The sequence below is a fragment of the Culex pipiens genome, chromosome 3 (genome assembly GCF_016801865.2).
Source record: "Culex pipiens pallens isolate TS chromosome 3, TS_CPP_V2, whole genome shotgun sequence".
Lineage (NCBI taxonomy): Eukaryota > Metazoa > Arthropoda > Insecta > Diptera > Culicidae > Culex > Culex pipiens.
In genome coordinates, this window is record NC_068939.1 from 171,220,997 (window position 1) to 171,293,085 (window position 72,089).

At 33.2% G+C, this 72,089-nt stretch overlaps 6 protein-coding genes across 6 annotated transcripts in view; 2 read left to right on the top strand and 4 right to left on the bottom strand.

The window, feature by feature from the left end:
• Positions 1 to 16,511: 16,511 nt before the first annotated feature.
• LOC120423815 (coiled-coil domain-containing protein 63) lies at positions 16,512 to 23,725 on the top strand. The gene is made up of 2 exons (XM_039587739.2): positions 16,512 to 17,616; positions 22,836 to 23,725. The coding sequence occupies exons 1-2, from the start codon at positions 16,551 to 16,553 to the stop codon at positions 23,228 to 23,230; spliced, it is 1,461 nt and encodes a 486-aa protein (XP_039443673.1). The 5' UTR covers positions 16,512 to 16,550; the 3' UTR covers positions 23,231 to 23,725.
• On the bottom strand, positions 23,500 to 37,639 carry LOC120423827 (protein-S-isoprenylcysteine O-methyltransferase). Its single transcript, XM_039587759.2, has 4 exons — positions 37,052 to 37,639; positions 36,374 to 36,635; positions 36,203 to 36,312; positions 23,500 to 24,206 (listed from the first exon to the last, which is right to left on the bottom strand). Exons 1-4 carry the CDS (start codon positions 37,253 to 37,255, stop codon positions 23,916 to 23,918), a joined length of 867 nt encoding a protein of 288 aa, XP_039443693.1. The 5' UTR covers positions 37,256 to 37,639; the 3' UTR covers positions 23,500 to 23,915.
• A 3,543-nt stretch (positions 37,640 to 41,182) lies between these two features.
• Positions 41,183 to 42,775, bottom strand: LOC120424134 (uncharacterized). The gene has a single exon (XM_039588179.2). The coding sequence runs from the start codon at positions 42,349 to 42,351 to the stop codon at positions 41,638 to 41,640; it is 714 nt and encodes a 237-aa protein (XP_039444113.1). The 5' UTR covers positions 42,352 to 42,775; the 3' UTR covers positions 41,183 to 41,637.
• A 918-nt stretch (positions 42,776 to 43,693) lies between these two features.
• On the top strand, positions 43,694 to 44,425 carry LOC120423485 (G-patch domain and KOW motifs-containing protein). The gene has a single exon (XM_039587324.1). The coding sequence runs from the start codon at positions 43,694 to 43,696 to the stop codon at positions 44,423 to 44,425; it is 732 nt and encodes a 243-aa protein (XP_039443258.1).
• Positions 44,426 to 44,499: 74 nt separating this feature from the next.
• On the bottom strand, positions 44,500 to 46,182 carry LOC120424062 (uncharacterized). The gene is made up of 2 exons (XM_039588084.2): positions 44,744 to 46,182; positions 44,500 to 44,596 (listed from the first exon to the last, which is right to left on the bottom strand). Exons 1-2 carry the CDS (start codon positions 45,934 to 45,936, stop codon positions 44,500 to 44,502), a joined length of 1,290 nt encoding a protein of 429 aa, XP_039444018.1. The 5' UTR covers positions 45,937 to 46,182.
• A 7,052-nt stretch (positions 46,183 to 53,234) lies between these two features.
• Positions 53,235 to 72,089, bottom strand: part of LOC120423494 (uncharacterized) — a 31,374-nt gene continuing 12,519 nt past the window's right edge. Inside the window, exons 3-5 of the mRNA XM_052710015.1 lie at positions 55,450 to 55,496; positions 54,457 to 55,349; positions 53,235 to 54,392 (exon numbers count right to left, since the gene is read on the bottom strand). Coding sequence (XP_052565975.1) covers positions 53,946 to 54,392; positions 54,457 to 55,349; positions 55,450 to 55,496 — 1,387 coding nt within the window. The 3' untranslated portion in view covers positions 53,235 to 53,945. The remainder of the gene's footprint in view (positions 54,393 to 54,456; positions 55,350 to 55,449; positions 55,497 to 72,089) is intronic.

Below are 72,089 nucleotides of genomic sequence, written 5' to 3' on the forward strand. Positions count from 1 at the left end.
TATGACAAATATGACAAAAATGACAAAAATGACTAAAAAGATAAAAAATGACCAAATTTCTATTGGAAATTAAGCTTTATTTTTTTTTTACTAGTCTTGGAAGCAAAACAATGTGCAATCCTCAAAGGATCAATTCAAAGTCCGATAACCATCTCTTGTTTTGCTAGAAGTGGAGTAGAAACATCAATTATGTTGAGGCACGTAATCACCTGGACCATTACATGACACGTGCTGTTTCATCAGAGTTCAGTAACATCGCAACCATGGCCGGATCCGAACTTAAAATGGCGATTATTTTCCTACTCATGTGGATTTTTGGGGCAACGGCTAATTTGAACAACATCCCGGACTACATAGTGAATACCATTAAACATCTTGCAAGCCTAGAAATCGGTGTCCCAAAAGTAGTTTTCTACACGTTGTCTCCTCATGATGACTTCGAGGACGAGCACATCGAAAAGGTGATCGAAAGTCCAAAGTTGGGCTTTGTATCGAAGCAGTTAGTTTCCTGCTCGATGCAAACGGGAGTTAAAAAGCATTTGCCCTCCAATCCGATTTTAGTTGTTATGCAAGGGGATGTCACACTATGCTTAAGCCGACTTTGGGGCAGTTTACGAGCGTTCAGCACCAGTACTAAGTTTTTGATCTTGGTGGACAACGACATACAACGAATTGATTACATCTTAGTTTTGGTCAAGTTGAAATTCTACAACGTTGTGTTCATTGATACATTATCTGATGCTGAGTATTTCATAAATCCGAACGAGTTGTTCCCAAGTGAACGATTCTACAATTTCAGAGGTATGATATTTACCCTAATTCAAAGGCCTAAGTATAAGTGTGACGATTTTCGAAAAACTTTGATACAGGAAACTGCATCTTTAATTAATGGTACATTAATGGAAGATGTTCCCGATTGTCGAAATTCTGACCCTTTTTGCTACGAAAAATTCATGGATCATAATCAAGTAGATTTCGATTGTACTGTGTACACCTTGAGAAGTTTGAAGGATTTAAGATTTCAACCTTTGATCACTCCGATAACCAGCTCTGAAGTGATTCTGGTTCCAAGAAATCCTTTGAGTATCGTTAATCTTTTTATCATACCGTTCAACTGGAGTGTTTGGACAACTCTTTTTATGCTTATTGGATGCTTGAAAATTATAAGCTTAGTTTTTCCGTCACTATTTCGGAATGACCCAGTGCTGTTTATTGTTTGTGGAATCGAGGACTACGATTTGCACAAATCGTCTAGACGTGAGAAATTGATACTGCATTCGATGGTCGTGCTGATGTTCTTCATAACCAACGCCTACAGTACCATACTGATATCGTTGATGATCTGTAGACCAGCTAGCCATCACCTTTCAACTCTTCAAGAGCTTGTGGATTCAGGAGTCAAAATCAAAAGCAATCCCCATATGCATCGTTACCTTTCCGGACATCACATTCTAAGCAATTCGACGGTGTTGAGCAACGAGTCCGTATTCAACATGGATATGGTCCATGCCCACGTGGTCGTCCGGGAAACTGCCGAACTTGTTCTACCACGTTACTACGATCAGGAGCATCGGATGTACCGCTACAGCATCATGGACCAAACCCTGACAATGGTGATCTACAAATTTCGACTGGGAAAGCGAAGTGGCCTTTTCGAGGCAATGCAATTTGTGTGCTCGGCATTAATTGAGAGTGGAATTAAAGAATGGTTTTTGGGAAAAAATAACTGCAGACCAAGCGCTGGGTTGGGTATTGAAGCTGATGAAGTATTGTACTTTAAGGACCTGATCCCGGCCTGGATGGCGTTGTTGTGCGGACTTCTTATAGCAACAGTTGTGTTAATTATAGAGCTTGTTGTGCGAAAATTGTTTCAAACACAATAATATGACTCAACTCTAAATAAACTCATTGCATCCCTGCTTGTTGTTCAACCGATTACCCACACAATTCAATCCGATAATTAGAAAACTGATAATATTCAGCACGAAGCGCCGGTTGAACTGATGCCATTAACACTTTCGGACATCTCCACCATATCGATCTGTTTCCCCATCGTTAGCCCATCGCAGTAGCCACGTGCCATGGCAACAACCCAAACAACGTAGGCCGGAGAACCCCGCATCGATCCCAACACTCCATTAAAACGTAATGCAAATTTAAAAGAAATTTTCTCCAAAAACAAACATGTCTCACCGATGCGCCCCAACGAAATTTATGCCCCCTAACGGCGAGCCCCCCCAACCAAAGACCTCGCCGTCCTCGAAAAGAAAACAAAAATCGGAGGAAACGTCGAAATTTGGCGTGATTCAAAGTTTGTTTTTTTTCTAGCCGATCACGACTTTGATTTCTACCAGCTAGCAGCTAGTATAGATCGTAGTAGGCAGCGTGTCTTAATTTATCGGTTGATTGTTTAATTACGAACACGAACTCGTGGCCTACTGCCGCCAGGTTGGCCAGCCTGACAGGACAGATTCGATTGCTGCGAATCTCTAAAGTGCATTGTTTGCAATCGACCTCTCACTTTGATGGTGATGGGCTTATGAAGATGGTTTTCCCTCGTTCATCATCGTGTGGTCTGGCTTTGCGATGCAACTCTTTCGACGTGATTGAACTGTTGCAGTTTTTCGCACCTAATTGAGGTGTCTTTTACTTTGTTTCACTATTGTTTTTTTTTGCGTATCAATCAATCATCGAGGTTTCAAGCTTTGACCAGCGTTGAAGTTTCTGCGCTGAACTCTCTCGTCTACAGTTTTAAGATCTGCTCAGAAGACGCAGCGCCCACTATGATGAGTACACAGAAGAGGCTTGCAAAAGGTTGTAAAACATCAATTTATGGTTTGCTATGGTACAAACACCTTATCATCAACGTTTTAGTGCGCTCCAAAATTTCACTTTCATGAAGCTTCCCGGGAGACGGGAATTTTTTTATGATTCTCAACTTTTGATAACAACAACTTTGTGCAAATTCGTGTTTTTGGGGCACATCTTGATGATCTAGTAGTCGTTGTGGTGTAGTTTTGAGACCATTCTAGAGCTTGAAATATGGCGTTATTCAGAGGGTGAAAATGGATGGCCTACTGTGCTCGCCAGCTAGGTTTTCCCACAACATCACATCATATCTATGTTTTGTTTTAGCAGACATGACTTGACGGATGAAATTGAAAAAAAAAGTGAAGGCATTTGTCATCACCACGGGATTATGAGGAGATTGCAAAGTTTTATTTTTAAGCTCTATCAAAATTTATAACTTCAGGTAAAGTTATGATAAGCTCGACACATATCTATTCATATTTGCTACTTTTTAAATGAAACAACACAAACAAAAATTAAAGAACAACAATATTTTTCGAAAAACTTCAAAATTTAAATGAAAATAGAAGCACAGACAATGTCAAAGTCTAATAAACTGAAAACTTAAAAAAAAAATCATTTTATGACCCAAAATCAGACAACTCAAATTCAGGAAACATTTGAAAAACAGTTTTTTTACGATTTTCCAATTGCTCAGGTTCCTCTCAATAAAACTTAATTCTATTTAAGGGGTTGTTTAGGGAAACTTTTAAGCAAACAATGCAGGAAAAATCTCGTTCCCAGAACAAACCCTGTCATTTTGGCTGCTAAAGTTTAGGTAAGTGTTTGGTCAATACACAGCAAAAAATCCGATGGTAAAATCGCTTGCAAAAGCATGCACATCACCTTCGGTCAAAATAAACAATCAATATTACACACTGCATGTACAGTTTTTGCAAACACAAAAAAAAGTTGCAACCGACGGGATTCCAACCCAGCACCAACAGTAAGAACTGGCGCCTTAGCCCACTCGGCCATCAGACCGATGTAAAGCTGAAAGGATAAACGCATATATGAGCTTGACATTTCGGTCAAGTAGGTTTCCCTTACTGATGGGCTTCATATTTCAGGGTGTAAAATCACATAAAATTGCATAAAATAATGCAATATTTATTCTACATCCAGGCCTTTTACACGCAGCTGGATTACTACTTTTTTAGCTGTGTACGATTCCCTCGAACACGTACCATTTGTTTTGATTTGTTTTTACCCTTTCTTTATATTTGAGCATCGTTTCAGTTTCACTTGACCCAATGTCAACACATCTGAGCGGTGAGATTGGGTCAATTTTTAAACGATTGGCATTTAAGGTAGGTTTCATCAAATTCAGTATCATCTGATTATGGCAGTTCACACGAAAAAAAAGTGTGTGAATTTCGATTCACTAATTCGTGAATAATTTGATTCATGATTTCGTGTAGCTTATCATGATTTCATGAATTTTATTCATTTATTTTTTGTCAAGAATTCATGAAATTTATGCATGATTTCATGAAAGTTATTCATGATTTTACGAATGTTATTAACGCCATCAAAATTTTCGTGCACAAATAAATGAATAAAAATTCATGATTTCATGAATTTTATGCATGAAATCATTTATTTTTATTCGCGAGGTATATGTTCTGATTGTAATCATGAATTTTTATTCATAAAATCATGAATATTTTTCATGAATGTATGCATCCTTTTCATGAAATCATGAACATTATTCACGTTTTTGGGTGAAATCTGTAATGGAAAGTCATGATTATTTACTCACGATTCCAGGATGATTCGTGCCCAATTTTCATAGTTCAAAAATTCGTCAAGTACAAATCGCGATATTTACGTTTTCATAACAACAAGCGTACTAACAAGTAACATTCAAGCGAGAAAAGAAACGTGTCACTGAAAAAAAGCAAAGGTTATTTTCCGGAATTGCAAAAAAAATGTTTTATTCACCTCGATACAAAACTTGATTTATTCAACACTCGTCTTATTTATCTAACGTACCAATTACAATGTAACGAAATCTTCTTTTGATAATTTGTTGCATAAACTATTACGAAAAACGTTGATGGAGTTATTTAATTTCTTCAAATTAATTACGTTTTACGGTTTTGAAAACGGACAAGACTTCAATTTTGCTGACAACTTTTAACCAAGAACAGATAAAATAAATGTCTTGATTATAGTACAAGTTTAAAGTGTTTTTGAACAATAGTTTAAAAAAAGAGCCATAAAAATATATTTTGTTCTGATTTTTTAATAAATCTGGATCAGATAACAGAATGCATAGTAAAACTACTCTTAAAAATCAAACTTTTTTTAATTTAACAGTGCAGTTTTGAAATCTTCATTTTCATTAAAATACAATTCAAGGCTGAGGAATTAGGAAAGTCAACTCCTTTTTTTTCGCTGAGGAATACCTTTCATCTTTGGTTTGTTTCAGAATTTATGGGTGGGGTTGGATGTGTCCGATTTTTTTTTAAACTCTAGTAGAAAATAATAACAAAAAAGCTGCAGAGAAAATTGTGACGATCTAAAAAAAAATCAATATTTTTGTTTTAAGTGAATTTATTCTAAAACAAAGAGGTCCACAAAAACAATACGAAATAGGTAATACAGTCCAAACTCGATTATCCGAAGGCCTTGGCAAGATTTTACTTCTGATAATCGAATCGCGAAAAAAAAAATGTGGTGCTACAGAACATGTTCGGTAATGGGTATCCTCGTGAGCACGTGTTGATGCTAGTTAATGATTGCCACCTGTTTGCTAATAAAATATTGATATTTAAATCATCATGCTCACGAATCCACGTGTACTGTAGATGTGAACCCCAATGACTTACTTTCTAGGTTCATACACTGCAGGTTTGATGGATTCGAAAATAATATTACTCAGGAAGAAAATCAATTCCCGTAATCGCGAGTTGTGTTCATGAATTTGCGAACCACGAATGAATTTATTCGTGAGTATGGTGAACATATTCCTTCGTGGTTCTCAAATTCATGAACACAATTCACGAATTTGGGAATTGTTTTTTTTTTTTGTGTACCGCTATTTTTAATCAGTGGCCACGTAACGTTAACCGTAGTGATAACTCATTGAAATATTTTGTGTTTGTGTTCATAAAAATCAAATAGCGGCATTATTAAATCATTAGGAGCCACAAAGCAAAAAAAATCTTGTGGTCTTGGAGCTAGTATGAGACATTGTATTTCTAAAGTCACAACTCGCTTCAATGTTTCCATCCACTCAGCACATCAAGTTATTAAACATTCATGAGATTTTGTACTACTAAATGTCAAACTTCCTAACGAGAGCCGCAGCGCATATCGAATTTCCATGCGGTAATGATCAGTGGTGTAGATTACAAGGTGTTTCTCTGTGCGGTCCCCGCTTACGATCTGCCCATACTTAATTACAGCCCTGCTCCTAACAAACTCTAACGATCAAATCCGACAGACGCCGGCACGAAGAAGACACTTCTCAACTCCTCCAAAAATCTCAGTTGATAATGATGGCGTGTGGCACGTCTCTGCGAAGAGCGGTTTTCTCTCAAGACCAGAAGCCAAGTACGGGCGCGAGACACTTGGTGAGATTCGTCAAGATCCAAGAGTGTTACGGCATAGTAAAGTACTTTCCTATAGATGCAACATGACTGATTGCCGGGTCGGCACGCGAAGATCTTAAAGGTTGAGTCACAGCAAAACAGACTCAATTCTTTGGACTTTTTTAATACAAATATATTGATCACATTCCACTAGAGCCGCAATTCTGCATGAAATGTGAAGTAGTGTGTGTACAAAAAGTTCCAGAGAGAGCTGTCGAACGCATGTAAATGAGACGTGGTGAGTTCAAATTGACCGTTTAATTAGTGGTTGATGGATTTTAATGAGATTCATGTATGTTTGACTAAGGTTGTTGTATGTTTTTGGAGTGAAATGTGTTCATATCTTATAAATCTTTCAAGTATGTTATCTTTTAAGTATATAAGCCAATTTCTTTCCATCGCATTGCTTAACTCATCAGGATCAACTCGGATCTTCTTGCACCCTTCGACAAAGTTGTAGGAAATTGAATGTTCTACAAGAATCTCACACTGAAGCAAAATTAGGCCAACCCTGCTGCCAAAATCCTGAAGCGATGTTTTTCCCCATATATTTTCGAGATTTTCCCCATATAAACTTCAACGATAAAAAGCGACCCATAAATTTTAACCAATTTGGCTCAAATTTGGCACAGTTAATTATTTTTGCCTAAAGAATCGAGCCAGGGAGTATCTCTTGCGATTTTTCAAAATTTAAATTTTTTCTTGTCACCCTAACATACAACCATCAACAACCTTGATTTTAGATTAAAAACCTACCTGTTGTGCCTTCGAGATAAGCAATTACAAATCTCATTATTTTTAAAATGAGTTTTGTTTAATCGCTCATATATCTGCAACCATAGATCCGATTTCAATGTTATTGTTGCATAAAATTTTCTGAACTTTTCGAAAAAAATATTGCCAGAAATGGTGGGGCATGATGACTGCCTAAAAAAGTTATGCTAGTATAAAATTTTATTTAAATTTTTCGTACCCGGCTCTGGTTGCGGTCGAAGGGAGGGCAAACTATAATAAATTTCAAATTTCAAGCCAAATTAAAAAAAGGCAAAGAGTAATAAAAAATGGCAAAAAATAATCATTGCTCAAAATTTACACCTTCATTGAAAAAAAAAAACTTTGTTAAAATATATTGCATAATATTTATTTTTGTTTTTTCAATTAATTAGAGCACTTTAAGGGGTTACATACATGTATATCGGCAAAAAAGTCAGAGGTTAGTATGAGCACACATATCTACTTTTTTTAAATTATTTTTTTCATGGCATTAAAAAATACATTTTCATCTACTAACAAAACAAATTTTAAGATATTTGGTTGCATTATTGCCGAGATATAGCTATTTCAAGTTAGCAGTTTCAAAAAACGGGTGCCACGATATCTCAACACTGTCTTGACCAAATCAGCTCAAATTTTGGTGAAGACTCGTTAAACCGAAAAAGTTTATTTAAAAAAAAAAAGATAAAAATATTTTTGTGTTTTTCATACAAAAAACCGTTAGTTTTTGTTTTTTGTATTTTTAAAAAAAGTAAATTTTAAAAATCAGGCTTCGTCATGCACACGGGATACATCTTGAGCAGAACTTGCGAAATTTCGACTTTGTTTGTGATAGCTGACAGAACACTCCAATCGTCTTCACCACGACAACCTGATTTTTACATTCTACTTTCGTTCGTTTCACACACAAAGGAATGAGTGCTACGCAAAGTCACTCACACAATCATTGACTTCCCTCCAGGAGAAAAATCGCTTAGAGAGCGGTCGTTTGACATTGTACCGAGATTCCGATCGTCTCTCCAATGATAACAATCATATGATTTCTGTCACCACGCAGCATACACTAGGAAGAGAGAGACAAAAACGAGAGAAAGAGAAAGAGCACGTTGTCTCGTTCGGGCGGCTGCTTGAGTGGTGCTCATTTTTCGTTCGTTTCGTCTTCGTGTTTACGTTCACCGACCGTCACCAAGCAATGACGATCATGATAGGCGTTGTGTGTCAGCGATCAAATATCGTTTTGGGAAATGATCGCTGATAGAAAGTTCTATAGAATTTCGAGCAGTCCCATTCAGTGATAGATCCCTTTTCAAGCATTGATCTTGAGAGTCTTCACCTCGAATTTCAGCCAATTTGGTCCATTCCATCTCGAGATATCGTGGCACCCGTAAATCAACTCGTTTAGAGAAAAATGCCAACAAAGTTTGACAGCCCGCTCTGCGCATGGCAAAATTTTGAGCTTAAATCGATTCTTACTCAGTTTAACCATGAAATATCTTCATGAAACTCTCAGGAGTGATTAATAATCATCTTTTGAGTAGATTTAACAAATATTCTGTAATATAAAATTTTGTGATTTTCTACATGAATGTAACCCCTTAAGACTTTTTGTCAAATTTTGACATTTTGAACCACAATATAAACACAAAACTTTTGGAAAAAAAAGTATTTCCAAAATATTTATGATACTTTGCCATTTGTTGATAGGGACCATCCATAAACCACGTGGCCAACTTAGGGGGGGGAGGTATGGCGATTGTCCACGCTCCATACAAAAAAGAAGTTATTTGTATGGAAATTGTCCACGATGGGGGGTGGAGGGTTGAGATTTCCAAAAAAGTGTCCACGTGGTTTGTGGATGGTCCCATAGTAATGTACCGTCATCTGGGGTGAATCGGGACACATGGGGCGAATTGGAACAGCTATTTTTGCAATGTTGCAGTCTAATATTTTGATATTTCGAGTGGTTTCTGATAGACCAGATTCAGAGCAACAAAATGTGTACATTCATTTACAAATTTGAAACTTCCAACTGCTAAAAAACGTGCTGTCCCTATTCAGACTGTTGTCCCTATTCGCCCCAGATGACGGTATCAAGCCTTTGCGATACTTTTTATTTTAAAATTTTGTAAGTTAGGATTGAAGTTTGACATTTATTTCTGTTTTTGTTTAATTTTTTTACCAGAGCCGAGGGTCAAAAACTTTAAAATATATTTACACCAGTCTAATCGACCGTTCAGCGACCCCAAATAAGTTGAATTCGACTTAATAGTTGCCTGATACATTATAGACTACACACCATCATACCACTTTTGAGCATTTTTGGAGCAACAGGCTAGAAACCAAAGTTTTGATATAAATTTCGTGATTTGATTATCCGAAGGGAAATTTTGGCGGGTACTTCAATTGATCGAGTACAAAGTGTATTTTGTATTTTGTTTATCAAATGGGTTAAAAAGAATTATTGCAGACATTTTCGAGTGCAGAGTATTTTTCAATATTTAAAACTCGACAATAAAAAATTAGGCAACAAAAAAAAAATTTTTTCGTGGTTCGATTATCCGAAGTGAAATTTTTCCAAGGCCTTCGGATAATAGAGTCTGGACTGTATTGCTTAAAAATATTGCAAAAAAAACTTCTTGAAATTGATAGGAAAAACCTCCAACAACGAACTTGCTAAACCAATGCAATGCAACGTAACACTGGCCGATATCGATCCAACAAAGAACCGTTGCCCAGCTCCCCAAAAACAAAACAGCAATACCGGAATCCAACCCGCAACCCGAGTTATTAGTTCAGTCTTGAAGCAAAAGTCACCATCAAACGAATTCGCTTCGGATCGCAATCGACGCAAAAGTTTTGAATTTTGTTACATTTCTTCTCCCATCAAACCCCGCCAATTACAATTACCATTGTTACCAAATCGGATTTTTCATGGTTAAACCTACCTGAGCGCTTTGCGAAGGTGAAAAGAAGCTCCGAGAGAAAAAAAAAGTGCAAGTGAAATCCCCGCCGTCGAAAGCCCACACCGCGCTAGAGTTACCCTGAACAAAGTTGTGTGCGCGGGGTCTGACGGAGGACCCGGCCGCGGAGAAGACAGAAAAAAACAGTCGCACTGCTCGAGATACTCTCATTAGAAAGGTAATTAAATTCCGATTGTCTTTGGCCCCCCACCGGAGGGGGCCACGAGCCGTGAAAAAGATGAATGAAACTCCTCTTTTGAATTGCTGAATTGCACAGTGTAAAAAATGTTATTAAAAGTAATCCAATTTGAAAATTTAAAATTTACTCCTGGAATCCTCCTAGAATTTGAACATTTTATTTTTTTCAAAATTTGACCACAATCTACTTCTATCGAGCCCACCGTGCCACCCCCTCCGGAGATGAGCAAAAAGTGCACCTCCCTCCCTGGTAACGGCGACGGCGGCGGGTGTTGTTTTTCCGCGACGTCCCCCGGCGCACACACGCACACACACACAGTAGGCCGGATTTCCCATTGTTGATTTTCCACGCCGCTAAATGGCGATCGCAGCAATCCGGTGCGATTTTGCGGCGATTACGTGCGTCGCGACGTCTCCACTGGCACAGTGGTAATCGGTGGACCGTCTTTAAATTACGTAATTTTCTGAAAAACAACAAAATATGAAGAACTTTTTGTTGAAAAAAGATTGAGCTATTTAAACTTTAAATAGAATTGATCAAATTTTAAAAATATTGTTTCAAATGCTTACTGATCAAAAAAGGCAAAAATTAAAGTTTTTTTTTAACAATATTTCGAACAACCCCCTCATCTTCTAATATTGCTCAATTTCGCTTGACTGCGTTGCCGGCGCCCCCTTCTATTGTTTCCGGTGAAAGAGACAAATCTCACGCCGCCTTGGCGGGAAATTGTCACCTCAAGTTGGAGCGTGGGTGTCACCGCGGTGAGAAAATGAGACACGCGTGTGAAGAAGACATTTCTTGTTGCGAGGGTTGTTTTTATAGCTTTAATTTTGCGCGCGGAAACGCAGCTGATGGCCAACATGGTGACATGGGAAATTAGAGAAAAGATTTGTGTATTTTTTTTTTTTGCGGCAATGATTGCGAAGGGAAAGCATATGGCTCCAGCGTGGTTTGATTCAATGTACAATGATGAGAAGTGAACTTTTTTGTTCAAGAGAGAGAAATTTTATCTTGCTTCACTTATCAGGGAAATCTGCTAGTATTGTATTAAATTTATACATTGTTGTTTTCCTGTTGAAATCACAAGTTCAATTAGTAACGCGGTTAAAAATCTGAAGAACAATAAAAATTCAAAAAAACATCTGTTCAAACACTTGCTGATTCAATTTTATTACAATTTTTGAGAAATGAAAATTCTGTGATGATGGCGAGTTTTCTTTGAAAATTACAGAATAAAATCTGCAATCTTCGTATTTGAATAAAATCATTTCAACAAGCAATTTATAGAACCTGTGACATTTTTACTTCTCCGTAAAACTTAAAATTACCCGTCGAATTGCGGGGAAATCAATATTTCCTAAATAATGCACTGTAGTAGTCACCTTACAAGATATTTTTCTAATGTAAATTACAAAATGTTAAAAATGCCACCTTACCTTATTGTTTGCAATTGAGAAACATATTTTTTTAGTTTTAGAAAAAAAAATGAGCCTTAAAACACAGTTTTTATTTGAATTCTTTTCTCAAGATCCTGTTTAAAAAAAACTCCACCAGTTTCTGTTGCTGAGGCTAGGTAATTAAAATTACAAAGTAATTTTCTTTCGTTTTCAACCCGGAGAGCTAAAATCGGTTTAAATGTTTTTTTTTAAACTGCGTTGTTTTTGCGAAAAACGTCAAAAATGCAAAACTTTATAACAACCCTAACATAACTAGGCCCAAATAAATTTTGCAATTTCTACGAAATGATCCTTCAATCAAGACAAACTTTTGGAAAGGGCTTAAACTCTTATTATTGTAATTTTAAATGCATTTTTTTACGGATTTTAAAATTTTGAAATGATTTCGATTGATAATAGCAGTAAATTTCTCAAAATTGTCATATTTAGCATTGTATATCGAACTTTAAGTTCCTGAGATATCAGTGATTAAAAAGCCCTCGTTTTGGGCAACACTGGGAAATATTAAATTATTTTTTTCTAAAATGGGTAAACATGGGCACTATTTTTAAAAAATAGAAAAAAAGTCTTTTTTGAAAAAAAAAACCTTAAAATTGTTATATTTATACATTTTTTAACCTTTATCAGGATAAAAATCAAACTTTTTTTAACCCTGTACAGCCCCATTTTTTTCGAAAATTTAATTTTTCCAGTGTTCAGGAGGTCATTTTGAGCAACTTTTGGTGTACGAAAAACTTCTCTTGTGTATATGTTTTTATTGTTTTATTTTTAGTATTTTAATTTGCATTTATCTTGTTTAGGTAATATTCGGTTTTGGTAGTATTTGGCCTATTCTACCACTTCCTATTATTACATTTTTCAGTTTGTTCACATTTTCTGCTCTAAAATAGAACCATTATCATTTAAATTGTAAAAAAAAATGCGTAGAGGCATACTCTGGGACACTACAAAAATTACTACGTACTTCTTTTTACTTAAAATATAGGAAATGTCAGCAAAAACACAGCCAAAGTTGCCCCCAAAAAAAAATACATTTTTGAAAACATAAAACAAGTCTAACTTCAAACCATAAAATTTTCTTAAATTTTAAAAGTGAGCTTACAAAGAGCTAACTCATTCTTAATGCGAAAATTCGTTGACGTGAAGAGATGCACTGATAAGCACAAAAAATTTAATTAATTGACAAATTATGTTTGTTTGAAGTTTTAACAATCCGAAGTTTTGACTCTAGGTGGTTTTAAAACCACCAAAAAAGCAAAAAAAAATAAAATATGTTTTATTGGACCTTTAAAAAAACCCAGCAGTAAGCTTTATAAAAGTTATAATAATCCCTCATATTCGAGACATTTAAGAGATTGTCCATATTCAAAAAATCATTTATTGAATCTGTAATTGAATATTTTCCGAGGCTTGGTAGCAGAAGTGTTAAATATAATTTACTTGGGGGAAGAGAAGGCACCCTTTATGTGGTAAAACAATTAATGACAATTTATATTATTTCATTCAAATGAATTATTTTGAACACTATAGCAATTTGAAGGCTTTTTTGTAAAAATGATCAGCCGTTTCCAAACACTGAATGATTTATTAAACGGAATGACTTTTTTTAATGGTTGCTCATTCTGACCCACACGCTGGAAAGGTAGTCAACATACTATTTAGGTACATAAAACAGTTTAATGTTATATTTTAAGCAACCAAGCACATAACATTGAATCGAACTTTCCACAGCATAAATCTTCTTGAATTAATTCAGTGTTTTGTAAGTTTTTCTAAGATTTTCAGTCCTTTTTGTTTATGCGCTCATACCCTTCCCCCAGCAATTGTCTCTGCTTACTTTAACTATTATTAAGGTAAGGCCGATTAATTCGAAAATATTTATATTTACAATTCTGACTGTAGGTTTCCAATATGATTTGACCCTTGCGAATCCATTTTATTATTCAAAAACGTAGTTAATGAAAATAAGCTTTTTCAATAAATATACATAAAAAAATGTTCCTAAGTGATGTTTCCACTGACATGCTGCGCCTTAAGCACAAAATCTAACTAGGATTGAAAAACAAAAAACTTTCTCAAAAACGTTAAACGATTCGCGATACTTCCAAAATGAGCGCTCCGTGAGCGAAAAATGAGCGCGAGCGCGAGCGTGGGGCAAACGCAAGCTGAAAAAATCGGAGCAAACGTGAGCTAGCTCACGCAGCGCTCCTCCTCACGAATGAGCGAAAAAAGAACGCTCACGAGCGCGTGCGGATCGCAACACTGCCTAAAACATATGAAGAAAAAAACTAAAATTCTATTTCCTGGGAATCAAATTTTAGAAACTGGTTAAGTGAATAAAAAAAACAACAGCAACATAATTTCCGTTTATCATTTTTTTCGGTTTTGTCCTTATCCATAATTTCTTTAAAAAATAAAGAATTTTGAATTTTCAACAGATTATTTTTGTATGAACAGCTGCCAAATTTGTATAAAAAATGATATGAACAAACTGATGATGTAAAATGGCTTCATATATGCAAAAAAAAATCAGATAAAACTCAGAGAATTGCCCAATAGGGTCCTTAAGCCATATTTTTTGTATGTACAACGGTAGAAAACACGCTTAAAGACCATTTCTGACAACATTTTTTCGACGGATCAACCATGGTCCCTTTGGAATGAGCTGTCAAGTAGAACCTTGTCTGTCAAGAAGGGCCGCGAAGTTAATTTTTCAAAATTGAATTAAAAATCCTTTGCGATCGTACAAAGGGTCATTATACTAAGAAGAATGAGCTTTATTGTTGTGAATAATAATATCTCAAATTTAAGCTCAGTTTTAAGACCCAATTGCCTAACAAAGAAAAAACAGGCCAAATATTGATCTCGATCGGGGAACTTTTTTTAGATCATGATATTTATATTTAGGATTGCTATATAATCAATTGATAACAGCTTTTTTATAGCGAAATCCGTACAAAATTTGATGATTTCTTAAAATTGAGGTTTTTTTCCAAATATGTGTCAACGTTTTTGTCGCCTTTTTCGATATTGGTACAAAATATCGAGGAGCAAACTAAATTTTCAAAAATGCAACCATCCAATAGATCAAATGAATTTATTCGTTGATATTCAGTTTTAGCTAGGTGAACTCGCTTAAAAATATTAAGAATATTATTGAAATCTCAGTTTACAGTTCCGCATTTTGGGAATTTAGGGGAAATAAACCCATTTTAAGCCTAATAAGCGGTCTTGTTTGAATGATGTTGGATAATCAGGAGTGTTCCTTGAAATTCAGTAAAACCAAGTACACCAACGAGTAGAGCAACTTTTTGTGAACATTTCTGTTTATTTTCACTTTTATTAAAAGTTATACTATTTCTTTTACAAGCCTTTTAAAAAAATATTTCAAAAACGCATTCTGATCAGTCGTGTGCATTGGGCCACGCCCATTTTTCTATTTTCAGCTTAGTTCTTTTTTTCTTCCAACGTTCGTTTGGGTCTGCTTCGTGCTGCCAAAATTGATGAAATTTTGAGCGAACACTCACGAAAAGTAGCATTTATAGAGAAAGTTTCCTGGCAACACCACAAGCGCTGCTGGTGGTGTTGGTGGCCACCCTTTGTTCTTTATTTGCCTTTGCCTCTCGCTCGGTTTTCTTCAGGCTTCGCTTGGAATGGGTCATCAAGATTGAAACGTCAAAAGACTTGGCGCGTTTGTTTTTTTGATGGCGCTTGCTAATTATTTACATGTTTCGGGATTATTTTTCAAGTGAGTGACTAAGTAACGGTCAAAAGAACATGTAGCCGGTAGTTTGAAGCAATTTTATATCTTAAGCGCTTTGAAATCGTTAGCGCAAGTGAAAGGATATTGATGGCGACTTTCGTTAAGCAGTTAACCTCTGATCTTGCGTGTGGATGTGTGTGCCACCAAAATGATGAGAAATGGTCTCGCAAAATAGAAATTATGATCAAAAGTGCATTAAATTTGATCTTTTTGGCCAGTAAGTGGCATACATTTGCGTGCTTACTCGAGGCGGTGCTGTTGCTGGTAAGTTTACAGCCTAAATAGTATTTTTGGAGCTTTAATCGAGCATCAAACTCTCCATATGACGAAGATAGGTGTTTGATTAGAAAGGGTATATTTCCCCTAAATCAAAAATAGAATTGCAAAAAAACTTGATAATTCCACCAAAAAAAGATCCTCACTTTTTAAACGGACTGGAGCGGACATTATGGGCTGAGTTGTTTTCTAAAACTAACAAAAACAACTAACTTATATTAGGAATTCAGTGTTTTCCACGTCAAACCAGCAGGGTCCAAATCAAAAGTGCTCCGAATTGGATCGAATATGGCCTGAAAGTACCTTGCCCAAAATAATCAGACCTAACCTTACTCGACCAGGACAACCGTAATCGTCAAACAGAAAAAAATTATGGGGCTTATTATATTGGCCAAGAAACTCCCGCCAAATAGGAAGATTCTGATTTAAATACTGATTTGTGTTTCTGTCATGGAAAAATGTAAAAGCGGCAAAGTTATTGTTATAAATCAGTAGATGTTAACCAGCTCAAAACAATGATGATAATTTGGCAAATTTTTGAACATTTTTTAGTACTAAAAACCATGCGTCTCCATCGAATCAATTTGCATGATAGGCTAGCAATGGGGAAGCATGGTGTATCACCTTTTAATCCCACTGATCTTTTCTCTTCCAATACCAGTTCACTCCAAAATGTCCAGCCAGCAGAAGATGTCCTCGGAGATGGGCGCCGCCGAGCAGTACGAGATGGAGCAGCTGGCCGAGGCGGAAAGCAGTCGGCTGCACAAACTCCTCCGCACGCTCCAGATCGATCGCGCCAACTTCCAGGACATCAAGAACAAGTCGCAGCGCAAGTTCCGCGCTAGTTTGCGACTGTTGGAGCGCGAGAAGCAACAACTTCGACTTCAGCTGGACTGCGAGGAAAACGGAGTTCACTCGAAGCGCGAGTCCGAGTTGGAGTCGGTGCTGGAGGAGGGCTACGAACGGCAGGAAAAGGCGGCCCATGATTTGAAGGTGAAGAAGGACGCGCTGTGGGAGTTGGAGGGACACATTAAGAAGATTCACCGCGAGATTGCCGAAGTTCGGAAGAATGAGGTCACGGACATACGGTACAATGAGACGATCGCGAGGGCACAGCGTTCCGTCCGGAAGTTGGAGAACCGGCTGGACGTGATGAACAAAAAGTCCGGCATTGCGATGGCCGACAATGCCCAGCTAAGGCAAACGATCGATCACATGCTGCAGGAAAGGGCCACGTTTAACATCATGTGGGAGAAGTTGGTGAACAAGCTGAACGAGGGCAAACGGTACATGATGGATCTGATCGATCAGTCCACGTCGGCGTACGACACCCGCGAGGAACTGTGCACCAAGTTGCAGATCCTGAAGGACAAGGGCCTCGCGGAGAAGGCATCGCACGTGCAGGAAATGCGCGAACTGCAGCGGAAGCTCGATCACGACGCCAAACTGCAAGAGTTCCTCGGAATCAAGGGCCAGCGGCGGTCGAACACGGAACTCGAGGAACGGGAAGCACAAAAGCGACAGAAGATGCTGGAGAACCTGGAGCGGCAGTACGCCGAGTACGAGCAGATCATGACGAGGATTATGAGCTTCTCCGGGGAGGACGATATCGATCGGTTGGTGGCCAAGTTCATCAAGAAGGAGGAGGAGAACTTTGCACTGTTTAACTATGTGAATGAGTTGAGTCACGAGGTGGAAACGTTGACGGAGAGTGTGCAGCTGCTGCAGGATAAGATCAGTGAGTATTGGGTTCAAATCAATCTTCTTAGTTGGGTCATTCTCCGCCAACTCACACAGCAGTTGCCCCGACCAGGGTTGCCAGGTTGCCAGATAAACCTGGGAATGCCAGATTTTTCAAGTGACAGCCAGAATAAAGATTAATCCTTTTCTGTGCCAGACAATGACAGATTTTGCCAGATTTTTTTAGATTATGCCCATTTTGAACAACTTTTGATTAAAATGAACGAATATAATTGAAAATCTAAAAATAAAGAATCTGTTTTTCTTGAAGGAAATGTAAGTTCAACATTTTTGAAGCCATAAAATCAGTAAAATCATCTGAATCCTACAAACTTTTGAATAAAATCATATCCTACCTCCATTTCACTATTCAGAAATGTTAGATTTTCGACTGCCAGATTTTTCCAGATTTTTATTCGATATTTTGCCAGATTTTTCAAATTTTGACCTGGTAACCCTGGCCCCGACCCCTCTTCGGTTTTCGTGAAACTTTGCTCTAAGGGGTAATTTTGGTTCCTGATCACGAATCCGAGGTCCATTTTTCGATATCTCGTGACGGTGGGGCGGTACGACCCCTTTCATTTTTCTAGTTTTTTACTAAGACACGTTTTTCAGTGATTTGTAGCTCGCAACCGTGAAGAGATAGAAATTTGGTGTCAAAGGGACTTTTGTGTAAAATTAGACGCCCGATTTGATGGCGTACTCAAAATTCCGAAAAAACGTATTTTTCATCAAAAAAAAGTTAAAAAATAGTTTTAAAATCGCTGCCATTTCTTGTTACTCCACTGTCAAAAATCGTGAGACATGTCATTTTATGGGAAATTAAATGTACTTTTCGAATCTGAATAACCCAGAAGGGTCATTTTTCATTTAGAACAACATTTTTCATTTTAAAATTACGTGTTTTTTCTAACTTTGCAGGGTTACATTTTAGAGTGTAACAATGTTCTACAATGTTGTAGAACAGACAAAAACCAAAACGATGGTTGTGACCTGGGTGCTGAAAAGACAGAATTCGTAACGTGATTTTCGAATGCTCCCTACTGCTCCTCACTACTACAACTGCACCACAGCTGTAAACATAAACAAAGTAGAAGGCTATGTTCAAGCTCAAGCGTGACATTTTTTTTTTGCTGCTGAAGTGACTTGTTTTGAAACATTTTGGATCTGTTGAGTTTTTGCTGAAAAAATTATTGCTTCGCGCTTTTTTTGTTTGTAGACTTAACGATGGGCGGCCAAAAGAGGCCTCTTTTTTTTTCAACGTGACGAAAAATTGCGTCAGAAGTGGGTAATATTTTGTGAATCAGAAGAGGAACCGAATGGAAGTTCCGAGATTATGTAACTTTGATGCGCAGCGAAAATAACGGAGTAAGATTATTCAATATTATTTCTCAGGTGCCATTCATAATTTTTGAAAATCCGTCGCTAAAATTTTAAAATTATTATTGAAATGTAAGCGACGAATTATGCCAATCTTGATTTCAACCCTCTTCTTAAGATTTGTTGACTTTGAATATCTCAAATATAAATTAATTATAAAATCAAAATAAATTATAGATCGATCACAATACTTCCCACTTCATGGTATCATTTTGCGAACAGTAAATTGGTTCCGCTTTGACAGTTCTAAATTGAGGCCGCTTTGCGAACCACTATTCTGCACCCAGGTTGTGACTCGTGCATTGCGAGAATCTGATTTTTTTTTTCAAAATAAATATTTTTGTGATGAGTAAGTGTATCCGGTTTTTTTTTTTTTAATCCCCGCATACAAGCAGTACACAAGCCACAACAATCGTCCAAGGGGTCATTTTTATGCAAAATTAGCTGAACTTTCCGAAAAAAATACTTTCAAACGCACACGATTGAGTTTTATGGGTTAAAAATTCTAAAAACTGGTAAAAAATGGTCAAAATCATAACTTTTTCAAAAAACTTTTTTGTAAAATTCTGATAACTCGTGAGGAATACATGCAAACCCCTTATGTCTTTATATCAAAATTTGTGTTTTTGTCTGTTCTACAACTTTGTAGAACATTGTTACACTCTAAAATGTAACCCTGCAAAGTTAGAAAAAACACGTAATTTTAAAATGAAAAATTTTGTTCTAAATGAAAAAATGACCCATCTGGGTCAATGTAGATTCGAAAAGTACATTAAATTTCACATAAAATGACATGCTCCAAAAAAATTTACAGTCGAGTAACGGAAAATGGGAGAATTTTTAAAACTTTTTTAGTGTTTTTTTCGATGAAAAATACGTTTTTTTTCGGAATTCTGAGTACGCCATCAAATTGGGCGTCTAATTTTACATAGAAGTCCCTTTGATACCAAATTCCTATCAAATCACCGTTTCAGGCTGCAAATTATTGAAAACACCTCTTTTTTCGAATGTTCAAAAATGGAAGGGGTCGTACCGCCCCTCCGTCACGAGATATCAAAAAACGGACCTCGGACTCGTGATCAGGGACAAAAGTTACCCCTTAGGACAAAGTTTCACGCAAATCGAAGAGGGGTCGGGGCAACTTTTCCCGATTTCGTGTGATTTGATAGAGAATTACCCTATTACAAATATGTTTAAAGAAATTGTGATTTGTAAAGTATTTTTTGAGAAATTTGAACTCATCTATTTTAACTAAAATTGAAAATTGTTGGATATCTTTAAAGTTGTTTATAAAAATAAAAAATAAATTTAAATTACATGCCTAGGTTTCAACATTTGGATGAAAAAAGTGTTTTGAAATTCATTTTCCACGCATCCAGTTACTTTCCAATCATTAGTTTTCAAAATATCGATGTATTGACGAAAAATTTTTTTTCGCGAAAAAAAAACTTTTTGTGGGGCTGTACATTGGTATTTCATAAAAATTTAAAATGTTTTCAAAAGAATTCAAACATGATTGTATGTGAATACAAAGAGACGAGTTGTTCCTTTTAATTCCGCTATATATTTTTAATATCTTGACAGATACGTATTTCGTCTACTACTTGCAGACTTTATCAGTGTTCTGTTCTCGAGAAAAAAACGTTTGTATATGAGAAAAAAACGTTTTGTATATGAGGCATTCATTCAAACACGGCCCGTTAACCAGTATCCATTTATTTAATATGTTTTGTTAAAGAAATTAGCCAAGCTAAAATTAAAAAAAAAAATTATGATTTTCAAAATGAAAAAAAAACAACACATATCAAAAAAAATTAATAATTGAAATTAAAATCCAATCAAGCCAGTTTGTCAACATTTCAAAAGAAAATGCATTATACACCCGTAAAATTGATAAGCAATCATTATTTTCCATTTTTTTTTTAACGTTTTTGAAAAAAACCTGTGTTTTGCCCCCTTGATTTTCTGGGTTTAAAAAAATTATAACTCCAATAAGGCTGGTACAAATATTTTTAAAAGTTTTTGTCACCCCCCCCCCTCAAATTTGGCCCGAAAAATCAGGGGGCAAAAAAAATATTTTTACAACAAACTTCAAAATTTCAATGAAAATTCAAGTGCAACCAACTGAAATCAAATTAAAATACATTCTCCTGCGTTTAAAATCATTTTTAGCATGTTTGGGTTTATTAAAAAATCTTAAGATTTTTTGAAAATTTTCGATGCAAAATCTTTTTTTTCGATACAATTTTTGTTTTTGTCATATCTTAGATTTTTTGAAAACTAATGATTGCAAAACAACTGAACTAGTGTAAAATGCATTTTAAAACACTTTTTTCATTTAAATGTGAAGACTATGGCTTGTTATTTAAATTTTTAAATTTTTTTAAGTGAAATTAAACGTATAATAGCACTAGACTCTCATCCGGTTACAATATTCCAACACGGGAGATACCATGTTTTCATCGTTAGATGAGCGTTAAATACTACCCAGGCTCCTAGCCGGTACCTTGCTAACCTCGGGGATTGGAAGCTATGTTAGTAAACATCTATCTAGAATGCGCAGAGATCTCTACGTCACATAGTGGTATAGATGTTTGTAGGGAGGTTTTGGACTCAATGTTAGTAAATTGAATGTTCTTATTATTTAACACCATCACCACCACAACCAAAAACAAAAACAAAAATTCCTTCACCACAAAGAACCATGCTAGATTTTAACACAAATACATTAAAAAACGAACACGACAATAAAACCATCATCCCGGCACTGCCTACTGACGCGCAATAATATTCATTCGCGCAATGACCCCCCACTGCATGCATGGTTTGAACACGAACACAGCACAAAGAGAACACTACAAAAATCCATCTCCCCATCACTACTGCTTGCACGATACTCTGGCCGAGGTCGATTGGGGGGATAATAAAATATAAACATTGAAATAACAACCCTGAATTTCTACATTTCAATGGAAAATGCATTATACAGTCACAGTACAGTCGGTTTGCGATCATTACTTTTCAAAAATTCTATGTTTTGAACAAAATATTTTGTTTTCAAAAAAATACTTTTTATCACACTGTACAATTTTTTTTCGCATATGCTCAAAATATTTTTGAATAAACCCACAAGCTAAAAATAATTCTTAACGCAAGGGAATGCATTTTAAATTAATTTCAGTTGAATGATCTTGAATTTCCATTGAAATTTCAAAGTTTTTTTGAAAAATTATATGTTTTGCCCCTTGAATTTTCGGGACGATTATTTAATAATAAAATAGTTTCAATTAACCTAAATGGAATTTCTACGCTTATTTCGTATAATCATGTCTAAACTGTAAAAAAAAATAAAAAACCTTTTTTTTTTGATAATTTAAATTGTAGTTTGAAAAGTTTAAGCAAGCCACTGGCAGCCAGCGTGTCGTGTTCGCTCGCGAATGGTTGGACGCTCCAGTTGGCAAAGATTCGTTCGGTGATGAGTGAGTGATTTCTGAATTGGATTAGGATTTCAGGACTGGATAGGATTTAGTGTTTAAAAAAAACAAGAACATGATTCGATTATCCGAAGTCCCATACAAACCTTCGGATAATCGAAACTGCGGATAATCGAGTCTTGACTGTAGTTTAGTTAAAAATTATAATTTCAAAACCATGAAAAAAAACTTTTAAAAATTAAGTTTAAAATTTATTTATTTATGTTATAAAAAAGATAGAACTGCCAACTGATTTCTGATTTTTTTTAATAAATGATCCATAAACCAAATTTGTTTTTTTTTGTTTTTTTTTTTGTGTTTTTGAATACCCCTGACTCAACTTCAATTTCCTTTTCTATTCCAGCCGAACAGATGGCCATCAACGAGTCCAAGGTGTCCTCGGTGGACGACAACATCGACACGCTGCGGCGGAACGAGCGCGAGGGCCGCGAATCGGCCGACACCGCCTTCAACCTCAAGCAGGAGTGGGACGTCAAGCTGGACGAGCTGCTGCGGATGTCCGAGCGGATCTACAAGATGCTGCACTGCGACGAGGCGCCCATTCTGAACCTGCTGACGGCGCGCACCGTTACGCTGAACAACGCCAAGCTGTTTTTGGGGATTATCGAACGGCGGGTGGGGAATATTATTAGCAACGTGAATTATGTGGAACCGACGACGAAGATCTTGGGGAAGAAGGACCGGGTGCCGAACTTTAACGTGAAGGAGTCGGCCAAGATTCGGATTGAGAGGAATTAGAGCAGGGGGGGTTGTCTTTTGGTTTTATTGAACTGCATTGTTTTAAACAAAAGTGTTTTGTGATTATTGCGCGTTTTTCACGTTCTTCTACTATTTTTTTTTAGCAATATTTCGTTTGAAAAATTAGGGCGATGCGTGGCACAGAAGAATTTATTATTTCTATAAGTAAGCAAGAGTCTCTTCTGTTAGTTGGTTTAAGCTTGAATTGTCTGAATAAAGTTTCACCTTCTGTCTTAAAAAATAAGTAACGTTTAATTGGTTGGAAAACGTTTGATAGTTTCAGCAGTTTATGGTTTATTGATTGGAATAATCATTTAATTATTACGACTGTAACATTTGTAATAAGTTCTCTAAAGCTAAACGTCAACTGTGCAAACTGTTCCTTTTACGACCTAACAAACTTTTTGGTGGAACGAAAACGTTTGAGTATAAAAGAAAAAAAAAAGAAGAATCATTCCTATTTACACATTTCTCACTCACTCGCTCAAACAATCGTCGACTCGTCGTACAAATTATCGTAGCTACCGGAATAGCGCCGATTGCGACCGTGGTAGAACCCACCCGTCATATTTCTGCGATCTTCATCCTCGTCTTCCCCCTCTTCCCTGCTATTTGTCCACCCATCTTCAAGCCGACCACCGCCCTCCTCCTCGTCCGGCAGCTCGTCGCCGGCTCGCTCGATATATCACAGCTCCACCTTGTACCCCCTAATGAATGGCAGTCCCGTCGGCACTCGCTGCTTGTACTTGTAGTACTCCTCACCGAAAAAGTTCAGCAGCGTAATTTCCTCCATGAAGATGCGATCGTGGAAGAACTTCCAGCTGGCGACGGTGTAGATCACGAAGCACACCGGATTCGCGAGCACCACCTGCGTCCCGATCGACCACCAGAACCAGCCCACGTACGAGGGGTGCCGCATCAGGCCGTACACGCCGTCCGTGACCAGCTCGTGGCCCTGGGTGCGCTCGAACTGGACCTGGAAGGGGAAAGACGAAACTCTCATTAATAATTCGAAGAAATTGAAATATAAAATAAAATTTAGCAATAAGACCATCTCTTGGCATGGCAGATCTGAAGGCGCACCGATAGATAAGCTTTTTTTTTATTTACAGTCCAGACGCGATTATCCGAAGACCTCGGGAAAATTTCACTTTGGATAATCGAATAAAGAAAAAAAATGGATGTCTTATTGTTGATGGTTAAGCTTAACCCATAAACTACTCTAAAATGATTTAGAATTTTTAAATCCAAGATGGCATAACATATTTAAAAAATTGCTTTTTTTCATTTTATAAAGCAATTTGAAAATTTCAAACATTAAGAAATAATTTGGGAAAAGTATTTTGAAAATCCAAATTTGCTCAAGCTCGTGAAAGTTAGTTTTAAGATTGAAAACTGGTTTCAAGAACTCTGTACAAATTGAGTTTTTTTTTTCATTGTCTTATTTTGGGTCAATCATCCGGAAAGGAGCAAGGACCCACTCTAACTTTAGGGGGGCTGCGGGCGAAAATCGGGCATCCCCAGTGCCAGTTCAGACCCTCTATCTAAGACTCAATCCGCGAAAATGTTGATTTTATATTTGCACACGCACACCAATAAACTTCCCACTCTAACTTTTGGGGGGGGAGCGGGCGACTATCGGGCATCGCCAGTGCCAGTTAAGATTCTTAAGCTAAGACACACACCTTAAAAATTTCGATTTTTGTTTTGCACACTCACACCAACATAATTTGCGCTAGCCAGCACGCACATTGCCTCAGCTTTCGTAACGCGCAAACTGTCAAAAAAAAGTGATTGCTTTTGTCAAACGTGTTCAACTCTGTTGGCTGGTTGCTGCTTTTTCGTTTTCGATTATTTCGAAAAATACATGAAATTCAAGGTAAACTATAGTTTTAATTAATCAAATAACACATTCTCATTAAAGTTTCATTTCCCGGCAACAGGTTTGTTGATTTCTACAGCCTCTGGAACAGTCACCGGGGACGACTAAGCAGCTTCCTCTTCCGCCACCTCTTCCAAGCGGCGCACCGCGGGATACCCGACGGCCAAAATAGTCACCGTGGCCCTGACCAAACTACCGGCAACAATGACGTCCAACCCGGATCGTGCTTCAGCAAGTGGTTCCGCCGTGGTGGCGATAAAAGTAGACCGGGGCGAACAAGCGTTCCTATCGAACAACGATGCCTTCGGCTTCCCCCCGTAGCAGAACCAGCGTCCAGAAGAATGTTCAAGAACCTGTTCGACATGGTGGCCCATGGTCCCCGGGCATTCCGTCCCAGCAAGGGCTGCAGTTCCACACCCAGAACATTATACAGAACGTGCTGTTGCGCAATAAGCTGAAATCCCGGCCACTGCGCTCCGGCCCAATCCGCCCGTCCAGCAGTTCGTCCAGGACGCCGAAGCAAACAAATTCTTGGGGCCGTTGACTGTCAACTCAATGTTCCCCGACGGATCAACCGCGGCCAAGCTGCCCAATTCACTGCAGCAGATGCTGCGTCTTAAGCAAACCCCAGGAACGTCACAAGCCGGGGTCTGTTCGGCAAGGGTTCTGTCACCTGGAACTTCAACTGACCAGCATTGATTTGCTTAAGTGCTACACATTTTTGTTTCTTTTATTTGTTTCTTTTTTTTTAAGTGAATTCAATTCTCCCACACTTTATAGAGCAGCCTAAATTTGCATAAATATCCAAAAACAATAAAGAATACAAAAATGCTCAATACGAAGCACAAAAATACTAAAACACAAAGATACAGAAACAGCAAACTACAAACATAATAAAATTCAGAAGTAGTACAAAACTACTAAAATAATACAAAAATACACAAAAAAATACAAAAATACAGAAACACCAGCAAATACAAAAATACAATAATAAAAAATACAAAAATAGAAAAATACAGAAATACAAAAATACAAAAATACAAAAATACATAAATACAGAAATACAAACATACAAAAATACAAAAATACAAAAATACAAAAATACAAAAATACAAAAATACAAAAATACAAAAATACAAAAATACAAAAATACAAAAATACAAAAATACAAAAATACAAAAATACAAAAATACAAAAATACAAAAATTCAAAAATACAAAAATACAAAAATACATAAATACAAACATACAAACATACAAAAATAAAAAAATAAAAAAATACAAAAATACAAAAATACAAAAATACAAAAATACAAAAATACAAAAATACAAAAATACAAAAATACAAAAATACAAAAATACAAAAATACACAAAAATACAAAAATACAAAAATACAAAAATACAAAAATACAAAAATACAAAAATACAAAAATACAAAAATACAAAAATACAAAAATACAAAAATACAAAAATACAAAAATACAAAAATACAAAAATACAAAAATACAAAAATACAAAAATACAAAAACACAAAAATACAAAAATACAAAAATACAAAAACACAAAAATACAAAAATACAAAAATACAAAAATACAAAAATACAAAAATACAAAAATACAAAAATACAAAAATACAAAAATACAAAAATACAAAAATACAAAAATACAAAAATACAAAAATACAAAAATACAAAAATACAAAAATACAAAAATACAAAAATACAAAAATACAAAAATACAAAAATACAAAAATACAAAAATACAAAAATACAAAAATACAAAAATACAAAAATACAAAAATACAAAAATACAAAAATACAAAAATACAAAAATACAAAAATACAAAAATGCAAAAATACAAAAATACAAAAATTGTCTCAATTTTGTGAAGTTTAATAAAATGTATTAAACTGATCTGAACTCAACAGAATTAACCAAAAATTAACCAAGCTTAACTAATTTTAGTCAAATTTAACTAGTCAAAATAATAAACTTAACCAACACAATTAACACAATTTAACTAAATTTAGCCAAATTTAGCTAAAAATAGCAAAATTCAACAAAATTTTACCAAAATTTAGCTAAATAAAAAAAATAACTTAATTTCAGTTAATTAAACTTAATTTAACTAAAAGTAATTAAGCTTTATTTTGCTAATTTTATCTGAATTTAGCCAAATTTTAGTAAAATTAACTAAATTTAAATATTTTTTAGTGAATTCAGCTAATTATGCTTAACACTACTTTATTTAGTCAAACTTTACTAAATTATGCGTAACTCAATAATTTTTAATTCAACTGAATGTAGCCAAATTAAACTAAATTTTGTGAAATTTAGCTAAACTTAACATTTTGAACTAAATTTAACTTTATTTAACTAAATTTACCTTAATTTAATTTAGTTGACTTGAATTCTACCAAATTTAACTTAATCTTGGTAAATATAACATAATTTAACTAAATTTGACTTTATTTTACTTGATTCTACCAATTTTATCTTAATTTAATCCAATTTAACTTAGTTGTCACCAATGCTATGCTATGCTATTTAATACAATTTAACTTGATTTTACTCCATTTTACTTAATTTTACTAAATTTAACAAAGCTTATTAAAAATAATTAAACTTAACTGAATTCAACAAAATTGAACAAAGATTTACTAATTTTCACTCAATACAAGTTTCTAAGTTTACCTAATTTAATGTAATTCAACTTAATTTAGCCAAATTCAAGTAATTTATAAAAATTCAGCCATATTTAATCAAATTTTACTTCATGTTTAACAAAATTTAAATAAATTCAACAAAATTTAACTAAATTTAGCAAAATTTTACTGAATTTATCCAAACTTAAGTTAACTTAGTTAAATACAATTTAACCAAATTAAGGTAAATTAAACATAATTCAGCATAATTTAGGTAGATTTAACTTAATTCAATAAAAAATTACAGAAAATTTCTAAATTTAACATTATTTTACCTAATTTAATTTTATTCGACTTAATTTAAATTTATTTAGATTTTTTCTAGCTGATTTTATTCAAATATAGCCAAATTTAAGTGAATTACACTAAATTCAAGCAAATTCAACGAAACCAAGCTTAATCTAATTAAATTTATCCAATAAAAAAAATAACCGAAATTTTAATAAACCTTAATAATTTTTACTTATTTTAACTGAATTTAACTAAATATAACTGAATTTAACTAATTATAACCTAATATAACTAAATTAAGCCAAATTTTGCTAAATTGAAATTAATTAATTAAAATTTTACTAACGTTAATTAAATTTTATTTAATATAAATAAATTTTATTATTTAAACTAAGTTTAAATAAAAATTACTAAATTTAAATAAATTTGACGAAATTTAAATAAATCTAACAAAATTTAAATAAATTTAACGAAATTTAAATAAATTTAACGAAATTTAAATAAATTTAACGAAATTTAAATAAATTTAACTAAATTAAAATAAATTTAACTAAATTTAAGTAAATTTAGCTAAATTTAAATAAATTTAACCAGATTTAAATTAGTTTACATGAATTTAACAAAATTCAATAGAATTTAAATTAATTTTATAAATATCAACTGTACATGACTAAATGTTACAAAATTCAAATAAATTTCACCAAATGTTACTAAATTCAATTAAATTTAACTCAATTTAACTAAGTTTAACTAGATATAACTAAATTTAACTAAGTTTTACTGAATGTGTTTGAATATAACTCAATTGAACTAAAAATAACTTAATATAAATAAATTTAACTAAATTTTACTGAATGTGTTTGAATATAACACAATTGAACTAAAAATAACTTAACATAAATAAATTTAACTTAATTTAACTAAATTTAACCAAATTTAAATACATTTATCTAAATTTATGTAAATTATACTTAATTTAACTAAATTTAACTTAATTTAACTAAATTTAACTCAATTAAACTAAATTTAACTCAATTTAACTAAATTTAAACAAATTAAATAAAATTTAACTAAATTTTACAAAATTTAACTAAATTTTACAAAAATTAACTAAATTTAACTAAATTTAAATAAATTTAGCTAGATTTAAATTAATTTACATTAATTTTACCAAATTTAAATAAATTTAAATTAATTTAATTAAATTTCACTAAATGTTACTAAATTCAACTAAATTTAACTTAATTTAACTAAGTTTAACTAAAAATAACTAAATTTTACTGAATGTATCTGAATATAACTCAATTTAACTAAATTTAACTTGATTTAACTTGATTTAACTTAATTTAACTAAATTTAACTTAACTTGACAAAATTAAACTATATTAAACTTAATTCAACTAAATATAACTAAATTTAACTTAATTAAACTAAATTCAACTAAATTAAACAAAATTTAACTAAATTAAACCAAATTTTACTAAATTTTATCAAATTCAACTAAATTTAACTACATTTAACAAACTTTTACTAAATTTAACCAAATTTTAAATTTAAATAAATTGGACTTAATTTAACTCAATTTTACTTAACGTAATTAAATCAAACAAAATAAAACTATTTAACTTGGTTAAATTTAGTAAAATTTGTTAAATTTTTAACAAAACTTAACCAAATTTTACTAAATTTAACCAAGTTTTACTAAATTTAATTAAATTTTACTAAATTTAACTAAATCTAACTAAAATCAACTAAATTTTAACAAATTTAACCAAATTTACCAAAATTGTAATAAATTTAACTAAATTTAGCTAAATTTTACTAAAAATAACACAATTTCAATCAATTTATCTTAGTTTAACTAACTTATCGAAATATAACTTAATTAAGCCAAAGTTAACTAAATTGAAAGCGAAATGTAACTAAATTCAACTAAATTTAATTAAATCTTACTAAACTTAACTTAATTTGACTAATTTTAAATAAAATTTACTGAATCGAACTAAAATAAACTAAGATTAACTAAATTTAACTATATATAACCCAATTTAAGTCAATTTAACTTAATGAAACTAATTTTAACTTGATTTTATTCAATTTAGCCAAAGTTAACTAAATTTAAATAAATGAAGCGAAATTTTACGAAAATTAATTAAATTTTATTTAATTTAACTAAATTATACTTATTTTAACTAAATATAACTAGATTCAACTAAATTTAATGAAATTTTAATAAATTTTACTAAATTTTACATCATTTAACTATTTTTAACTAAATTTAATTAAAGTTTTCTGATTTTTACGGAATTTATCTGATTTTGACTTAATTTATCTTAACTTAACTAAATCTAACTAAATTTGACCAAATTACCAATAAAATCAATTTAAAGTCCTGTTAACATACTAACCCAACATATAATTTTTGTGCTAGTTAGGTTAAGTTAGTTTAAGTTTTGTTGTTAATTCAATATTTTTTTGAATAAAAAAATCTGTTGTTTTTATTTGTCACCCTAATTTAATTAAACACCCTAACTTGAAATCCGAAGTAAACAGGAAGGAGAAACCCCCCGGTTTCCGGCACGTCGGTACCCCGTTTCTAGGCCCGTTATCGTGGTCAAAACGGGCCCAAAAGCGTGCCACAGACGGGCGTAACACAGCGGCCAAAATGCATAACGCCCGCCTAAATGTTGCATTCTGGCACGCAATGGGCCACAACGAGGGGAAAAAGCGTGCTGAAAATCGGGCCCGCTTTCAGGCAAAACGTCCCCGCTTTTTGGACGTTTTCCGCCCATTTTTCTATGTGGGGATCTGACACGCATGCAGTTTTCTGATGTCACCGCCAGAGGCGCTGTCAGTATTGTTTACGTGTGGTTTTTGAAAAGGTCGTATGAAATACATACATTATTTTTCCAAAATAATTTTTTTACTATCTTTTGCATATATATTTGAGATAATTACTTTTATCACTTAAATTCTTCTTGTTGAAGTCATTTTCATTTGTTTTTAGGTTAAGTTATTTCTCTTTATTTATACAATGATCATTTGATGTACTCTAACCTAATTTGTAGTTAGTTTTAAGTTTTTTTTGTTTGTAGTTTTATCATATTCGAACTTAATGATGTCTCTGTATACGATAAAAGGCTTGCCCTTATGTATATTTTTGAAATAAAGATACAAATACAAATACAAATAAAATAGTACAAAGTTTTTTTTTTTACCATCCAAGCAATATATCACAAAACACTAAACTAAAAATAAAAAAGATTCAATTCTTTGAAACAATATAAGGCCGATGCAAATATTTAAAAAAGTTTTTGTCCCTCGGCCCTGGCCGAGGTCAAGAGGGGGGGGGGGGGCAAAAAAATATAAAAATTTAAATAACAAGCCATTGTCTTCACATTTAAATGAAAAAAGTGTTTTAAAATGCATTTTACACTAGTTCAGTTGTTTTACAATCATTAGTTTTCAAAAAATCTAAGATCTGACAAAAACAAAAATTGTATCGAAAAAAAAGATTTGGCATCGAAAATTTTCAAAAAATCTCAATAAACCCAAACATGCTAAAAATGATTTTAAACGCAGAAGAATGTATTTTAATTTGATTTCAGCTGGTTGCACTTGAATTTTCATTGAAATTTTGAAGTTTATTGTAAAAATATTTTTTTTGCCCCCTGATTTTTCGGGCCAATTTTGAAGGAAGGGGTGACAAAAAATTTTAAAAATATTTGTACCAGCCTAAAAACAATTTTGAAAATACTCAAAATTTTCACAAAACTACGAATTTACGAAAAAATACTGAAAATTCCTTTTTTTACAATATGGGTATAAAACGATCGGAATTTTTTCATACATTTCGAATGTAATAAAAACATATTTTGAAAACACGCAAAATTTTCACAAAACTACGTATTTTCGAAAAAAAATACTCAAAATTTCAGTTTTTACAATATGGGTATCAAACGATTAGGATTTTTTCATACATTTCGAGTGTAATAACTACATTTTACGAAAATACACAAAATTTTCACAAAACTACGAATTTTCGAAAAAATACTCAAAATTTCTGTTTTTACAATATGTGTATCAAACGATCGGGAATTTTTCATGCATTTCGAATAAAATAACAATTATTTTTGAAAATACTCAAAATTTTAACAAAACTACTTACAAATGTATGAAAAAATCCAGATCGTTTGATACCCATATTGTTAAAACTGAAATTCTGCGTATTTTTTTCAAAAATACGTAGTTTTGTGAAATTTTTGAGTATTTAAAAAAAATGTTGTTATTCAATTCGAAATGTATTAAAAAATCCTGATCGTTTGATACCCATATTAGAAAAACTGAAATTTTGACAATTTTTTTTTTCGAAAATTCGTATTTTTGTGAAATTTTTGAGTGTTTTCAAGAAATGTTTTTATTACATTCGAAATGTATGAAAAAATCCCGATCGTTTGATACCCATTGTAAAAACGAAAATTTTGATATTTTTTTCAAAAATTCGTAGTTTTGTGAAAATTTTGAGTATTTAAAAAAAAAATTATTACATTCAAAATGTATGAAAAAATCCTGACCGTTTGATACCAATATTGTAAAAACTGAAATTTTGGGTATTTTTTTTCGAAAATACGTAGTTTTGTGAAAATTTTGAGTTTTTTTTTTAATTATGTTATTACAATAAAATGTATGAAAAAATCCTGATCATTTGACACCCATATAGCAATAACAATATATTTTTGGTTTCTTTAGAGAAAAAAATTGCATTTTCAAAATACAGGAAAAATACGTATTTTTGTGAAAATTTTCATGAAATTAAAATTTTAATGGATAGCTGACATCATTCCGATTTCAAAACACTATAATTTTTTGATGTTTGCATGATTTTTCGTACGATTGAAGCCACTGTCTCCCATTTAGCCAAAATCCCATAAACTCTGTGCCTCGGTTATGCACGCCTCGGTTTTGCATCCCCCATATGCGGTGCTAAACCGAGGCATGTCTTAGATTACATTTTACAAGCTAATTGTTTTTGAGGGAAAATACATTTTGAGCTATTTTCTAAGTTAATGATGGAAACATGATTCTTATGACCATACGAAAATTATAGGTATGTTTTGGAAATTTAGGTTTTTGGGTCATATAGAGTAAATTTTCAAAACAATCTATGAGTAATGGGTTTCCTATGCACATATGACCTTTTGAAAATCAGACCTGAAAGGGTTAAACCCATCTCATCTATAAAAATAACCTATAAAGATATACAAAAATGACTCGAAGGGAATCATGAACTTAAAAGTTTCCAGAAAAGCGTGCACCTTGATTTTTTCAAAAATATTCAGACACTGCCGACACTTGCATACAGTTTAAAAATAGCATGCAATATGTGGAAAGAGCGAACCACACTAAAGGAGCCATTACACTACCGCAAACAAACAAACAAACTCGCACTTTTTCGTGTTTGACAGTTTGCCAAACTCGCAAACAAGGCAACGCTTGTACACACAAATCCAGGCAAACAAACAATATAGGCAAACTGTCAAAAAGTGCGAGTTTGTTTGTTTGTTTGCGGTAGTGTAATGGCTCCTTAACTCTCCATACAAACTATGGAGAGATATCATTCGGCCCTGCAGAAATTTTGTTGATCGGTGCCATCAAAGGAAAATTCGTAAAAAAAAACAGAGGCCAATATCAATTTACATACTGCAAAACTCAGTTTTGTAGACTGTCCGCAGTAAAATGATTTCATTTTTGATGAGCTTACAGCCATCGATTTTCGAATAGGTACGATCGGATTACTATGATTTTCCAATCCAGATTTTTAAGCGAAAATAGCGTTCGAATGATGAACGCCCGAAATGTCAAAGTCATGCATTGGTACCACATTACGAAAAAAGTGTGCCATGGCATGACAGCCACATTTTTTTCTAATGTTGGTGCTACTGCGCGATTTTGACATTTCGGACGGTCACCATTCGAACGTCATCTTCGCTTAAAAATCTGGATATAAATTACACGCAAATGACTTATGGCCTATCTACAAATGATTTAAAGTAAAGTAATAATATCGATAAGTTACTTGAAAAGTACGCAACTTACGGTTGTCATATACAATAAACTTAGAAAAATGGGCTTAGAACAATTTTTTTGCTGTTGTCAAAGGTTGGCTTGAGTTTTCAGCTGACTTTTCGGGAAATTTTCAAAACAAACCAAGTTGACAGCCAATAAACGTAGAATTTCAGCTCAACCTGCTGATTTTCACACCGCGGTAGTTCGCCGGCTATAATCTCAAGTCAGTCGAAGCGAAGAAAAATAGTGATTTTATCTCGCAATAAGCAATATGTAAGGGAAATATGCCCATTTTAAGCCTAATAAGCGGTCGTGTTTGAATGATACTGGATAATCTGGATTGTTCCTTGAAATTCACTAAAACCAAGTACACCAACGAGTAGAGCAACTTTCTGTGAACATTTCTGTTTATTTTCACTTTTATTAAAAGTTATGCTATTCCTTTGACAGGCATTTAAAAAAATATTTCAAAAATGCATTCTAATCAGTCGAGTGCATTGGGCCACGCCAATTTTTCTATTTTCAGCTTAGTTCGTTTTTTTCTTCCAGTGCTCTTTTGGGTCTGCTAAGTGCTGCCAAAATTGATGAAATTTTAAGCGAACACCTACGCATTTAAAGGGAAACTTTCCTGGCATCACTGGCTCACTCCAACAAGCGCTGCACCAGCATGTTGGTGGTGTTGGTGGCCACCCTTTGTTCTTTATTTGCCTTCGCTCCTCGCTCGGTTTTCTTCAGCCTTCGATTGGAATGGGTCGTCAAAAGTCAAACGACAAAAGACTTGGCGCGTTTGTTGTTTTGATGGTGCTTGCTAATTATTTACATTTTTCAGAGTTATTTTTCAAGTGAGTGACTAACTAATGTGCAAAAGAACATGTTGCCGGTAGTTGGAAGCAATTTTATATCTTAAGCGCTTTGAAATCGTTAGCGCAGGTGAAAAGATGTTGATGGCGACTTTCGTTAGGCAGTTAACCTCTCATCTTGCGTGTGGATGTGTGTGCCACCAAAATGATGAGAAATGGTCTCGCAAAATAGAAATTATGATCAAAAGTGCATTAAATTTGATCTTTTTGGCCAGTAAACGGCATGAATTTGCGTGCTTACTCGAGGCGGTGCTGTTGCTGGTAAGTTTATAGCCCAAATAGAATTTTCTGAGCTTTAATCGAGCATCAAACTCTCCATATGACGAAGATAGGTGTTTGATTAGAAAGGGTTTATTTCCCCTATGCAAAGCAAAGCTAGTAATTTTCTCTTGTTAAATATTTTCAGTACATTTTCCTGTATTTTGCTCTGTTATTAGAAGTTGTTTTTAACAACTAACCATAACATCTTAATAACATAAATTGGTATTGATGATATAATTGCCGTCAACTCGGGTCTTGACGAAAACATCACCCTTTTAAAAAATGCCTCTGCAATTCTTTTTTGTAGGTTTTCAATTTTGTATTGTTTTTTTTTTTTTTTTTTTTTTTTTTTATAATACTTTATCAGTTTTTTTGTTGTGATATCTAATGATCCGTTTTTTTGCCTAAATGTTTTTGAAACACAAAAAAAACTTAAAATAGGAAAAGCGTTTTCAGAAAAAATAGGTCCATGGAAAAATACAATAACTCGAAATTAAATTCTTAAAACATGTGTAGGGAAACCCTGGGAAACCCAAACAATGCATCTTGTGAACAAGAGTTTTGGATGGTGAAAAATCAGGTTAAACAATTTTTTTTGTGCGATTTTCTGCACTTTTTAATATATATAAATTTGCAAATGATATCAATCCTTAGATTTTAAAAGGAGTAAAATTATAAGGTAATTTTATAGATAGAATTCATTCCGAGATATCGTCAGTTGAATGAGGATTAGTTTTCTCCGTTTTTCAAACGGTTATAAAAATTTAAATTACTGGCCATGGTTTCGACATTTGAATGAAAAAGTGTGTCGACGGGCTGTCACAAACTGCACAAACCTTAAATGTGGATGTAGAGAATTCATGGACAAAGTTTGACCGAAATAAAAACAAAAATCAATCGGTCATCCATTTTTCCGAAACTCGTTCTGCCATACAATTATTTCTTGGTGTCTATTGCTTCTACTTACAATGTGACTAAAGTTCTTGCTCGCAGTAATCATCGCGAGCTTTCGCAGAATTTCGCCTCCCAGACACAGCACCAGTCCAAGAATCCACAAAATATAGTGAATTTTCATTTCTGAAAAATACTTAAAAAGTTAGACAATAATGAATCTCAAATACCCCCTCCCTGAACTCACCCGGAAAGAAGTACACCTCGACAAAAAACTCCAACCAACTCGCTCCGGCCGCCAGCGCATAATGAATCGAATGGTTCAAGATGAACGAATCCGGCGACAGGGTTTTCGGATTGCAGAACGCAATTCCCAGATACTCCGAGTAGTGGAAGACGGCCATCAGCGTGCCGTACACCCCGAACGACCGGTACTCGTCCGCGCCAGCCTGGAAGATGACCACTCCGAGCGCGAACACCGCCCCCAGGAAGGTGGCCCGGACGGCGACCTGACCGGAAGGGGAGAATTAGTTGCGTTAAAGTTACTTAAAATTAAAAACCCGACTCATTATGTTGCGTAAATAGCCAGAGACCCATTCTAAAAATATCTTCTTTGGAAATAGTCTGTAATCGATTTTTATTTTTTCCCCTTCGAGTTTAACACTCTTTTCAGAGACATACACAAGAAAAGTTTGAAAAAAGAAAGAAACTGCTACATATCAACCCGAGACCGTTCATGTTTGCGTGAATAAATTTTAAATGAGATGTAAACAAAGAGGCTGTGTACGGCCAGATTTCGATGAAGTCATCAGGAAAACCCTTTCGCCTCCCGTGTGCCCCTCCGACCTACCCGTGAAGCTGGTGTTTATTTTGAGTCATTTTCCTAAGAGATAAATAAAATTCTTTCCTCTATCTTTAAACTCACCTGATAATCCTTGGTGGCAAACTTAAGCCAGATGACGACGTTCAGTCCCAGGTAGTACACGGCCAGCAGGACGACCCGGGCCCAAAAACCGGCCCACTCCGGATCGGCAAAGATGCCCAAATCGAAGAAGACCCACAGCAGCGCCAGGCTGAAGATTGCACTGACGAAGCAGTACAAACTCAGCCGGCCCTCGTAGCAAAGCATTTTATTCGTTGCTTACGCTAGTAAATATCGGTTTTCAAAATAAAAATAAACCTTTGAACCTTTGCACCTTTATTTTATTATTATTTTCGTCTTTGCAAAAACCCTAATCCAACGTCACCATATTGAGCGAATTGTTTACTATTTTTCAGCTTCAGGAAATTTAAATAAAAAATAACTTTGTGCTCCACCCACGTCGAACTTTTGCTCACACCAACTGAACGCGACCGTTCCACTAATCTACGGAAGGTTAACTCTATCGATTAAGCCCGTTCTAGCGAAAAATCCAAACAGATGCGACGATTTCACTGAACTGCAGGGCGAAAATTTAAAGCCAAAGGAGTGATCCGCAGCTCTTGGCGGTGACGTTTTTGTTGGCGTTTCGTTTTGATTCGGCGTTCGTAACTTTTTGGCGTGCACTTTTGTTTTGACAGTTTTGCTGCAGCGTGCACGGATAATTAGAAAATTATAGAGACGAGTTAATTTGAGTAAAACTTTGTTGATATTTTGAATAAAAACTACTTACTTTCGGATGCAATTATAAGTGCTCGTTTAATAAAAAAAAAGGCAAAAACTTTTATCATATCTTTCAAACAATTTTTTTTAATATATTTTGTTTGATTTTGAGCAAATAAAAAAAACTAACTAAAGTTGGGATTATTAAGGCCGATGACCTCATTTGAAGTTGTACTTTTATCACATGGAAAGTAATTGTTATAACATAAACTGAATTATGATTAAAAAAATATTTTTGTTTTCACTGTGCACAGTTTGTGCGCGTTATCAATCTCAATCACCCGAGATGGCGGCCTTTAGTACGGTATGCTGATCAGAAGGAACGCGGTCAAGAAATGTTGCACAATTCTTAAATTCATAAATTCTTAAATTCTTAAATTCTTAAATTCTTAAATTCTTAAATTCTTAAATTCATAAATTCTTAAATTCTTAAATTCTTAAATTCCTAAATTCTTAAATTCTTAAATTCTTAAATTCTTAAATTCTTAAATTCTTAAATTCTTAAATTCTTAAATTCTTAAATTCTTAAATTCTTAAATTCTTAAATTCTTAAATTCTTAAATTCTTAAATTCTTAAATTCTTAAATTCTTAAATTCTTAAATTCTTAAATTCTTAAATTCTTAAATTCTTAAATTCTTAAATTCTTAAATTCTTAAATTCTTAAATTCTTAAATTCTTAAATTCTTAAATTCTTAAATTCTTAAATTCTTAAATTCTTAAATTCTTAAATTCTTAAATTCTTAAATTCTTAAATTCTTAAATTCTTAAATTCTTAAATTCTTAAATTCTTAAATTCTTAAATTCTTAAATTCTTAAATTCTTAAATTCTTAAATTCTTAAATTCTAAAATTCTTAAATTCTTAAATTCTTAAATTCTTAAATTCTTAAATTCTTAAATTCTTAAATTCTTAAATTCTTAAATTCTTAAATTCTTAAATTCTTAAATTCTTAAATTCTTAAATTCTTAAATTCTTAAATTCTAAAATTCTTAAATTCTTAAATTCTTAAATTCCTAAATTCTTAAATTCTTAAATTCTTAAATTCTTAAATTCTTAAATTCCTAAATTCTTAAATTCTTAAATTCTTAAATTCTTAAATTCTTAAATTCTTAAATTCTTAAATTCTTAAATTCTTAAATTCTTAAATTCTTAAATTCTTAAATTCTTAAATTCTTAAATTCTTAAATTCTTAAATTCTTAAATTCTTAAATTCTTAAATTCTTAAATTCTTAAATTCTTAAATTCTTAAATTCTTAAATTCTTAAATTCTTAAATTCTTAAATTCTTAAATTCTTAAATTCTTAAATTCTTAAATTCTTTAATTCTTTAATTCTTTAATTCTTTAATTCTTAAATTCTTAAATTCTTAAATTCTTAAATTCTTAAATTCTTAAATTCTTAAATTCTTAAATTCTTAAATTCTTAAATTCTTAAATTCTTAAATTCTTAAATTCTTAAATTCTTAAATTCTTAAATTCTTAAATTCTTAAATTCTTAAATTCTTAAATTCATAAATTCATAAATTCTTAAATTCTTAAATTCTTAAATTCTTAAATTCTTAAATTCTTAAATTCTTAAATTCTTAAATTCTTAAATTCTTAAATTCTTAAATTCTTAAATTCTTAAATTCTTAAATTCTTAAATTCTTAAATTCTTAAATTCTTAAATTCTTAAATTCTTAAATTCTTAAATTCTTAAATTCTTAAATTCTTAAATTCTTAAATTCTTAAATTCTTAAATTCTTAAATTCTTAAATTCTTAAATTCTTAAATTCTTAAATTCTTAAATTCTTAAATTCTTAAATTCTTAAATTCTTAAATTCTTAAATTCTTAAATTCTTAAATTCTTAAATTCTTAAATTCTTAAATTCTTAAATTCTTAAATTCTTAAATTCTTAAATTCTTAAATTCTTAAATTCTTAAATTCTTAAATTCTTAAATTCTTAAATTCTTAAATTCTTAAATTCTTAAATTCTTAAATTCTTAAATTCTTAAATTCTTAAATTCTTAAATTCTTAAATTCTTAAATTCTTAAATTCTTAAATTCTTAAATTCTTAAATTCTTAAATTCTTAAATTCTTAAATTCTTAAATTCTTAAATTCTTAAATTCTTAAATTCTTAAATTCTTAAATTCTTAAATTCTTAAATTCTTAAATTCTTAAATTCTTTAATTCTTAAATTCTTAAATTCTTAAATTCTTAAATTCTTAAATTCTAAAATTCTTAAATTCTTAAATTCTTAAATTCCTAAATTCTTAAATTCTTAAATTCTTAAATTCTTAAATTCTTAAATTCTTAAATTCTTAAATTCTTAAATTCTTAAATTCTAAAACAGTGTTCTTAAATTCTTAAATTCTTAAATTCTTAAATTCTTAAATTCTTAAATTCTTAAATTCTTAAATTCTTAAATTCTTAAATTCTTTAATTCTTATATTCTTAATTTTTCATTCTAGATTTTTTTAATTTTGGAAGAAATAGAGTTTTTGATTGTTATAATTTCGAAGTTTTCTAAAATTTGTAATTACGAATTTCTATGTTTCCGATTTTTAAAACTTTTGAAATTTAGACATTCGTTCCGAGTTTTAACTTTTTTGAGCTATTGAATTTATTAAAACATATATATTAAAATTGTTATTCAATTCTGCATATTTTTTATTTTGAATTTCCAAATTTAATATTTTTGTTGAATTTTTCTTTATTATTTAAAAAAAAAGTTATTTGAAATTTCTGAAATGTTTGATTTTTCATATTTTTGAACTTGTTTTTAGGTTGGATTTCAAAATTTCAGATTATTATAAGGCTTTCTAGGCCCAGAGAAAACAAATATAATTTAACTCAAAAATGACGAACTCCTCGTCACAGTGTCCTGATGCAAACAATGATCGAGCTGTAGCTGTCACAGCCCTGACGGGCAGTCAGTCAAAAAAACCAGCTAGAAGTCACCTGACAAAAATTTTTTGCTAGAAAGAGATAGGAAACCTGATGCAAACAAACGTCCAGCTGTCATGTAAACATACTTTGAATGTGTTGGTAAATTTCTGACTAGAAAGCCTTATTGTATATTTTCTGACTAGAAAGCCTTATGTATTAAGAACATAGAAATTTTTATGATTATTGTCAAGTTTAATTTCACTCTGATTTACTGCATTTTAGTTCCGCGAGTGTGGATCAATCGGACAGCGCAGGGGACTCGTAATATAGAGTATTACTAGTGGGTACTAGCAATAAATAGTTGGTGACACGATGGCCGACATCTATAAAGACAACTTCTTTTTTTTTACTCCATTTCGACCAAAAAACTAAATCTTTCCTTTAAATTTCAATGTTCTGCATTTTGAGATTCAGCGGGAATTTTAAATATTGTCGCTCTGGCACTAAATCGAACCGAGCGATTTCCACTCTCGCCGCACCTTTTCTCTCCGCCTTTTTTCTGTCAAACTCAATTTGATATTTCTCGATCAGTGTGTAAGCCAAATTTGTTGTGATTCCTTCATCTTGTTCTGATTGTCAAACTTTTTTTTGTTTATTTAATGAAAAATCGAACAAATTACTATTTTTACTTGCAGAAATGGTTAAAAAAGATTTGCAGCGCCACCATCGGCAGAACGAACCGATTTTTCATGAAATTATCGATACAATCAATCGATTTCGAACTTATTTGTGCCTCAAACTGTTCGAGAACTGCGGGTACTTTGCTGGAGGTTCATTTTTGCCAGAAAAAGGATTGGGACAAGACTCGAAGAAATTTGAGCTAGATTTATATCGTAAGCAGTGGAGGAATAAAAGTACTGATTAAATATTGACTTTCTACGAAATTGTTTGTTTCATGAATGTAAGAAAACATAAATGTGATAAAATCACTTCAAAATGATTAAATGTGATCGATATCGATACTATCTGTAACCTCGGCAGCCAACTGTTGGCTTAACTCGCTCTCCTCGGGTTGCACAGCCGATTCCATCGCAGAAAGTATATCAATGCTTGCGTTCGATTCCGCTTCCATGATCTCCACCTTTCTGATTGCTCCTTGAATGATGTTAAATGCTGTGTGAAGCTCCTCCTTGACCTCCCGGATTTGCTTCGACCATCGAGAATTGTCCGTATTCCCCACGACCATTCCTCGATGGACTGGATGTTGCGCCTCCTTCAAAGCTTCTTGCTCGTGGGCAGAGGCAGTGTAAATAGTGGTCGCCCACAGCAGCCGGGAGCTGGAATGACCTTCGAGGTGCGGATTTTGCTCTCTCAACTCTTTTGCCAAAGCAGCTTCCTCCCTCATAGAGTTGGCTCCAGCCCGATCAGGATTCTTGGGATTGATTAAGTATTTGAGAACATCCCCATACTGACCCTTGGTCTCAACTTCCTTGGAGTAAGCGTACACAAACACCTTAACAATCTGATTACACCACTTTTGCAGCTTTTTCGGGGTTAGATTCGTCGTGGCATACGATTTATGGGCGGTTACGTCATACACGATGAGGAACTTTTCTGCGGATTCTTCTCCGGGGATTTCATCAGGAGCCCATTTCGGGATTCCGTTTTCAAACATAACTTCCCGTTTGATGAGGATTTTTCCTGACTCCCACATATTTGCTACCACCTCCTGCACAGAATCACCACTGATCTGCGCCGAGAAGTTTTCTTTTGGCCTTAACTGACTTCGGTACAATCTCTGACAAAAACTGCATTCCAGTGAAAACAACTTTTCGCACTTTCCGCCGCTTTCCCGGGGGGATGGAGAAGGTCCAGCCTCGTCGTCCGTAAACGGATCGTAATCAATCCCGCCAGCTTCCGGATCAGATTCTTCAAGTCCTTCGGGATTGACTTCTTCCGGCTGATCCTCTTTCAGATACTCTTCTTCGGTGTAGCTTTCCTCGGACCTTTCATCTTCCTCCACCTGTCTGCCGCGGTCATTTTCACTGAAAAGTTTGATGAAAGTCAAAAATATGAATTACTCATCTATTTTTTATGAAATAAGTGAAAACTTACAATTTTTCTTGAGAAAACATGACGCTAACCACTTTGTTTTTTTTTTACGTTTCTCCTGGCGGCTCGCGTTCAACACAACATGCACTCAGAATTAGGGTTAGATAAGTTTGCGAAGTCATGACTTCGGAAGTGTCAGATAAGTCGCCGCGATAATTCGGTTTATTTCCGAAATCACAATATTATTATATCCAATATAAAATTATTTAAACGTTTGTAGTTATCAGTCGCATTCAAACAAGAAAATGGCAATTCTTTGATTTTTTCATCTAAACATATTGCAAATAAGCACCGCGCGAAGAAACGTCAAACGCAATCTTTCCGTTTCTGTTACTTTTCAGCTGCGTATAGGGTATGACTATGATCCACGAAAAAAATCCCTTGTAAAAATGTATTGTAACATTACCTAACGACCTATTTAATAAATTGTAGGATTGTTTGGGGAATGGAAAATGTACGGTTGCACCCTATTTGGTGTATTATTAAGATCATTTAGGAAAAATCATTCGACAAATGGTGACTGTATGGTTGTTGACTATGCGGGTACCGCTTAAGAAAAATCTTTTCGTGACCCTTTCCTTGACCGTTTCTTGGGCGTTTTTTTATATGGAGTTTTGCGTTCCTTCCGATCAGCATACCAGACTTTTAGCATACCCCTGGTTTTATTTTACTATTTATTTTTTTTTACATTTCCATTTAACGTGTTCGCTTCAAACGTCACTTCTCTTCCAGTTTTGTTTTGCTTCTGTCTTTCCGCGGCTTGCGGTGCGCCGTCGTTTGTCATCAGAGGAACGTCGCTTCCTCTTAGGTCGCTTCTTGTTTGGATCGCGGCGGCTTTTTATTCGGACGAACGCACCGTAAACGTTCCGGTGTTCCGTCGGATCCGCGCTACATTTCGCGGTTAGTGTTAGTGTTTTGAACGTGTATTCTGTTCCGCAGCGAAGATGGAGATGAAAAAGATCAGCTTCGGCTTCAGCAAGAGCGTCCGGAAGGTGCCGCTGAAGGCCGGTCCGTCGGCCATCGGGGTCCGGGAGAAGGACGAGCGGGACAAGATCGAGTTGATTTCGTGCGTCGAGGAGCAGTCGATTAGGGTTGTGGGGAGGGAGAACGGTGATGGGGAAGTGAAGGATTTGGTAATTCCGCTGCGGGAGCAGGATAAAACTACGGTTCCGGGGAGGTTGGCGAAGCTGCAGGAAATTAAGGAAGATCGTGGGCTGGGTGTTGGGGCTGTTGCTGGCGAGAAGAGGGTGGAGACGTTGGAGCAGAAGGCGGCTCGTGAGATTATGGAAGAGCTGAGGGAGCGGCAGGATAATTTTGGGAAGGAGGACAATTTTGTGGTTCCTTTGAAGCCGGAAGATTTGCCGTTGGAGGGTGCGCGCGAGTCGACGTTGGATGACTATGAGGCGATTCCGATCGAGTCGTTTGGGATGGCCATGCTGCGGGGAATGGGATTTAAGGAGGATCCGGCGAAGAAGAAGGACAAGGACGATAAGCTGCTGCCGGAGGGACCGATGATGCGTCCGAAAGGGTTGGGGTTGGGGGCGGAACGGGCACCGAAGGACGCGAGCAAGCAGCTTATCCCGCCGGCGAAGGACGAAGTGCTGGCGATGCGGAACGGAGCGTTCGTGAAGGTGCTGACCGGACGGCAGAAGGATGCTTACGGGACGGTGAGTTGATCAAAGTTTATATTTTTTTAGGACTTTATTCAAATTCAAACATTTTAACGTATTGTTCGTACGATACCTGCTCTTTAGACCTTTTTCTTGAAGTTGAGTGAGAGGAAGTACGTATTTTGCGTTGAGATTAATTGGCCTGTAGTAATTATAGTTGCTCCGAGTCGGGGATTTCTTGTAAGATTACAAACACTTAGATTGAAAAGGTAAAAAACCAGTTTTTGGTGATTTTTAAATTCAAACCCTATTGTTAATGCTTGTCTTTATTAAAATTCTACGTCTACCATATCAACCGCAAACTCTTTCACCATCTCAACGTACCGCCCGTACGACTCCCTGTACTGCTCCTTCCCCCGACCCTCCTCGTCCTCCTGGAAAAATTCCTCCGGCAACTGGCACAAAATTGGCATCCCAAAAACCCCCATCGCAAACACGGGTCCCCCAAAGCGATTCATCAACCGCGGCACCACATTCCGGGGAAGCACCTGCTCCGGATCCCCTCCGCCCAACCGACGGAACGTCCCGGCAAAGGCGTCGTAAAACGCGTCCAGCAGCGTGGACAGCTTCTCCCTCCGGAGTTCAACCCGTCCGCAGAGGTGGACGAACGAGTGAAGATCCACCGTCGGTGGACCACAGTTGGCCATCTGCCAGTCGAGCAGAACCAGGTCGTTGACGGCGCCGGAGCTGGCATCGTAGCCGTACATGACGTTGTTGATCCAGCAGTCGCCGTGGTTGAAGGCCGCGTACGGTTCGAGGTTTTCCGGGGCCACCTGCTGGCGCGCCTTCTCCCAGAGGTTGTGTTGCAGGGCGAGGAACCGGTCTCGCTGGGCACCGGTGAAGAGCGATGCGGCGAGTTTGCAATTTCTCGCCGCCAGCGGAGCCGTCTGCTCCGTTGACATTACCAGGTGCATCAGGTAGTCCAGCTTGCGGATCTTGTCGAATACCTCCGGCCGTTGCTGCTTAATTGCAAATGAGCACGCGTTCAGCTTCCCCAGGGCCACCATCAGCGGCTGGGTGTGCTCAAAATCCGTCGGAACGTACTTGTCCTTCATCACCATCCGACGTTCGGCCAAATCTTCCAGAATCAACACCGATTCACCGCGCTCCTCGTCGTGCCCAGCCCAGTAACACCGCAAGTAGTTCCAAAAACCAACGCCATCCCCACGCACCAACCCCCGCTCCAGCTGGAACCGCTCAAACTCCGGCAGCACCTCCCGGTACACGAACATCTCCCGCTCAAACAACACCATCGAGTTGAACTTCTCCCGCAGCACCGGATCGTCCAGCAAGTACTTGCAGATCAGCGACCACTTCTTGCCCTTCTCCACGCTGCCATCCTCCGCCTTCCGACGATCCCCCCGGATCCGAGCCCGCAAAATTTGACCGATAAATCCGTCGCCCTGCTTGGAACCGGGCTCGTACTCAATCCGGAACTCGACAAACCCCGCATCGCGAACGATCTGCTCCAGCTTGGAGCGAACGTAGAGCGGGGGAGCAGGTGTAGTCGTCGTCATGTCGCCGGTCGTGACAATACTGAGAGTCTCCGGCGCTTGTTGGAGATTGTTGAGCAAAGTTTCGCGAGTGAGTGGTCGGATACAGTGGTTTTGATGATGAATGCTTTTTCTTTATGGCAGATGTTGCCATGTGTGCGTTCGCACACGCAAGTGGGCTTTTTCGGGCAATTATCGCGCGCTTGTCGCGCTCGGTAACTTTTACTGCCACGAGAGGGATGGCTGTGTTTGTTTTGGTGATTCTCCGGGATTGTCTTATCTTTAAGGGGTTTCTTTCTTTTCATTTTCATGCAATTTGTTTTGTTTATTGTTTACTGTTGGCGGCTATTTGGGTCAAATTTCACAACTTCAACAGTTTCTTTCTTCCCTGTTAAAACACTCTTGCTCAAACTCAACCCAATTCAACGAATCTTCTTTGCGGTTAACGTTACGCAGTAGGCCTGGCCGTTTAGAAAAGAACGGCGTTGGCAGTACTCGCCTCAACATTCTCCAGGATGCTTCCGAAGGAATGGCTGGACTAGGGTTAGATTAGATCAGATCAACCGTGTTTTGTTGCCTTTTCCGATTTGACAATCTAACCGTCTTCGTTTTTGCCTCGATAGAGTATGACGGACATTTTGTTTTTTGCCAAGTTATGATTTATTTTTTGAAGAACAGTGTTATGAAAGTATCGAAAATTCACACAAAAAAAAACGATAAAAATCATTTTAGGTTGCTCTTTTTAAATCTAGCAGAACTTTTAAAGTCGGGAAATCGGGAAAGTCGGGAATTCGCAAAAATCCTCCAAAAATTGGGAAAAAGTCGAGAATTTATGATTTTTTGTCAAAAGTCGGGAAAAGTCGGTAATTCCAAGCATTCTCGTCTGAAATTTTTTTTCAACTCTTTAATAATTTTGTAATAATACAAAACAGTTTTCAAATTAAATTCACTCAATTCTGTTTTAATCAAGGCTGTGGAATCGGAGTCGGAGTCGGAGCCGGAGTCGGTGGAGTCGGGTCTTTTTGGGAAGCTTGGAGTCGGAGTCGGAGTCGGAGTCGTCAAAACTCGAACAGCTGGAGTCGGAGTCGGAGCCGGAGTCGGCTAAATTTTAAGAGCTGGAGTCGGAGTCGGAGTCGGAGCTGAAGATTTCTGATAACCCGGAGTCGGAGCCGGAGTTATCTTAAATTCAAAAAAATATGTTTTTTTTATTGTTCAGTACATATTTCCTATGTAACAGCTTAATTTACAAATCAACCTATATTTTTAATTGATTTATCAGATGCCATTATGTTTTTGAAGCTTTTTGTTGTGATTGTAAAGCTCTAATTTTATTATTACACTATAATCACTAAATTATAACCTCTTACCCAAGTATGTAGTATCATAATTCAAAAAATAAAACATTGGTTATGTACTCAGACTATATTTATGTGCCCTTTCAATTCAAATTTGACGAAATTTCATCCAGTTATTTCTGAAAAAAGTACACACAAAGTCATCTTTTACCCCTATAGCGAATGTACCCCTATAGCGAATGAGGTTTTCAGTTAAATCATTTTTAAGAAAAAATTACGAGGTACATAAAAAGATTACACTGTTTTTGCAGATCGAAAAAGAGTCACTGACAGTTTAACTTTTTAACAAATAATCAACGATAATAACAATCTCTTACTTGGAACTCAACATGCGCATTTTGTTTATAACTGAGTACAAGAAAGTCAAAGTGTTGCATTTAAAATAATTGAAAATAACAAAAAATGTCAAAAGAAGTTGCAACAAATTTGGAATAATCATTGATTGTTGATGTTGATGTTGATTTTAGGTAAACTTTTTTGATATCGTTGCAAATTATCGTTGAACAAATCTCAAGAATTCAGTACAAAAATGAACTAATAAAAAAATATATAGAACAAAATATAGGATTTAAATTTATTTTTCAAATATTATATATAAAAAAAACAGAATCAAAATATTATCAACTGGTACGAATTGATGTGAAATATTTGTGACCTAGAAAATATTTTACTTGTGGATATTAGTTTTTTATTATATTTTAATTTTTTTCTTATATTTTGATGGAGGCGCAAGATCACCCATAAAGCTTTGTTTTAGGTGAAGATTCACGAAGTATCGTGCGCCTCCTTTTGAAAGTATATAAAATTTTAAAATTAAAATAAATTAAAAATTTCCAGGTTAAAATATTTTCCATGTCACAGATATTTGAAAAGGACATCTTAAGCGTCCTTTCCACGAAGAAATTGTTTAGATACATTGATTTGAAATAATAATCTCCTTCAGCCATGGTGTGATGTCCATGTACGTCTTAAAAAAAAACAAAAAAAAAAATGTTTCGTTTAAAATTGTCATTTAAAAAACAAAGTGCCTGTCACTGTGCTTCTTACAAATGTCAGCCTGAAAGTGAGCAAATTGAATTTTAATGTTCAATAGACCTATAAGGCCAGGTTTCTTTTAGTTATTCATTCAAAAATAACAGATTAATATTTAAAGTTATTTGCTTTGAAAAACAAATTTTCAAATTTGAGGTTAAGCAAATAAATCCAAATTTACTTACAATACTGTTCTTCTCAAAATGCCTCTAAAACTGAAGATATTTTTTGATTTCTGTCTCCATAACGTATAAAACTTGTAACCTAGAAACTTTTTTTCCGTTTATTTACATTACTTTACTTTTACTTAACTTATTTTTCTTGAGAAAAACATGACGCTTAGAGAGTTTTTAAATAATCCTATTTATCAATGTTTAAAAAACACTTAACTAAAAATAGTTATCTAACTTTTGAAACATTTAAAAATATGTGGAGTCGGAGTCAGAGTCGGAGCCAACCATTTGTTGAAAGCTGGAGTCGGAGTCGGCTAGAGTTGGTAGGCCGGAGTCGGAGCCAACCATTTGTTCAAAGCCGGAGCCGGAGTCGGAGTCGGAGTCAGCTAATCTGAGAAAGCCGGAGTCGGAGTCGGAGTCGTTTGAAATATGACCCGACTCCGCAGCCCTGGTTTTAATAACTTAGTTTAAATTTAAGATTTTCACTATTTCAACATATTTGAGTTTGGAAAAGCTGTTTAAGACATTAATTTTTTTTTAAATACTGCCTTTTGCACAGATTTTCATAATATTTTTCATGAATCAAATGATCGCTATTAGTTTTTGTTTATCGCACAGTTAATGAAAAACTAATATAAAAATAGAGCCTAACATAGATTGAATATTTGAAACAGATTCCAACTTGAGTTTGGCAATGATTTTTTGGTAAATATTTCTAATTGTTCAACTAAACTCATTTCAAATTATTATTTTTTTCCGAATTTTATCCTTGAACTTTTTTTTTGTGAGTATTTGTAAATAACCTACTATAGATATTGACATCGCAAAAAACATTAATCAAAAAAAATTGAGTAATATTGAATAATTGTCTCTTCAAACATTTTTGTTGAAATAAATGGGAAAACATAAAATCATATCAAACTGATGTTTTATTGAAAAAAAAAACAGTTTAAAACTGACCACTACATAAATCAACATTGATTTATGTAATTCAATATCAAAAACTACAAAATTAAAAAGGGCAATTTTTTTTATGAATATCCTTGAATCTTTTTTTTTATTTGACATAAAGTGAAATAAAAATCAAATCATGCTAACTGAAAAAACCAGCAACGATTGCTTCATCTTCAGCAAATGATCTATCGAACTGGCAAATGAATGGTATTGAGTTCTCAGCAAAACAAACTATCATTTCTTTTGCTGTAATTTCAGTTGTTGTCAAAAAATTTCAGTCAATCATTCTTCAAAATGACTTGACAGCTCGTTCCAAGGGGACCATAGTTGATCCATCGAAAAAATGTTGTCTTGTCAATTTATTTTTTTGCATTAAAATGAAAAAAAAAATGATTAGAAATAGTTTTTAGTCGTGTTTTTTTACCGTTGTACATATAAACTGACATAGGACCCTATTGTCTGAGAATTCTGTGTAGTCTAAATTGCTGAAGCATTTATTGAAATTTCTGTTGATGAAAACTCAGTAAACTTTACTGAATTTCCGAAAAAAATTGTGCAGGGGGCTAAGTTTGTGAAAATAGAGTTTTCTGGATAAAAAATTATGAAAAAACGGGATTTTTTTTTAGAGCTATCAACTGTTTTTTTTTTCTGAATAGTTCTAATGATATCCTCCAACTTTGCCGAAGACACCAAATCAATCAGAAAACCCCTTCTCGAGATAAGAATTTTCTATTGACAGCCTCAAATTTGTAGGAGACTTGTTTGAAGAAAGTAATGATGTAAAATGGCTTTTTAAACATAGGGAACCGATGAACAAAGAAATTTTAAAATCAAGACTAAAATTTAAAAAAGGGTCGAAAATTAATTCTTTACAAATTTCAGGCTTACAATTAGGGTGCGTGTCTTGTCTTGTTAGTTTGCTTAAGACTACCTTCTTTTTTTAAGTTTTATATCTGGAGTTTTTTTTTAAAAAACCCGATTTAATCCCACCTGGGGTGAGATAGAGCCTTTCTTACAAAAGGAAGTTAACGGCAGTTGATTTTTTTTTTTCAAAGAAATAGCAATATAAAGAATGGTCCATTCATAATACAATTCGAAACTCAACCATATTTTTTCATATAACTGAAAAGCGCTGGTTTTTGCCCCATTTGCCATGGCCGGTTGTAAGCTGTGCTCGCACACAAGCATTTTCGATTTTTAAAACAGAACAAATTATTTTTGAGGCAGAGAATTAGCTCACAATTTGCGATGTTCGTAATGTTTTCTGCATATCGCTAAATTGTTCTTATTCTCTGAGTGTTTTTTTTGCACTTTTCAAAATATTAAAAATTAACGAGAAAACAAAATAATTCCGTCTTGCTCCAATGCGTTAAAGTGGTTACAAAATAACTGGCAGAAAGTGTTTCAACACCCGAGAATTGGCCGTGTTGTAAACAACGATGTAACGGTAAAGCCGCATAAATGTTCTTGAAAGCTTTGAAACGCCTACTGTAATTCACTAAACTGTCATTTAGGCGTTAGGCAAAATTGTGAGCTTTCAATAAGCAAGCATTTAGGCGTTTTTGGGATTGGGAAGCATACAACGACTGAGCGCTCGGTGGGACTTCACTACGACAAACGCAAACGTACCGAATAAACAACCTTGGTGCACTGGTACGATGAACAAAAATACTAATACACAAAAAGGCTAGTACCGAAGCTAGAAAACCAAACCCGCGATGTGCGTTGTCACTGGCACATGGGAAGCTTGAACGCTTCCCAGAAATTCGTTCGCGCAGAGTTCGATCAGAGAATGAGCAAAACAAAAAAGAAAGGCAAAAGAATGAGCATGAGGCTTCAGAACAGATAGCTGCTTGCGTCTAGTTTGCGTTAACTGAAGCTTAGCATAGAAAATAATGATAGGCGATGTGTGATGAACGAGCAATCGATAAAGCAACTTGCACTAAAAGGGGGTAATCAAGTATCAAAACTCTATACGCGCCAGCATTGCTCGCGTCTGCATGTGAAGCTCAACTTGACAACTTGTCGACGAGGTGACGAAAATCGATCGTCCATGATTTTTTGCAGATTTTTCGAATGAATATTTCTCGAGAAATGATTTGGGAACGAAGCTTGATTTGGCGTCGGAGCCAAAAGCAAATACTATACCTTTCTTTAGTAAGAAAGGCAAAAATGGAAATTTTCTAAAATCTGAACGGTAAATCCAAATGAGGTCAAATTTGTTTCAGAACATCGAGTATGGTCTAGATTATGATGTGGAGAAAAAAAATTAGATAAAATGCCAAAGGAATAGTTTTGGCATTTGGTGAAAATTGGCTTTTATCTTTTTTAGGGGTTTTTCCCCCTCACAGTGAATTAGTCCACAAGCTGTAAATCAAAAACCACATTACCGACATGGATGAAAATTTGGGAGGATGTAGGGCTGGAAAAATGCAATTTTTTGGACAAATAAACGATTTTAATACTTCAATTTTCGACCGAATTTTCATTTGAAAACCGCCTGATTTGGTGAAAACACACTCCGAGTCCCCATAAAAAATGGATAAATTCAAATTTGGTATGGAACTGGTTCAGGTTCAGCACATCCCCTTTCAAATGCGCCCAAGAGAGCTTAAATCCATAATGTGGGCTCTGAGAAACCCCCTACCACAAAATTGAGCACTTTTTTACCACACACGGACGTCACGAGTGCTCTACAGTAAATTAAGCGCCAAAATTCGGATATTGGAGGCAGACGAATTCTGTCATTGTCAATCGATTGGGCGTCGAAAATCGATCGTCCATGATTTTTTGCAGATTTTTCGAATGAATATTTCTCGAGAAATGATTTGGGAACGAAGCTTGATTTGGCGTCGGAGCCAAAAGCAAACACTATACCTTTCTTTAGTAAGAAAGGCAAAAACTAACTTAATCCACCTATGTGGTTGGAGCCTTCCTCACAACAATGGCTGTACACAAGTTTCATCTATTTTTTAAATCCGGCTTCGAAAAAGTACATCAATATCACTTAAGTGGCCATATCTCGAGACAGGGTTGCCAGATCTTCAATGTTTTGCACTCGTTGGAAAGGTCTTTTGATAACCTAACCAACAATGGGTCGGATAGTGGAGCCGAACATAGTTTACATACATTTAAGTGAGATCCGGCTTCAAAAAAGTACATCAATATCACTTAAGTGGCCATATCTCGAGACAGGGTTGCCAGATCTTCAATGTTTTGGACTCGTTGGAAAGGTCTTTTGATAACCTAACCAACGATGGGTCGGATGATAGACCCGGACATAGTTTACATACAGTTAAGTGAGATCCAAAAATATGTGAAAACACATTTTTATACATAACTTTTGAACTACTTATCGAAACTTCAATCTGTATAAAACTCGATCTATGGGACCCTAAACCAAGTCGAATGCAACAAGTTCAGGTCAAATCGGTTCAGCCAGTGCCGAGAAACATGAGCTAGTTTGTTGGTCACATACATACATACATACACACACACATACACACACACATACACACAGACATTTGTTCAGTTTTCGATTCTGAGTCGATATGTATACATGAAGGTGGGTCTACGACATTTTTATACGAAGTTCATTTTTAGAGCAGGATTATAGCCTTACCTCAGTGAGGAAGGCAAAAAGGTCCAATAAACTAAATTTTCAGTTTTTGCTTGTTGGGTGTTTTTAATTACCCCTGACTCAATGCGGTTTCAAAAACACCCAAAAAGCAAAAAACTGGAAATTTGGGTTAATTGGACATTTATACTTCAAATCCAACACAGAAAACGTGGGTTCGTGGGATTGTTCATTAACTACGTAGCCTTTAAAAATATGGGATATAGCCAATACAATTTTGTTGTCTCCCCCTTAAAATATAAAAAAAAAACATAAATTTTCATTGAAAAACGTGTAAAATCGGTTGTAAACTATTTAAAGTAGATTGCACAAGATTGGTCAAAATTGGTCAAAACAATATTAGGGTGGTCCAATAATTTCTAATGTTTTCAAAAACTATCTCCGCTCTTTGATGAGATATATGTATTGTGTGCTAACCATTTCAATTTTGGTGTCTTTCGGACATATTTAGAGCATAAAAAACATGTATTTTAAAACGTAAACGGAATCTAGGCCAGCCCATTTTGTACAATCAAACCCAGCACCAACAGTTAGGACTGGCGCCTTAGCTTGCTCGGCCATCAGACCAATGAAGAATGGCAAGGATAAACGCATATATGAGCTTGACATTTCGGTCAAGTAGGTTTCCCCATACTAATGGGCTACATATTTCAGGGTGTAATATTACATAAAATTTCATAAAATATTGCAAAATTTATTTTCACACTGGCCTTTTACACGCAGCTAGATTACTACTTTGTTTTTGCTGTGTAGCCTTACTTATTTTCAATGAATGTATAGCCCAGATTTTCGTACAATCAATGTCTCATTTATTGTACTGCTCAGATAAGCCCGCCCTCCCCCTAATCGATTATGCAGCGCACCCCTCGAATTCCCCAAACTCTACAGATAACCCAACCGCACCACGTCCCTAATCATGCCGGCCATCCGCGTGCGGTACATTTCCTGCGCCTGCTCCGACGTGCCAAAGTTGAACTCCGCGTCCTGCTGCTGCTCGGCCCGGTCGATGTAGTCCTCCATCTCGGGAAGCTCCTCCTTGGCGGTGCACACGATCGGCAGCACGATCAGTCCCATCAGCAGTCCAAAGCGGCCGAACCGCTTCCAGTGATCCTGGAAGGTGGCGCGGGGGAACTGGCGTTCGGCGTTGCCGCCGAGCTTCTTCAGGTGCTCGGACAGGGATTCGTAGTAGCAGTCGAGCAGCTGGTCGAAGTGGCTGGCGCGGAAGTCTTCATCGGTGCAGATGAAGATGAAGTACGAGAGATCGAGGATCGGGGACACGTACCGGGACAGCTGCCAGTCGATCAGGCGGATGTCTTTGGGGATCGGGTCCTGGGATGGTAGGGGGGAGGGTCAGTTGAAGAGTACTCAATTGGTGGTCATTTTAAGAGCTTACCTTGTCTTCGTAGGTGTACATCATGTTGTTGATCCAGCAGTCTCCGTGTCCGATCACGGCGTAAGGCTCCGCCGCTTCCGCACTCACACACTCCACGTACCAGTCCACGACGGTTCCCTTCAGCTTCTCGAAGGCCTTCTTCGCTTCCGTATCGTCTTCCTCCAGGGTCGTAGCCGCTCGATCATACATCTGGCCAAACAACGCGTGGATCTGCTTCTTGGGATCCATGTCGATCATCACCTTCATCGGATCAACCAGGTGCTTGAACGGACCAAACTGTTCCGGCTGCTGATCCTTCATGGCGAACGACACCGCGTGAAACGCTCCCAACTGCTTCATCAACAGCAGCGAATGCTCAAGATCCGCCGGCTTCGACTTGTTCCACATGCGGAATCCCTTCAGCTGGAGATCCTCCATGATGACCACCGCTTCCATCTTCTCCAGGTCGCAATTCGCGTAGTAGCACTTGGGGATCCGCCAGAACCCTTCCTCCTTCTCCAAACCCTGCTCGGCCTGGAACTTCCCAAACAACGGCATCACCGCATTATACACCATGGCCTCCCGGTGGAACATCCCAAGCGATTGCTGCCGCCTCAGCTCGTGCTCCGGAAGAACCTTCACCACCAGCTTCAACTCATCCCGGCCATCCTCGCGGATGTACGCCTTGAACAGCGTTCCCACGAAGCCATCACCCTTGTTGGACGAGCCGGACTCGTACTCGATGCGATAGCGGGACGCCGTGAAGCCCTGCTCGGTCGCGATCTGCTCCAGACCGACCTGGACGTACTCCGGCTGCTGCTGCTGCTGCTGCTCTTTCTTCTGGTCGGACATTTCACTTTGACGGCGGAGTTCGATTTGGGCCGGGAGTACGTCCAGCTGGACGTTTTCTATAGCTATCGCTCGGGATTGTGATTAGATAAACCGACCCCCGTAATCGGAGAATGATGAATACGAATATGGGCAGATGATGATAACACGCAGCTTGGTTCTGACCGTTGGTGACCGCGCGGGGGAGTTCGATGGCTTGTGGTGCAACTGTCCTGATGCGTTTGATTAGGGATGTGATCGTGAATTGGCGAGTTTTATCCCTTGCCAAGCCAGAGTACTTTTCTTTCAATTCATTCAGGGATTCATGAACCCGTTGATTGGGGAAGTTTACTTTATAGCTTTCCATATTTTTTTATGATTTTAAATTCGGTATTTTTTTTACCAAATTTTGAAAATGCATACAGTCATCCCACATATTCGGAACACCCACAAATTCGGAACACTTTTATGATAATTTGTCAATAGCATGCCAAAAGTAGCTTTTCTGTCGACCCTACTATTTTTAAGAACCTTCATTTGGACATTATCTTGCTATTTCACTAGTAAAAGTAATACTTTTTGAACAAAAACTTCGTTCCAAGACTATTTTGTCCAGAGCAGCAAAAAACTGCCTCCAAATGGCCTGTTTCATAATTGTGGGATGTTATTGTGCCTCCCACATTTGTGGAACACCTGAATTTATGGATTTCAAGGGTCAAAGTAATTTTTCAAAAACTTCAAATAAAAGTTAAAATTTGCAGATGTTTGATACAGCATTCGAAAGATCTCAAGAAAAGCTTTCAAATTAAGGTAAAAACGAATCATTAAGTTCAATTATCGATTTGCTATGATTTTTTGAACATTGGCCAATCTGGAAACCGTTCCGAATATGTGGGATGACTGTACCTTATACCTTGTTATACAGAACAGATGTTTTATAATTACATTTAGGGTACTAAACGGCCCTCAAATATTGGAACTAATTGGTTCAGAACCTGCTTTCTTCAAATCGTTTAACATCGTCGGCAAGCGTTTTCAGAACTTATTTTTCTCCGTGTAGTAACGGATAGGAGAGGGTTGGAGGGGGGAAATTTTGCGTAAAAAAATTAAATTTGTCAGCTTAAATCCTTGGATTCATATGATTTAAATTGGCTAAATTTGCACTTAAAAAATATTATGCAATAAAAAATTGGTCATAAATTAAATTAAAATCGGCTGAAAGCCTAAAAACATTTGTCGAAATCTGTAGTAGTGTATTGTTTATCTCTATTCCGTTAGGAACTTGTAAAATCTGTCATTCCCAGCTTTATCTGGCAAACTGGCAACCTTGCTTACGACTTACTTACTTTTACTTTTACTGCTCGTACAACCTCCGGGTCATGAGCTGTCTCCAGATGCGCTGCCACTGGACTCGGTCCTGGGCTGCTACTCTCCAATTCCGCTGCGGAACTCCCACACTTTCCAGATCTTCCTCCACTTGGTTCAACCACCGTGCACGTTGCGCCCCCCTCCGCCGCGTTCCAGCCGGCTCCGAATTAAACACCAACTTCACCGGATTGATAGTCTGGTTCGGTTGGCGCGCATCCAGCGCGTCCGGCATTCTTGCGACGTGTCCGGCCCACCGGATTCGGCCAGCCTTGGCGACCTTCCGAATACTTGGCTTGCCGTAGAGTTGCGCCAGCTCGTGGTTCATCCTTCTCCTCCATACAGTGTTCACACGCACGCCGCCAAAGATCGTCCTAAGCACTCGTCGCTCAAAAACTTCAAGCGCTTGCAGGTCCTCCTCGAGCATCGTCCACGTCTCGTGCCCGTAGAGGACGACGGGTCTTATCAGCGTTTCGTACATGGTACACTTTGTACGCCGGGAAAGGTGACCAGACCGTAAGGTCTTGTGGAGTCCGTAGTAGGCACGACTACCGGTGATGATGCGCCTCCGAATTTCTCTGCTGCAGTTGTTGTCCGACGTAACCAACGATCCGAGGTACACAAACTTCTCCACAACCTCGAACTCGTCACCGTCGATCGTCACGCTCGGTCCTATGCGAGTCCTAAGGGACTCGGTTCCTCCTGCCAGCAGATACTTCGTCTTCGCAACGTTCACCTTCAATCCAACCTTATCCGCTTCCCGCTTCAATTCGGTGTACCGCCTGGCCACCTCCTCGAACGTTCTGCCGACAATGTCCATGTCGTCGGCATAGCAGATGAACTGGCTGGATCGGTTGATAATCGTGCCCCGCATGTTGAAGCCCGCCCGCCTCATAACACCTTCAAGCCCAATGTTGAAACAGAGGCCGGAGATACCGTCGCCTTGTCGCAGTCCCTTGCGCGATTCGATCGGGTCGGACATCGCTCCAGAAATCTTCACGCTGCACCGTGCCCCGTCCATCGTCGATTTCACCAGTCTGATCAGCTTCCCGGGAAAGCCGTTCTCGTACATGATCTTCCATAGCTCTTCGCGATCGACCGAGTCGTACGCGGCTTTGAAATCGATGAACAGGTGGTGCGTCGGGATCTGGTACTCGCGACATTTTTGGAGGATTTGGCGTAGCAAAAAGATTTGGTCCGTCGTCGATTTCCCCTCCACAAAACCGGCTTGGTACGGCCCAACGAAATCCTTTGCTCGCTCCGACAGACGACAGAAGATGATCTGAGACAGCACTTTGTAGGCCGCGTTGAGAATAGTGATGGCTCGATAGTTCTCACATTCCAACTTGTCCCCCTTCTTGTAGATCGGGCATATTACTCCCTCTTTCCACTCCTCCGGTAGCTGTTCAGTGTCCCAGACCTTGACTATCAGCCGGTGTAGACAGGCCGCCAGCTTGTCCGGGCCCATCTTGATGAGTTCAGCACCGATACCATCCTTACCCGCTGCTTTGTTGTTCTTCAGCTTCTTGATGGCATCCTTAACTTCCCTCATCGTGGGTGCTGGCTCGTCCTCGCCGTCCACCATACCGCTGACGTCGTTTCTCCCGTCGCCCTGGTACTCCGCCTCTGGGCCGTTCAGGTGCTCGTCGAAGTGCTGCTTCCACCTTTCGATCACCTCACGCTCGTCCGTCAAGATTCCTCCGTCCTTATCCCGGCACATTTCGGCTCGCGGCATGAAGCCAGTCCGGGATTGACTGAGTTTCTTGTAGAACTTGCGCGTTTCGTTGGAGCGATACAGCTGTTCCATGTCCTGGCACTCCAACTCTTCCAAGCGGCGCTTCTTATCCCGGAAGAGATGGGTTTGCTGTCTTCGCAACTGTTTGTACGACTCCTTGTTCCCACGGGTGTTGTGCAGCAGCCACTTGTCCCGCGCTGCCTTCTTCTCGTCCCAAATCGCCTGACATTCCTCGTCGAACCAGCCGTTCCGTCGAACTCGGTCCACGTACCCGATGGCGCTCGATGCCGCTGCGTTGATGGCTGCTTCCATATGGCTCCAGCAGGCCTCCAGAGGGGCTTCGTCGAGCTCACCCTCGTCAGGCAACGCAGCTTCGAGTTCCCGCGCGTACTGGGTAGCGACCTCATGGTCCTTGAGTCGCTCCAGGTTATACCGCTGCGGGCGACGGTACCGGATCTTGTTGACCTCGGACAGGCGTTGGCGTAGCTTTGCCACCACCAGGTAGTGGTCCGAGTCGATGTCAGCGCCACGGTAGGTTCTGACGTCGATTATGTCCGAGAAGTGCCGACCATCGATGAGAACATGGTCGATTTGCGTCTCCGTGTCGTTTGGTGATCTCCAGGTGTACTTGTATAGGGAGGTGTGCTGGAAGAAGGTACTACGTATGGCCATGTTTCGGGAGGTAGCGAAATCGATGAGTCGTAGGCCGTTCTCGTTCGTCTGCTGGTGAGCGCTGAACCTCCCAATAATCGGTCTAAACTCCTCCTCCTGGCCGACTTGAGCGTTTAAGTCGCCGATGACAATCTTGACGTCGTGTTTTGGACACTTCCTGTACTCGCGGTCAAGAAGCTCGTAGAAAGCGTCCTTGTCATCGGCGTCGCTTCCCATGTGCGGGCTGTGCACGTTGATGATGCTCAGATTGAAGAATCGGCCCTTGATTCTCAACCGGCACATTCTGTCGTTGACTGGCCACCACCCAATCACGCGCTTCGCCATTTCGCCCAGCACGATAAAAGCTGTCCCCAGCTCGTGTGTATCGCCGCCGCTCCAGTACATAGTATAACCCCCGTACTCTCGGTGGTCCTTCCCCGTCCAGCACACCTCCTGCAGCGCCACGACTTCGAGGCCGCGGACCCGCAATTCGTTGGAAAGAATGCGGTCGCTCCCATCGAAGTTGAGAGACCTGCAGTTCCACGTCCCGAGTTTCCAATCCCTGGATCCCCGAAAATCGGGTCGGCGATTGGATCGGCTCGCATGTGGAGCTCTCTGCACTTCTGTTTTACGGCGGGTGCGTGTAGCCATCACCAACCCCCTGTCTCGCCGGAGGGCCGTCGTACCAGGACTGTTTAGAGTCCCACCCTGGCACTGGGACTTTTAATCAGCCGCCCCTAACCTGGGGAACAGACGCTGTTTCGAGCCGCCCCTAACCTGGGGAACAGCCGCTCGAGGGGGGGGGGGGGGCTTACGACATCTGAGAGACAAAACAAAATGGAAAAATTAGGTATCCCCCCCTTCGAATAATGAGGAAAAAAAATATTAACAAAAATTTAAATTGTCAGTGTAAAAACGATTGTAAATCAATTAGAATACATTGAGTAACGCTTATTTAAACACCTTAAATCAAACATAGAGTTTTTAATCTTTAAAAAATTTGAAACAAAACGTGAAAGTTTAGGACAAGACCCAACGCCACAATGGGGCCTAACCCGCTGCTAATCCCATGAAATTGATTACGAAAAAGGCCGCAGGTTTTTTTACCTCAAAAATACGAAAAATAAGAAGTAACGAAGGGAAACGGTTGTTACTTTTATTCGACGTACTGAAAAGCCAAATATGAAGAAAACTAAGAATTTAAGAATTTAAGAATTTAAGAATTTAAGAATTTAAGAATTTAAGAATTTAAGAATTTAAGAATTTAAGAATTTAAGAATTTAAGAATTTAAGAATTTAAGAATTTAAGAATTTAAGAATTTAAGAATTTAAGAATTTAAGAATTTAAGAATTTAAGAATTTAAGAATTTAAGAATTTAAGAATTTAAGAATTTAAGAATTTAAGAATTTAAGAATTTAAGAATTTAAGAATTTAAGAATTTAAGAATTTAAGAATTTAAGAATTTAAGAATTTAAGAATTTAAGAATTTAAGAATTTAAGAATTTAAGAATTTAAGAATTTAAGAATTTAAGAATTTAAGAATTTAAGAATTTAAGAATTTAAGAATTTAAGAATTTAAGAATTTAAGAATTTAAGAATTTAAGAATTTAAGAATTTAAGAATTTAAGAATTTAAGAATTTAAGAATTTAAGAATTTAAGAATTTAAGAATTTAAGAATTTAAGAATTTAAGAATTTAAGAATTTAAGAATTTAAGAATTTAAGAATTTAAGAATTTAAGAATTTAAGAATTTAAGAATTTAAGAATTTAAGAATTTAAGAATTTAAGAATTTAAGAATTTAAGAATTTAAGAATTTAAGAATTTAAGAATTTAAGAATTTAAGAATTTAAGAATTTAAGAATTGAAGAATTTAAGAATTTAAGAATTTAAGAATTTAAGAATTTAAGAATTTAAGAATTTAAGAATTTAAGAATTAAAGAATTAAAGAATTAAAGAATTTAAGAATTTAAGAATTTAAGAATTTAAGAATTTAAGAATTTAAGAATTTAAGAATTTAAGAATTTAAGAATTTAAGAATTTAAGAATTTAAGAATTTAAGAATTTAAGAATTTAAGAATTTAAGAATTTAAGAATTTAAGAATTTAAGAATTTAAGAATTTAAGAATTTAAGAATTTGTTTTTTAAGAATTTAAGAATTTAAGAATTTAAGAATTTAAGAATTTAAGAATTTAAGAATTTAAGAATTTGAGAATTTAAGAATTTAAGAATTTGAGAATTTAAGAATTTAAGAATTTGAGAATTTAAGAATTTAAGAATTTAAGAATTACTTTTTGTTTAATTTTACGCTTGTACAAATATTTTTAAAGATAAAAACAATATGTAGGAAAATTTACTTTAATAAATTTACTTTTAGGATAAAAGGTGTCTCGCTTTTGTTCGATTAGATTAGATTACATTACTTTTAAGGTAAAAGGGGCAATATGGCCCCTTTCCTAAAGTCGCATGTATGCTAGGCAATTTCTGAAAAGTTAGAATTTGATGCAGCATATCAACATATCACATATAAAAAAAGAGTTGTAATCGACGGCATTCAAATCCAGCACCAACAGTAAGGACTGGCGCCTTAGCCCGCTCGGCCATCAGACCGATGAGGAATGGATAGGATAAACGCAGATATCAGCTTGACATTTCGGTCAAGCAGGTTTCCCATACTGAAGGGATACACATTTTAGAGTGTAATATTACATAGAATTTCATAAAATAATGCAACATTTATTTTACACCCAGGCCTTTTACACGCAGCCAAATTGCTACTTTTTTTTTGCTGTGCGTGTATAATTTTTTTCAGTGTAGTCCTTAACCAATGTAAACAATTCGAACAGAAAATTCATATTTCAAAATTCAAAAAAGCTTCTTTAGACATAGGGGAAATTCTCGTATCTTTGGCAGGTTAAGCACTCGCTCCTAACTCCGTCCAATTTGCCGATTTTCACTGTTTAAACAACTTATTTTGCAAAATTATGTATAGAAACTTGTTTGATCACTTCCTATTGAGCATTAATCAATTCCTATTAACAGTCAGGCAACTATGCCAGTAAAGTACCCGTAGACTACTAGCCCCATTTTAGCGTTACATGGATTTTCAAAAAGCTGTAACTTGGTGAAAATTACATGAAATATCAACTTCATATATACCATTGGATTTGAAAATTAATCAACTTTAAGATAAAAATATTTAATATGGTGGTTTAGGGGGGCGGGTCCCCGGGGGGAGGGGCCAAAGGAAAAAAAACAGCGTTACATGGAATTCAAGGGCTCAGAGCACATCGTAAAATAACCCAAAATACCAACTTATATAGGTTTTTGGAAAGGGGAGAATCTCTACTTTAAGGGAAAAATATTTAAAACATGTTAAAAATATTTTAACAATTTTTAAAAAATAGTTATCGTAACTATTTTTACAAAAGTAATATTCATTTGAACTATAAAGCCAAATTTTGAAGAAATATGGTCATGCGACATATCAAAATTCATGAAATTATTCAAGGAATCGATATATGAGCAATTCAACCTGATTCGGTTGAACCGGTTCAAATAACCGGTACCGGTTGAACCGATTCCGGGGTTGTATCACTAACCATGTCATGCGACGTGTCAAAACTCTTCAAATTAGCTCAACAATCTTGTCGTGATAAATTTGAACCGATTCAGTTGAACCGGTTCAAATAACCGGTACCGGTCTGAACCGATTCCGGGGTTGTATCACTAACCATGTCATGCGACGTGTCAAAACTCTTCAAATTAGCTCAACAATCTTTTCGTGATAAATTTGAACCGATTCAGTTGAACCGGTTCAAATAACTGGTACCGGTCTGAACCGATTCAGTGTTTTTACTGCAAATCATGCCTTGCGACGTGTCAAAACTCTTCAAATAATCTCAACAATCTTTTCGTGATAAATTTGAACCGATTCAAATGAACCGGTTCAAATAACCGGTATCGGTTTGAACCGATTCCGTGTTTTTACTGCAAATCATGCCATGCGACGTGTCGAAACTCTTCAAATAATCTCAACAAGCTTTTCGTGATAATTTTGAACCGATTCAGTTGAACCGGTTCATATAACCGGTACCGGTTTGAATCGATTCCGTGTTTTTACAGCAAACCATGTAGTGCGACGTGTCAACAATTTTCAAATAATCTCTACAATCTATTGGTACTGAATATGAACCGATTCAGTGAAACCGGTTCAAACAACCGGTACCGGTTTAAACCGTATTTGTCGTATTTGAAATTAAACCGTTTGTCGTATTTCAAATTATTTCCTTTTGACTTGAACAGTACAACGTACAAAAATAACAACCGTTTCCTACCATAAATTGATAAATTGATAAATTGATAAATTGATAAATTGATAAATTGATAAATTGATAAATTGATAAATTGATAAATTGATAAATTGATAAATTGATAAATTGATAAATTGATAAATTGATAAATTGATAAATTGATAAATTGATAAATTGATAAATTGATAAATTGATAAATTGATAAATTGATAAATTGATAAATTGATAAATTGATAAATTGATAAATTGATAAATTGATAAATTGATAAATTGATAAATTGATAAATTGATAAATTGATAAATTGATAAATTGATAAATTGATAAATTGATAAATTGATAAATTGATAAATTGATAAATTGATAAATTGATAAATTGATAAATTGATAAATTGATAAATTGATAAATTGATAAATTGATAAATTGATAAATTGATAAATTGATAAATTGATAAATTGATCAATTGATCAATTGATCAATTGATCAATTGATAAATTGATAAATTGATAAATTGATAAATTGATAAATTGATAAATTGATAAATTGATAAATTGATAAATTGATAAATTGATAAATTGATAAATTGATAAATTGATAAATTGATAAATTGATAAATTGATAAATTGATAAATTGATAAATTGATAAATTGATAAATTGATAAATTGATAAATTGATAAATTGATAAATTGATAAATTGATAAATTGATAAATTGATAAATTGATAAATTGATAAATTGATAAATTGATAAATTGATAAATTGATAAATTGATAAATTGATAAATTGATAAATTGATAAATTGATAAATTGATAAATTGATAAATTGATAAATTGATAAATTGATAAATTGATAAATTGATAAATTGATAAATTGATAAATTGATAAATTGATAAATTGATAAATTGATAAATTGATAAATTGATAAATTGATAAATTGATAAATTGATAAATTGATAAATTGATAAATTGATAAATTGATAAATTGATAAATTGATAATGATAATTGATAAATTGATAAATTGATAAATTGATAAATTGATAAATTGATAAATTGATAAATTGATAAATTGATAAATTGATAAATTGATAAATTGATAAATTGATAAATTGATAAATTGATAAATTGATAAATTGATAAATTGATAAATTGATAAATTGATAAATTGATAAATTGATAAATTGATAAATTGATAAATTGATAAATTGATAAATTGATAAATGATAATTGATAAATTGATAAATTGATAAATTGATAAATTGATAAATTGATAAATTGATAAATTGATAAATTGATAAATTGATAAATTGATAAATTGATAAATTGATAAATTGATAAATTGATAAATTGATAAATTGATAAATTGATAAATTGATAAATTGATAAATTGATAAATTGATAAATTGATAAATTGATAAATTGATAAATTGATAAATTGATAAATTGATAAATTGATAAATTGATAAATTGATAAATTGATAAATTGATAAATTGATAAATTGATAAATTGATAAATTGATAAATTGATAAATTGATAAATTGATAAATTGATAAATTGATAAATTGATAAATTGATAAATTGATAAATTGATAAATTGATAAATTGATAAATTGATAAATTGATAAATTGATAAATTGATAAATTGATAAATTGATAAATTGATAAATTGATAAATTGATAAATTGATAAATTGATAAATTGATAAATTGATAAATTGATAAATTGATAAATTGATAAATTGATAAATTGATAAATTGATAAATTGATAAATTGATAAATTGATAAATTGATAAATTGATAAATTGATAAATTGATAAATTGATAAATTGATAAATTGATAAATTGATAAATTGATAAATTGATAAATTGATAAATTGATAAATTGATAAATTGATAAATTGATAAATTGATAAATTGATAAATTGATAAATTGATAAATTGATAAATTGATAAATTGATAAATTGATAAATTGATAAATTGATAAATTGATAAATTGATAAATTGATAAATTGATAAATTGATAAATTGATAAATTGATAAATTGATAAATTGATAAATTGATAAATTGATAAATTGATAAATTGATAAATTGATAAATTGATAAATTGATAAATTGATAAATTGATAAATTGATAAATTGATAAATTGATAAATTGATAAATTGATAAATTGATAAATTGATAAATTGATAAATTGATAAATTGATAAATTGATAAATTGATAAATTGATAAATTGATAAATTGATAAATTGATAAATTGATAAATTGATAAATTGATAAATTGATAAATTGATAAATTGATAAATTGATAAATTGATAAATTGATAAATTGATAAATTGATAAATTGATAAATTGATAAATTGATAAATTGATAAATTGATAAATTGATAAATTGATAAAATGATAAATTGATAAATTGATAAATTGATAAATTGATAAATTGATAAATTGATAAATTGATAAATTGATCAATTGATAAATTGATAAATTGATAAATTGATAAATTGATAAATTGATAAATTGATAAATTGATAAATTGATAAATTGATAAATTGATAAATTGATAAATTGATAAATTGATAAATTGATAAATTGATAAATTGATAAATTGATAAATTGATAAATTGATAAATTGATAAATTGATAAATTGATAAATTGATAAATTGATAAATTGATAAATTGATAAATTGATAAATTGATAAATTGATAAATTGATAAATTGATAAATTGATAAATTGATAAATTGATAAATTGATAAATTGATAAATTGATAAATTGATAAATTGATAAATTGATAAATTGATAAATTGATAAATTGATAAATTGATAAATTGATAAATTGATAAATTGATAAATTGATAAATTGATAAATTGATAAATTGATAAATTGATAAATTGATAAATTGATAAATTGATAAATTGATAAATTGATAAATTGATAAATTGATAAATTGATAAATTGATAAATTGATAAATTGATAAATTGATAAATTGATAAATTGATAAATTGATAAATTGATAAATTGATAAATTGATAAATTGATAAATTGATAAATTGATAAATTGATAAATTGATAAATTGATAAATTGATAAATTGATAAATTGATAAATTGATAAATTGATAAATTGATAAATTGATAAATTGATAAATTGATAAATTGATAAATTGATAAATTGATAAATTGATAAATTGATAAATTGATAAATTGATAAATTGATAAATTGATAAATTGATAAATTGATAAATTGATAAATTGATAAATTGATAAATTGATAAATTGATAAATTGATAAATTGATAAATTGATAAATTGATAAATTGATAAATTGATAAATTGATAAATTGATAAATTGATAAATTGATAAATTGATAAAATGATAAATTGATAAATTGATAAATTGATAAATTGATAAATTGATAAATTGATAAATTGATAAATTGATAAAATTGATAAATTGATAAATTGATAAATTGATAAATTGATAAATTGATAAATTGATAAATTGATAAATTGATAAATTGATAAATTGATAAATTGATAAATTGATAAATTGATAAATTGATAAATTGATAAATTGATAAATTGATAAATTGATAAATTGATAAATTGATAAATTGATAATTGATAATTGATAAATTGATAAATTGATAAATTGATAAATTGATAAATTGATAAATTGATAAATTGATAAATTGATAAATTGATAAATTGATAAATTGATAAATTGATAAATTGATAAATTGATAAATTGATAAATTGATAAATTGATAAATTGATAAATTGATAAATTGATAAATTGATAAATTGATAAATTGATAAATTGATAAATTGATAAATTGATAAATTGATAAATTGATAAATTGATAAATTGATAAATTGATAAAATGATAAATTGATAAATTGATAAATTGATAATTGATAAATTGATAAATTGATAAATTGATAAATTGATAAATTGATAAATTGATAAATTGATAAATTGATAAATTGATAAATTGATAAATTGATAAATTGATAAATTGATAATTGATAAATTGATAAATTGATAAATTGATAAATTGATAAATTGATAAATTGATAAATTGATAAATTGATAAATTGATAAATTGATAAATTGATAAATTGATAAATTGATCAATTGATCAATTGATCAATTGATCAATTGATAAATTGATAAATTGATAAATTGATAAATTGATAAATTGATAAATTGATAAATTGATAAATTGATAAATTGATAAATTGATAAATTGATAAATTGATAAATTGATAAATTGATAAATTGATAAATTGATAAATTGATAAATTGATAAATTGATAAATTGATAAATTGATAAATTGATAAATTGATAAATTGATAAATTGATAAATTGATAAATTGATAAATTGATAAATTGATAAATTGATAAATTGATCAATTGATCAATTGATAAATTGATAAATTGATAAATTGATAAATTGATAAATTGATAAATTGATAAATTGATAAATTGATAAATTGATAAATTGATAAATTGATAAATTGATAAATTGATAAATTGATAAATTGATAAATTGATAAATTGATAAATTGATAAATTGATAAATTGATAAATTGATAAATTGATAAATTGATAAATTGATAAATTGATAAATTGATAAATTGATAAATTGATAAATTGATAAATTGATAAATTGATAAATTGATAAATTGATCAATTGATAAATTGATAAATTGATAAATTGATAAATTGATAAATTGATAAATTGATAAATTGATAAATTGATAAATTGATAAATTGATAAATTGATAAATTGATAAATTGATAATTGATAAATTGATAAATTGATAAATTGATAAATTGATAAATTGATAAATTGATAAATTGATAAATTGATAAATTGATAAATTGATAACTTGATAAATTGATAAATTGATAAATTGATAAATTGATAAATTGATAAATTGATAAATTGATAAATTGATAAATTGATAAATTGATAAATTGATAAATTGATAAATTGATAAATTGATAAATTGATAAATTGATAAATTGATAAATTGATAAATTGATAAATTGATAAATTGATAAATTGATAAATTGATAAATTGATCAATTGATCAATTGATCAATTGATAAATTGATAAATTGATAAATTGATAAATTGATAAATTGATAAATTGATAAATTGATAAATTGATAAATTGATAAATTGATAAATTGATAAATTGATAAATTGATAAATTGATAAATTGATAAATTGATAAATTGATAAATTGATAAATTGATAAATTGATAAATTGATAAATTGATAAATTGATAAATTGATAAATTGATAAATTGATAAATTGATAAATTAATAAATTGATAAATTGATAAATTGATAAATTGATAAATTGATAAATTGATAAATTGATAAATTGATAAATTGATAAATTGATAAATTGATAAATTGATAAATTGATAAATTGATAAATTGATAAATTGATAAATTGATCAATTGATAAATTGATAAATTGATAAATTGATAAATTGATAAATTGATAAATTGATAAATTGATAAATTGATAAATTGATAAATTGATAAATTGATAAATTGATAAATTGATAAATTGATAAATTGATAAATTGATAAATTGATAAATTGATAAATTGATAAATTGATAAATTGATAAATTGATAAATTGATAAATTGATAAATTGATAAATTGATAAATTGATAAATTGATAAATTGATAAATTGATAAATTGATAAATTGATAAATTGATAAATTGATAAATTGATAAATTGATAAATTGATAAATTGATAAATTGATAAATTGATAAATTGATAAATTGATAAATTGATAAATTGATAAATTGATAAATTGATAAATTGATAAATTGATAAATTGATAAATTGATAAATTGATAAATTGATAAATTGATAAATTGATAAATTGATAAATTGATAAATTGATAAATTGATAAATTGATAAATTGATAAATTGATAAATTGATAAATTGATAAATTGATAAATTGATAAATTGATAAATTGATAAATTGATAAATTGATAAATTGATAAATTGATAAATTGATAAATTGATAAATTGATAAATTGATAAATTGATAAATTGATAAATTGATAAATTGATAAATTGATAAATTGATAAATTGATAAATTGATAAATTGATAAATTGATAAATTGATAAATTGATAAATTGATAAATTGATAAATTGATAAATTGATAAATTGATAAATTGATAAATTGATAAATTGATAAATTGATAAATTGATAAATTGATAAATTGATAAATTGATAAATTGATAAATTGATAAATTGATAAATTGATAAATTGATAAATTGATAAATTGATAAATTGATAAATTGATAAATTGATAAATTGATAAATTGATAAATTGATAAATTGATAAATTGATAAATTGATAAATTGATAAATTGATAAATTGATAAATTGATAAATTGATAAATTGATAAATTGATAAATTGATAAATTGATAAATTGATAAATTGATAAATTGATAAATTGATAAATTGATAAATTGATAAATTGATAAATTGATAAATTGATAAATTGATAAATTGATAAATTGATCAATTGATCAATTGATAAATTGATAAATTGATAAATTGATAAATTGATAAATTGATAAATTGATAAATTGATAAATTGATAAATTGATAAATTGATAAATTGATAAATTGATAAATTGATAAATTGATAAATTGATAAATTGATAAATTGATAAATTGATAAATTGATAAATTGATAAATTGATAAATTGATAAATTGATAAATTGATAAATTGATAAATTGATAAATTGATAAATTGATAAATTGATAAATTGATAAATTGATAAATTGATAAATTGATAAATTGATAAATTGATAAATTGATAAATTGATAAATTGATAAATTGATAAATTGATAAATTGATAAATTGATAAATTGATAAATTGATCAATTGATAAATTGATAAATTGATAAATTGATAAATTGATAAATTGATAAATTGATAAATTGATAAATTGATAAATTGATAAATTGATAAATTGATAAATTGATAAATTGATAAATTGATAAATTGATAAATTGATAAATTGATAAATTGATAAATTGATTAATTGATAAATTGATAAATTGATAAATTGATAATTGATAAATTGATAAATTGATAAATTGATAAATTGATAAATTGATAAATTGATAAATTGATAAATTGATAAATTGATAAATTGATAAATTGATAAATTGATAAATTGATAAATTGATAAATTGATAAATTGATAAATTGATAAATTGATAAATTGATAAATTGATAAATTGATAAAATGATAAATTGATAAATTGATAAATTGATAATTGATAAATTGATAAATTGATAAATTGATAAATTGATAAATTGATAAATTGATAAATTGATAAATTGATAAATTGATAAATTGATAAATTGATAAATTGATAAATTGTTAAATTGATAAATTGATAAATTGATAAATTGATAAATTGATAAATTGATAAATTGATAAATTGATAAATTGATAAATTGATAAATTGATAAATTGATAAATTGATAAATTGATAAATTGATAAATTGATAAATTGATAAAATGATAAATTGATAAATTGATAAATTGATAATTGATAAATTGATAAATTGATAAATTGATAAATTGATAAATTGATAAATTGATAAATTGATAAATTGATAAATTGATAAATTGATAAATTGATAAATTGATAAATTGATAAATTGATAAATTGATAAATTGATAAATTGATAAATTGATAAATTGATAAATTGATAAATTGATAAATTGATAAATTGATAAATTGATAAATTGATAAATTGATAAATTGATAAATTGATAATTGATAAATTGGTAAATTGATAAATTGATAATTGATAAATTGATAAATTGATAAATTGATAAATTTATAAATTGATAACTTGATTAATTGATAAATTGATTAATTGATAAATTGATAAATTGATAAATTGATAAATTGATAAATTGATAAATTGATAAATTGATAAATTGATAAATTGATAAATTGATAAATTGATAAATTGATAAATTGATAAATTGATAAATTGATAAATTGATAAATTGATAAATTGATAAATTGTTAAATTGATAAATTGATAAATTGATAAATTGATAAATTGATAAATTGATAAATTGATAAATTGATAAATTGATAAATTGATAAATTGATAAAATGATAAATTGATAAATTGATAAATTGATAATTGATAAATTGATAAATTGATAAATTGATAAATTGATAAATTGATAAATTGATAAATTGATAAATTGATAAATTGATAAATTGATAAATTGATAAATTGATAAATTGATAAATTGATAAATTGATAAATTGATAAATTGATAAATTGATAAATTGATAAATTGATAAATTGATAAATTGATAAATTGATAAATTGATAAATTGATAAATTGATAAATTGATAAATTGATAAATTGATAAATTGATAAATTGATAAATTGATAAATTGATAAATTGATAAATTGATAAATTGATAAATTGATAAATTGATAAATTGATAAATTGATAAATTGATAAATTGATAAATTGATAAATTGATAAATTGATAAATTGATAAATTGATAAATTGATAAATTGATAAATTGATAAATTGATAAATTGATAAATTGATAAATTGATAAATTGATAAATTGATAAATTGATAATTGATAAATTGATAAATTGATAAATTGATAAATTGATAAATTGATAAATTGAT

Bases quoted from the DNA above. Each gene is read 5' to 3' on its own strand.
- LOC120423815 (XM_039587739.2), top strand. From the start codon at position 16,551: ATGTCCAGCCAGCAGAAGATGTCCTCGGAGATGGGCGCCGCCGAGCAG. The intron at 17,617-22,835 runs GTGAGTATTGGG...TTTCTATTCCAG, and splicing joins GCTGCTGCAGGATAAGATCA to CCGAACAGATGGCCATCAAC.
- LOC120423827 (XM_039587759.2), bottom strand. From the start codon at position 37,255: ATGCTTTGCTACGAGGGCCGGCTGAGTTTGTACTGCTTCGTCAGTGCA. The intron at 36,636-37,051 runs GTGAGTTTAAAG...CCTTCCGGTCAG, and splicing joins TTGCCACCAAGGATTATCAG to GTCGCCGTCCGGGCCACCTT. The intron at 24,207-36,202 runs GTAAGTAGAAGC...TTCCCCTTCCAG, and splicing joins GCAAGAACTTTAGTCACATT to GTCCAGTTCGAGCGCACCCA.
- LOC120424134 (XM_039588179.2), bottom strand. From the start codon at position 42,351: ATGTGGGAGTCAGGAAAAATCCTCATCAAACGGGAAGTTATGTTTGAA.
- LOC120423485 (XM_039587324.1), top strand. From the start codon at position 43,694: ATGGAGATGAAAAAGATCAGCTTCGGCTTCAGCAAGAGCGTCCGGAAG.
- LOC120424062 (XM_039588084.2), bottom strand. From the start codon at position 45,936: ATGACGACGACTACACCTGCTCCCCCGCTCTACGTTCGCTCCAAGCTG. The intron at 44,597-44,743 runs GTACGTTGAGAT...TAATCTTACAAG, and splicing joins TACAGGGAGTCGTACGGGCG to AAATCCCCGACTCGGAGCAA.